Here is a 72,089-nt window from a genome sequence, read left to right on the forward strand (position 1 = left end):
CCCTAACTATTCTATGATTCTAAAAGTAAATCTCAGACCTTTGAAACTGGGTTTCAGGGTTACAAGTCTGGGATTATCCTTAGGGTACTAATACAGTGGGTTTTCCCACTCCCTTTTAGGGCTGCCGAAGGCATATAAACCGCTGGGTATTACCAGGATCATGGGCACAATGCCAACAGAAAGCAATTTCACCATGATGTGTTGTCCCACATGGGTTCTTAATGGAAATTGACCACTGATTGCTGGGTATGGGCATGTCACCCATCAATGGCCCAGTAGAACAAAACTCTTGAATCTTTGGGTTCCCATCATTATCAATAACTGTGGGGGAAATTAAGACTGCTTGTGGAAAACATACAACCTAATTATGGCATAGATGCATTTGGGCATGGGCAAAACAATGAACCATTCTTGCAGGGATGAAGTACTGTGCGCAGTTCTGGTATTCTCAACATAAGGACATGGAGCTGTTGGAGCAAGTCCAGAGGAGGGCCACAAGGATGATAAAGGGGCTCAAGCACCTCCCATACGAAAACAGGCAAAGTTGGGGTTGTTCAGCCTGGAAAAGAGAAAGCTACGTGGAGACCTCATAGAAGTCTTCCAACCTCTGAAGGCAAGGGGTAATGGATTGTCCTGGGTTCAGCAGCCGCAGTCATTTTTCTCCTTCGTAGCTGGTACAATGATGTAGTTTTGACTTTCAGCTTAGGAACAACACTGATAACACCAATGGTTTTAGTTGTTGCTAAGTTATGTTTACTCTGACCAAGGACTTTGTGAGCCTTATGCTCAGTCAGGGAGGATGTGAAGTTGCGAGGAAGCAGACAGGACACCTGACCCAAACTAGCCGAAGCGGTATTCTATAACACAGTATATCATGCCTAGTATACAACTGGGGGCAGTTACTCCTCACTGCTTGAGTCAAGCTGGGCATCAGTTGGCAGGGGTGAGCAATAGTATTCTCTTCCCTTGTTATTTCCCTTATCATTATTATTATTATTGGTGGCAGCAGTAGTGGTTTGTGTTATACCATAGTTACTGGACTGTTGTCTCCATCTGTGGGACTTACATTCTTTTGATTCTCCTCCCCATACCTCCAGGCGCGGGGGGGAAGGAGCACGGAGAGGGGAGTGAGTGAGCAGCTGCTTGGCTCTGGGTTATCAGCTAGACTTAAACCACAACAGCTGTCTAGAACCAGGGGTATTTAACCCACTGTCATGGGTTCAGCAGTAGCTCATGCTCTGCCAGGGAGGAGGGAGAGATAGGGAGCCTGGTCTGGGCTAGTCGGGGAGGTATTCCATACCACAGCACGTCCTACTCGGGGAGGGGACAGTGAATGATTTTGAGCCTGGTGGGCCCAAAAATGTCGTGGTTTAAACTAAATCTGCACAGTTCCCCCTTTGTTTCCCCTCCCCCTCCCCCACCTTCCCACTCCCGGAGGGATGGGAAGGAGAGCCGGAGGGATACAACTCCCACGGATCGAGGTAAAAATCAGTCCAGCAATCAAGGTATAACAGAAATAACTACCGGTACCAATAACAAATCAATGTTAGAGGAGACAAACAGGGAGAGAGAATACGATACCACCCGCTGCCACGAGGCCAGCCCCAGAAGAAGAGAGCGAGCTTCCCCCCTCCCCTCCTAGCCAGCTTCCAGTTGCCTCCCCTGTTAACTCAGTGGCATCACAAACTTTTTATTTATATTTTGTCACCAATATGTATATACACATTTCAAGGAGGACCAAAAACTTTCAAAAACCTCTCAAAATTCATACCATGTTCACATTAGGATTTTTGTACCTTTTCCCAAATAACGAAGCCGAGCCCGTTCTTACACTGTTTCTTTTATTTGCCAAAACCCATGTAACTCCATCTACGTCAAAGAAGCAAGCTGAACAGCAATTTTCATTTACACATTGTGTTGGGGGGTGTTGTGTTTGCATCCATTTTATATACTACCTTATGTATATGAAAAAAAGACCACCAATAACAGGTTCACTAAATTTATTTAAAAACCATAAAATATATCTTAAAAAAGAGCATTACATTCTGCACACTGTTCTCAAAGAATGCCAGGGATGTATGGACAGCCAGTCTTCTCCCCTCTTAAAAAAAAAAAAATCCAACCAACAAAACAACAGAAAAAAAACAACCACAAAGCAACCCCCCACCAAAAAAAAAAAAAACAAAGCAAAACAAAAACTCACCCCTGCACAAATAACCAACACCACATCCCCAACACGAGGAAAAAGAAACAAGCAAAAATCAACCAAACAAAAAAAAAAAACAAACCCCAGAACAAACAACCCAATGTACATAAAGCAGGGCCTTCACAATAGTTACAGAAAAACCATTATAATTTACCACCACCACCAAACAAAAATAAAATCCACTCTTCTGCCATTTCAAAAAAATCTCAGTGTTAGTCTTTTGCAGCCTTTCCCTCCCTCCCTCAAATATTTGTACTGAATTAAAATATTACATCTGGTGAACAGCAGATTCCACTACATCTCAAATGCAGAACACATATGAAGCAGAGGAATGTTGGCTTTTTAAACAGAAGAAGGTATTTGAGAGAAAAAAAAATTAAGGAAAAAAAAAAAAAAAAAAAGATGCAGGACTCCTTCAAGATCTTCACTAGTCTTAGAAAAACTTTCCAGAATACTGCTTCACACTATAAAAAAGAAAAAATAATCTTGCATTAGAATCCTTCAACATCTGCATACTGCTTCACACTATAAAAGAAAAAGAAAAAAAAGCATGTATTAGAATGATTGACCATACATCTTGAATCAGTATTCACAATGGCATTCTTAAACTACAAATTCCCTACATATTTAAAAGTAAAAAAATTAATGGCTAATAATTACAGGCATATAACTTTAAGCATATTTAAATATTAGTAACCAAAAGCCAAACATTCAAGTTAAACACGTTAACAAATACTATGACAGCAAACATGTTATTTAAGCAAAATTAAGCAAACTAAGTCCAAAACTGTTAATATTTGCCAGAAGAGAAAGCAATGCCAGCAAGGTATGAAAGCTGCATAACAGCACAAATTGATTTCAACTTGGTCTGTAGAGGCATGGTCTGTGCCATATGGCAGACTGTAATTTGTTGTCAGTTAAGTTATGTAAAAACAACAAAATCACTAGTCTTCCACACAGAACTAGACCAATGTCCACTGAAATCTTCTATATTTTCTACAGGTTCTAAGTAATTTATTACTTTTTTTTTCTTCTTTTTCTGGTGAATAGAATTTTTCCACCAGTGAAATGAGAGGACAGCTTGGTTAAAGTGTTTTCCATCAAGATTAATTTTGGGGGAAGCTTCATTTTAGTTATAACAGAGAAAAGAAGAGACTCAAGGCAATACTACCCCTGAGAAGTTAGGTTCAATAGTTACTTAAATCCTGTCTTCTAAAAACTATATTGCAGAGAAGAACAGTTTTAGAATGTAGTAGTAGGAAAGTCAGTTTAAAATTGACAGCAAAAACAGTGTTAAGCTTCAACTTGCCTGTTCTGCAGTAAATACTGAGCATTTTGTATCTGGTCCTGTGTTCCCGTAATTGTTATTATTCGATCTTCTGAGCCTTCTAATGGTTCATCGATTTTGATTGAAGCTCCTGACTCATGACGTATTTGTTTGATTCGCTGGCCTCCCTTTCCAATAATAGATCCTGCCAGCTAGGGGAGAAAATAAAGCATTCATTTCTTGATAGAACTTTATCTGCAAAAACACAGTACTGTTCAAGTAGCTTCCATCAATTTGAACAGTTATAATGAAAGCTTCCTCTTACAGCCTCAAAACATCTGCTGCAATGTTTATTATATAAACATAGGCAGGATAGAGCTGGAAGAACCAGAAGCTTGTTTGTAAAAAGAAGTTCTGTAGACCATCTCTATTACTGAATAACAACAAGTTCAGTGCATCTCTAAAATGAAGAAAGCATCTTTAAGAATAATCTTTCAGTGATTTAGAAACACTTGCTGTACATTAAAAGCACTTATCAAGCATCCCAAATGCTTTTGATTTATTTACATAGCCTGAGAAAAGCCTGTGACATTCTATCTATTTATACATAAGTGGAAAGCAAGTCAGCTGCACTTACATCTTTGGGAATCGTTACTTGTGTTGTAATGATGGGTCCACCAAGATCTCCATATGAACCACGCCCCCCTGCGTAAGAGTAGTCTGATTTAAATGTATGCATCAAGCCCCTTATTAACTAAAATAAATGCATGTCAAAATTCTCTAGAAAAACTTACCATATCCAGAGCCACCCTCAAACTGTAAGAAAAAAGAGAAAGAAAATCCTTAAATAGAAGATAGCCATTATCATTAATAACTTTTAATCTCAAGTATCCCACTATTAAACTTAAGCCTATTTTATGAAAAAACCTAATCCAGAACCTTATCAAAGGCAAACTGTGAAGTGTGGAATAAGGCAGATCAAGAACAAGGGAGGAGGGGGAAGGAAGTAAGGAATCTCCAATGACAACGTCTTGGCCTATTCTCTTAAAACCTCTAAAAATAAGTCATCAAGACTGTCCTGGATTTAGCAGTAGCAGTCAATTTTTCTCCTTCTTAGTAGCTGGTGCAGCGCTGTGTTTTGACTTTCAGCCTGGGAACAGAGCTGATAGCACCAAAGTTTTTTAGTTGTTGCTAAGTAATGTTCACTCTGACCAAGGACTTTGTGAGTCTCACGCTCTGCAGGGAGAAAGGGGGGCCAGGAGGGAGCAGAGACAGGACACCTGACCCAAGTTAGCCAAAGAGGTATTCCATACCACAACACAACATGGTCGGGAAGGTAACTGGGAGTTCCTCAGAAGTCACTCTCTCTGCTCGGTCAGGCTCGTTTCAGCAGATGGTATTGTATTCTCTTCCCTTATTATTTATTTTATCATTATTATTCTTGGTGGTAGCAGAAGTGATTTGTTACCTTAGTTAATGGACTGTTCTTATCTCAGTCTGTGGGAAGTACACTCATTTGATCCTCCTCCCCATCCCTCCGGGAGGGGGAGGTGCTGGGGGTGAGAGAGAGTGTGGTTTTGTTTTAAACCACGACAAAGATATAGACATACCAGCTTACCAAGCAACCTTACCAACTCAGCTGGTAAACAGCTCTTAATGCAGAAAGTCCTGACTCTTGGACTAAACTGACATTCAGATCAAAAGATCAGAGTTCAGCCTTATTATTGCTACCTATATAGCTGAGGAGAAATTAAAGTCTTAGTTTCGGACAAGATGTTTACCCGATAACTGTCAACCCTTCTTGAGGAAAAACAGAGTAAACCCTAATAACTTCATAATTGGTCTCTTCATTCAGACTACACTACAATATTTTGTATCTTAGAAATGACAATCACGACAGGTTATTTTCTCCTCTTTCCTTCCAGTTGTGGGCCACGACATTAGAAGAAATAGACGGACCCAGTCCATTAGTACATGGCTCCATCAGTGGTGCCACTGCCACAATTCTGTTGGTTTTTGTTTTGTTTTGTTTTGTTTTTATATATAATAGGATGGCCTATGCGGCACCAGGATTGCTGATGTTGGATAGGATTCACCTTTTTCAAAGGAGGAAGAGGGTCTTTGCTCATGAGCTAGTGGGGCTCATTAACAGAGCTTTAAACTAGACATGATGGAGGAGGGGGGGGGGGGAATATCAAGCTCGCCCATGACAAGGTGTGGGATGAGATATCAAGGTTAGAGGGGCAGGGTGCTACTGAGGACCTTCAGGCCAGTGGCTTCGAGACATGTTGGTCACACTGGAGCACACTTGAAATCTTACAGAGATAAGGAAGGGGCACCTGAGGAAATAGGAGCCAACAGGGAAACACCAGTGAAACACTTCAGAGGAATCAAGAGGTGCTCCTCTAAGTTGAGAAGGCCAGCAGCCTAGCTGAAGTGCTTCTACACCAATGCATGCAGCATGGGAAACAAACAGGGAGTTGGAAGCCACCATCAAGCTAGAAAGCTATGACCTGCTGGCCATTACTGAAACTTGGTGAGACAAATACCATGACTGGAGCGTGGCTATTAATGGCTACAGGCTATTCAGAAGGGATAGGCAAGGAAGGGTTGCCCTCTACATCAAGAGATGGACAGAGCATGAAGAGTTGTCTCTGAAGAATAGCTACAAGCAGGTTGAAAGCTTACGGGTAAGAATGAGAGATCAAGGCAAAGGGAACCTTGTGGTTGGTGTCTATTACAGGCTGCCCAATCAGAGGGAGACTATTGATGAAGCCTTCTTACTCCAGCTATAAGAGGCATCGTACTCTCAGGCTCTTGTCCTGCTAGGGGACTTCAACCACCCTGACGCCTGCTGGAAAAGTAGCACAGGGAGCTGTAGTCAATCCAAGAGACTCCTGGAGTGCACACTGAGGATACCTTCTTAAGCCAGGTAATAGACAGCCCTACCAGGGGGGATGAGATAGTGCATCTGATGGTCACCAATGCAAGTGAACTAATTGGTGACATCAAAACTGGGCTGCAGTAATCATGCACTTGTGGAGTTCACAGTCATAAGGGAGGCAAGACAGGCAAAAAGTAGTCAGGACCTTGAATTTTAGGAAAGACAACTTTAGGCTCTTCAAGAAGTTAGTCAATAGGACCCCCTGAGAAATTGCCCTCAGGAAGAAGGGAGCAGAACAGACATGGCAGATCTTCAAGGACACTTTCCACAGAGCACAAGAGCTCACAATCCCCCAGTGTAAGAAATTGAGTAAAGAAGGCAAGAAGCTGGCATGGCTGAGTCAGGAACTGCTGATCAAACAAAAGGGCAGGAAGGAAAAGCACAGGCAGTGGGAGCAGGGACAGGTATCCTGGGAAGAGTATAGGAACACTGCCCGGTTGTGCAAAGATGGGGTCAGGAAGGCCAAGGCACAGCTGGAGCTGAACTTGGTGAGAGATGCAAAGAACAACAAAAAGGTTCTACAGGTACATCAACCAGAAGAGGGAGGTCAAAGAAAGTGTGCCGCCCCTGCCCCCCCCCCCCCCCCCCCCCCCCAATGAGCAAGACTGGTAAACTGGTAACAGTGGACAAGAAGGCTGAGGTACTCAACATTTCTGCCTCAATCTTCACTGGCAGGCTCTCTCCCCACACCTCTTGAGCAGATGAACTGCAGGGTGGGAACTGGGGGAGAAAAGTCCCTCCCACTGTAAGTAAAGATCAGGTCTGTGACCATTTGAGGAACCTGAACATACACAAATCTACGGGATCTGATGAGATCCATCCCAGAGTGCCGAAGGAATTGGCTGATGCAGTTGCCAAGCCACTCTCCATGATATTTGAGAAGTCGTGGCAGTCAAGTGAAGTCCCTGGTGACTGGAAAAAGGGCAATATCACACCCGTTTTTAAAAAGGCTGGAAGGGAGGACCCCAGGAACTACTAACCTGTCAGCCTCACCTCTGTGCCTGGGAAGATCATGGAATCGATTCTCCTAGGAGCTATGCTAAGCCACATGAAGGACAGGGAGGTGATTTGAGACAGCCAGCATGGCTTCACCAAGGTCAAGTCCTGCCTGACCAACCTAGTGGCCTTCTATGATGGAGTAACTACATCAGTGGACAAAAAAAGGTCTATGGATGTTGTCTATCTGGACTTCTGAGAAGCCTTTGACAAAGTCCCCCTACAACATCCTTCTCTCTAAAATGGAGAGACATGCATTTGATGGGTGAACTGTTCAGTGGATGAGGAATTGGCTGGATGATTCCATCCAGTCAACGGCTCAATGTCTGGATGGACACCAGCAACAAGTGGCAGCCCTCAGGGTTCTGTACTGGGACCAGTACTCTTTTTAATATCTTCAACGACATAGTGGGATTGAGTACACCATCAGCAAGTTTGCAGATGACACTAAGCTGAGTGATGCAGTTGAAATGTCCGAGGGATAGGATGCCATCTAGAAGGACCTGGACAAGCTCAAGAAGTGGGCCCATGGAAACCTTAAGAGGCTCAAAGAGGCCAAGTGCAGGGTCTGGGGCAACCTCTGGTATCAAATACAAGCTGGGGGATGAAGGAATTAACAGTACCCCTGACTTAGCGGTATTCATGGATGAAAGACTAGACATGAGCTGGCAATTTGCGCTTGCAGCCCAGAAGGCCAATCATATCTTGGGGTGCATCCAAAGAAGCATGGCCAGGAGGTCAAGGGAGGCGATTCTTCCCATCTGCTTTGCTCTGGTGAGACCCCACCTGGAGTATTGCATCTAGCCCTGGAGTCCTCAGTACAGTAAAGATATGGACGTGTTGGAGAAGGCCCAGAGGAGGGCCACAAAAATCATCAGAGGGATGGAGCACCTCTCCTATGAGGAATGGCTGAGAGAGTTGGGGTTGTTAAGCCTGAAGAAAACTCCAGGGAGATATTATTGCGGCCTTTCAGTACTTAAAAAGGGCCTGTAAGAAAAATGGGGAGAGACCTTTTAGCAGGGCCTGTTGTGATAACACGAGGGGTGATGGTTTTTCAGCTAGAAGAGGGGAGATTCAGGCTAGATGCAAGGAAGAATTTTTTTTTATAAGGAGGGTGGTAAAACACTGGCACAGGTCGCCCAGAGAGGTAGTAGATGCGCCATTCATGGAGACATTCGAGGCCAGGCTGGATGTGGTTCTGGGCAACCTGATCTAGTTGAAGATGCCCCTGCTCCTAGATGACATTTGAAGGTCCCTTCCAACCCATACTATTCTATTACACTAATTACAGCTATTCTGCTAAAACTACCACATACCAAATTCAAATCACTGCAATGCAGCACCCCCAAGTGTTTTATGTTCAAGATTTGTAGACTGGCACTTGTTATCAAGTACTTAATTTCATCTAATGACCTCTAAATACACAAACACCCGTTTTAATATCTTCCTGTAGAAGCAGAGACTAGATGTTCACACTTCTCTAGAATTCAATTTATATCGCTGAAATACAGGAATTTGTGTGAATTACTTGTTTGCAGATATTGCAATACAACAACTTTGTCCAAAAAAACTATTTGCCTGCTAGCTTTTTGAAACAGCATCAAAACGGTAGCTATTCAGAAAAAAATTGTTCATCTATTTCCAAGCAACCCATATTGTGTAATCACATTGCTTAGCTATACAGACCATAATACAACATAATAGAGCTCATAGGGGAGTGCAAAATACAAAACAGGACACTGCTTAAAAATTAATTCAGAGATTGATCAGAGCTGCATTATTCCACACACATACTCATCTGCCTATTTCTGCTGATATTTTGCACAGGGAAACCCTTTTTCAGGCTAACTTGCTTCAGTGAACAATCCTTTTCTTGACCCTTTCTCTTGATTCTCCTCCCCAGACTACAAGACAGCAAATGAGTAATTATAACTGCAGTGGTCATGTAAGCTAGAAACTAAAATTTAATATTTGGCAGCACTTTGCCATCTTCCAGATGGCATGAACACTTGCTGACACCTTTTGAACTTTCGTTCCTGAACCCGCTAAGAGTAAGAAGCCTGATAAACACAAATCAAATGGAATACTTTCAAATATTTGGATAGGTAACACATAATAGTTTATCTACAACTATAAGGATTATTTTTAACATTCCTTATTTCAAACAGGAGAAAACATAACATGAAGTTAACATAAAACACTTCTATATAGATGCACCTACAGGGTTTTGAAAAGCAAGAGTTACAACGAATTGCAACTTAGAACACTAAAAATAGGGTACAAAAGAGGCAATACAACAGAAAAACTTCTCTTAGCTGTGCTGCTGCATACTTCCATTGTGGAACATTAGCTACCTGCATAGGATTCACTGTTCAGGACAAACTGCCAATAACATGAGTTAGGAGACCAGCTTCAGGGATTTTTCAATAGATGCAAGCTGCCACTGACTACGTTCAATTTCAAGAAATTCCAGTTATCACTTAACCAATTAAAATGGTTTTTCTCAAAAATCAACTATGAAACCAGTCAAATAAAAGCATGAGCACACTCACCAACTCTGGTGGCTGCATGTCATCGCAGGCATCCACATGACACTGCATCATCTTCCAGACACAACATAATAGGAGGAAAAGAGGAAATGAATCTAAATTAAGTCCATGTCATGGAGGCTTATAGCTAACTTGGCAAGGAAACACATACCAATATAGAGATACATGTTCCTGCACTATTTAAAATACTACAAAGTCTCAAAAGTACATAATATTGACCAGTTACAAGATTAACTCCTTTTTACTTTCACTGCAAGGGAACTGTAACTGATTTTCCTCTTACAAAGAGCATCAGACAGCTAAGGGGAAAAACACATGTTGAACAGTTTGTTTTTTTTTAAACACCTCTGAGTACTAAAGCTACTATATACTAGAAGATGCTACTCTCAGATACCAAAGCCTTCTATTTCTCTCATGCATTTAAAAACAATCAAAAAACACCCCCCCCCCAAAAAAACAAAAAACCAAAACCCCCCACAAAAACACACACCAGAAAAGGAATTAAATTAAAAAGTAATTGTCATTGATATATTTATGTCAACAGCAGGTTGTGGAGAACTCAATGCATCATCTACAGAAGCTGACCGTGAAAACCCCAAGCAGAATGAGATAGAGAGAAACGAATGATTGTAAAACATCACTTGGGGGCAACTGAAAAGTAACAGCTTGAATATGCGTGCTTGTAAAGTAGCTATTATTAGAGGTTGCAATTTTGTGTATAAAACCACCTATATGCCACATGTTATAAAGGTTCAAGTGACTTCAAATCAGACTAATCTTACTGAAATAATGCTACCTAGAGTAATGGGTTGTTATGTTACACAAGTCCAGCAATGATAGAGCAGACATACCAAATTGTAAAAAACTTTTAGGAAAACTAAAAAGGGGGAGATGTGGAGACAGTGTTCTCACAGGAGAATGGATATTTGGTACATGAGCTCTGAATAACTCCGAGGGATACAGTAAGGCTGTGGGAGGCCCGAGGAAGCCTAAGCAAGCAAGATAAGAAGAAGCTGGAATTCACTGAGTTATGAGAACTGTGGACTGTTGGCAAGCATTCGAGGTCAAGTTCTCACACCCGTGCTTAACCAATTATGTGTTAGTCACTAAGGGTCTTCAAGACAAGTATCCAATCATGATATGCCAAATTGCTGTAGGTGTGTGTAAGCAATAGTATATAAGGAGTTAATGCTTTGCAATAAATGGCTTTTTGTCTGATCATGTTGATCTCTGACTGAGTCCGTTCCGCGGCAGCAGGTCAAGCAGGAAGGACATGGCTTCTCATTTTATTATTTCCATATACCTCATATAAACCACTAGCTAAACTAACAATCTACTACTGACTAATTATATTTGAAAACAAACTAGTTTCTAATTTACGTTAAATTACTATTAAGGCAAAAGCCTTTGCTGGGTTAAAACATGCAACACAACATGAATAGCACATTATATATAAATGCTCATTTTAAAACAGTTCCCAAAATTATCCTGCACCTAGTATTTTAAGATAAATAACAGAATTTTCTTATCTACAGACTCATTTGTGCTAGCTACTACTGGTAACCAAAGGAAATGAAATAGAAACCAAATGAAACACTGATTGGATAAGACAAAGGGCATAGTACTGATAAGAATTGATTGACTTTTATATCTAGAAAGAATACGTGACAGCAAATTCCTTACTGTAACTTTCCCTTGTTTTAAAGGGACTGGCCCAGAAGAGTGAAATTTTATTTTTTAGTATTTATATAGATAAATGTGACAAACATCCTCATTGATTTTTTTACATGCTCGCTAATGCCTTAAACATGAAGCACTTTTAATATTTTTAGCACATGTACCTTTATTGAAGTGCTTATACAGATGTGTATACACGTGGAATCATATATGATGTTAAGAAATATCTAGAAATAGGAATCATTTGAATAAGCAAAACCAGATTAGATTTCTGAACATACACTATGTTTAAACAGACATTCTGATTTAGTTCTCAATTAACTCAAATTTAAAGATACTTTGAAAGCAAAGGAACTGACTATTAAAAAAGGAGGGGGATTCAATGGCTTTATATGCCCTTCTCCACCCTGGTATGCTTTTGTGTACTTGTATATCTAAAGCACCCATGGAGATAGGAGTGTTAATGAAATAGTAGAAACATATTCATGCTTTCTCAGCTATCAAAATAGCCATTAGATTTGGAGTAGTTACAGCCTAAAATATATACCTCTGTAATAAGAGAAACAATGCATGTATGTCCATCAGTAAAATGCCTCAGAATAGAAATTTTTACATATCTATTAAAATATTTTTCCCCCTCCCATCTTAGAATTAAGGCTGTCAGTATTGTCACATCTCAGAAAATTCAAGTTTCACCATCCAATCTTGGTTCACTGTCTCACAAGTCTTGAACAACTGAACTTTTCCACCTTTGGCAGAGAAGAGAATCAGCTGAAAATTAGGATTTCCGTAGATTCAACATCTCCAAGATTTTGGTCTGAAAAGAGAATCTATTCTTGCCTTTTAATAGATTTATGTAAAATGTCAATCCTGCTCTGAAAGTAGCATTTCCCATGCGTTACTTTACAAACCACATCAATGTCAGTTTACTCCAAGTTTAAATGTTTTGCTAGAGAATGGTTTCTATATGAAATGCATAGTAGCAAGACCACCTTATATTTCTGGCATGATAAAACTTGCAGCTTCAGCCTCTCAATCCATGAAAAAGCTTCTCATCTGTTTATACAGTTAAGGACACAAGGATTATGGCTAGCTAAAACTAGAAATTAAATACAATTTGTCTGTGCCTCATTGTAGACAGGCTATGAAACTTGTGCATAAAGCAGCTAAAGCTGTATGGAAAATGAACAGAGATGACTCCCACTTATTTGTAGAAACTCATGTCAAGAAAGCCAAGTTCAAACTGTCCAAAGTCAGACTAAACAGAGTTCAAATCGATTTTCTATTTTAAATTAAATGGAACAGGACTAAAACACGCTATTTCCCAAGCTAAAGATTCCATTCAACCAAAAACCAAAGGGCAGGCTGTTCTGTTTTATATGCCGACACTGGTTTTACCAGCTGCAAATGTGAAAATACAAAAACTGAGCTCTGAAAACATAATAAAAATAAAGGATCTTCGAGGTATAGTACATAACTATTCTAGTTTCTTAAGATCCAGAGTAGTATAGACGACTTAGTGGTTTTGGTGGTGTTTTGGTGTTGGTGTTGTTTTGTGGTTTGTGAGGGTTTTTTGGGGGGGAGGGGGAAATAGGGCTTTTTTGTTCATTTTTAGCAATTTTAAGCGTCTTTCTTTTTGATATATTTTGACATTCTTGTAACATGTACTTCCAGTGTGTATTACTGGAAGCGACTACCTCGTCCTCCCAGAAGGAGGCAGTGTGTAAACCTCATTTAGATAGCCCATTCCATAGGTCCTCAACTTCTTCCTATTCCATTCATTTAAACAAATGAAAAACAAACAAAACCAAAAACAACCAAAAAAACCCACCACCAACCAAAACCAAACAAACAAAACCAAAAATCCTCAAACCCACCTAATCTGTCATCTCAAGGAATGTACCAAACAGAACCAGAGAAGAAATAAAGATTATTAATCAAAGATTTACCTCCAAGATGCCTATGATTTCACTTCCCAGGAAAGTGGGTACAACAGTCCATGACTACCAGGGAGTCACATTTTAGAGTACAACATGGAAGAGCCTTAAACCATTTTTATTCTCCCAACCCCCCAACGTGGTTGAATGTACCTAATTTCATTTAAAATTCAACTTATCAGTGGCCCTGGCTCCAAAACATTTTGAATTACAGTATATATTATTTTGCAGACACAGAAATTGGCATAAAGACAAGAACTGCTTTGAAAAAGTAATCATCTGCCAGACTAGCTAGAGCTCTTTATAAATATTATTCATGTTCTCTCAACCTGCTAACATCTGCTGGAAAACATTTTTTGACATGCTTTCTTGATGTGAAAAGCTTCCCAACTCGTATTTCTGTCATCCCAATTAAAAAGCTTAAAAAAAGGTCCATACAATAAAACCTGCAGGGACTGTGCTCCACCAACTTTTATTCCATTGTTAATAGCAGTTAGGGAGAACCAACCAAGAAAAAAAAAACACAACCAAAACTCAAATAACCAAGCCCCACAAACCAAACCTACACAGCAGATCACATCCCAAATGCCCTTTACACCCCAAACAGTCATCATCTTGGAAGAACCATTTGTATGGCAAAAACATTTTGGCAGTATCAAAGTTTATCGGAAGCACACATGCCCCACACTTAAATGTACGTATTCAAGAACAGTTTTCTCAGCTATTTGAAGTGCTAACTAAACAAAACAATATGAATTTTAACTCCTACCATTCCATCATAACGGTCTCCAGCTCTACCCCTTCGGTCATAAGACATAAGATCTCTAAAATGAGAAAAAGCAGCAGCACATGGCTCAAGTTATAAACTAGTTTATATAATCTAATTCAAGTTTTCATTATTTGCACACAACTATAAATTTCTGAATGCTTTAGCCAAGTTCTGAATGACATAAAGTTACAAAACTACTGACTGAAGTCCTGATGGACTGTTACACTGCAGAAATAACTGAATTCAAATACTCTTTGAAATTCTCTGGTGCAATATATACTCAGTCCTGCATAATCAATACCAACATGGAATGTGAAATAAGTCCTGGCAACATAAGCACAATTCAGCAAATTTTAGTCAACTTAAGTTTTGCACAATGCATTTAAGCAACTTACCCGCCACGAGGAGGTGGTGGAGGAGGAAGAGGAAGATTACGAGCTCTGCTGCCACCTCTGCCACCATGACCTGGTGGAGGTGGTGGAGGTCCTCTGCGAGGGCTCATATCATCATAATCCCGTCTTGATGGAGGCATGGGTCGTCCACCACGACCAGGAGGCATTCGATCAAAACCTCCTCTCCCACGCATTGGAAAGCCTACTGGACGTCCCCTTCTATCATCAAACATCATTGTGAAGCCACCATAGTCATATGTTTCATCATAGAAATTGGGATCATAAGGCTGGGCCCGTCCTTTAATTGGAGACTAAGACATGCATACACACAAAAAAAACAAAACCAACAATACCAGTCCCCCCAGTTAGCACTTACTGTTAAAATTACATTAAATCACTATATTAAATGAATATAAATTTTTATGTTCTGAATTGATCTCTTGAGGCAAGGGTGCATAATGGCCAGGGCTACACTCAATGAGCCCTGGTGGAGGTACTCCTGCAGCAGGCAGCTGAACTGCAGAAGACTATCAGTAAGCTGTCAGGGAAACTGACAGGGAGCTGGACTGCTTGACACAAGCCCCAACTGTGCAGGGGCCACAAGTGTCCATCATACCACATACAGTAAAGGAGGGCAATAATTCAGGAAGTTGGAAACTAGTAACAAAAACCACAAAAAAAGGAGGAAGAGGACTATTAAAAACATGGGGCTTCCTCTAAAATCTGACATCCCCATCCAGAACAGCTCCATTAATGAGGAAACTCACACCTTACCAAATGAGCAACCACCTGATGCACCAGTAGAAAGGATAACTAATAGTGCCTCCAGGAAAATGGGGCAAGTGAGAGCAGTAGGTGACTCTATCCTGAAAGGGACAGAGGCACGCGTCTCTCAGCCTGACCCAGTCTCAAGGGAGGCGTGTTGCGTACCAGGGATGTTGCAGAGAGGCTGCCTGATCTTCCAAGTCCTGCTGTTTCCCACTTCTAGTGGTCTATGTGGGTGCTAGCAATATAGATAGCAGTAGCCTGGAGAACATTAAGGACTACGGAGCCCTGGGAGAGGCGATTAGGGGCTCTGGGGCTCAGATAGTTTCTTCATCAATCTTCCAGGTTAAAGGCGAGGACTTGGAAAAGGCCAGGCAGAAAGGGGAAAACGCAAAACCCAGGGAACTACAGACCAGTTAGTCTCACCTCTGTGCCTGGCAAAATCTTGGGGCAGATTCTCTTGGAAAGCATGCTAAGGCAAATGAAAAAAACTGAGGTGCTTGGTGACAGCCAGCATGGCTTCACTAAGGAGAAAACCTGCATGACCAATTTGGTGGCCTTCTATGATAGGGCTATGGAACTGATGGAGAAGGGTAGAGAATTTGATGTCATCTACCTGGATTTGTGCAAAGCGTTTAACACTGTCCCACACAACATCCTTCTCTCTAAATCAGAGAGATATCAATTAAATAAATGAACCACCCAGTGGTTGAAGAACTGGCTGGATGGCCACACACAAAGAATTGTGGTCAACAGCTCAATGTCCAGTTAGAGACCAATAATGAGCGTTGTCCCTCAGGGACTGGTGTTGGGACCAACGTCATTCAACGTCTTTGTCGGTAACAAGGTAAATGGGATTGAGTGCATTCTCAGCAAGTTGACCAAAGACACCAAGCTGCGTGGTTCGGTTGATACCCTGGAGGGAAGGGATGCTATCCAAAGGGACCCTGACATGCTTGTAAGATGAGCTGATGCCAACCTCATGAAGTTCAACAAAGCCAAATGCAAGCTCCTACACCTCGACTGGGGCAATCCCAAGCACAGCTACAGGTTGGGCAGAGAAGAGATTCAGAGGAGCCCTGTGGAGAAGGACTTGGGGGTGTTGGTTAATGAGAAACTACGTGAACCAGCAGTGTGTACTCACAGCCCAGAAAGCCAACTGCATCCTGGGCTGCACCAAAAGGAGCATGACCAGCAGGTTGAAGGAGGTGATCCTGCCCCTCTACTCTGCTCTCATGAGAACTCACTTGGAAAATTTTGTAAAGTTCTGGTGTCCTTATCATAAAAAGGACATGGAACTGTTAGAGCAAGTCCAGAGGAAGGCCATGAGGATTATCAGGGAACTGGAGCACTTCCCATGTGAAGAGGCTGAGAAAGTTGAGGCTGTTCAGCCTGGAGAAGAGAAGGTTGCATGGAGACCTCATAGCAGCCTTCAAGTATGTGAAGGGGGCCTACAAGGACGCTGGATAGGAACTTCATTAGGGACTGTGATGAGAGGACAAGGGGTAACAGATTCAAACTTAAACAGGGGAAATTTAGGTTAGATTTAAGGAAGAATTTCATCTCTGTGAGGGCAGTGAGGCACTGGAACAGGTTGCACAAGGAAGTTGTGAATGTTCCTTCCCTGGTAGCGTTCAAGGCCAGGTTGGACAGACCCTTGGGTGACATGGTTTAGTGTGAGGTGTGCCTGCCCATGGCAGGGGGGTTGGAACTGGATGATCTTAAGGTCCTTTCCAACCCTAACTAGTCTATGATTCTATTATTTCTCAATGCTGACACGGCAGGCACAGATGTTACTGATGGGTGGCACATACATTTGTCTCTCTTCCTCCCCAGTTTAAAATTTCTTCATTTTACTTATATATGAAGCATGACTAACAACCCACAGGTACCAAAAATGGCTTCCATCTCTGGTAAGTTACACCCCAGTTCTAGGAAACAGGAATAATTTCAAGGGTGATAACAGTCTAACACTTATTTTGTTACTGAAGAGGCAGCACTGAATTCAAAATATAAATGGAAAGATAATTTTTTTCGTGCAAATAATCCCAACTTTCATGAATACCAGTGAAAGAATAAAGTTAAAACATTACCTCAGAGATAAGATCCAAGATAATCTTTATACATTCCACAACTCTATCAGGTTTTCCACCAATAAGCACCACTCTATCAGTGGAATGAGGACAACACTCTTGGAAGAGCTTAATGGTGGTCTGAGTGTTCTGTTGAAAAAAAACAAACAAAAAAACCCAACAACAAAAAAACCACAACAAAACAAGCTAACCAATCTTCTAAAAGAAGGAATTCAACACAATTTTATAAAATTAATGAAAACAAAATGGGTAAGATACGGACTATAACATTTTAAAAGAAACAAACAAACCAGACCATTAAACTTGAAGACATTTTAGATGAATGCCTGCTTCCTAGTTCTTGCAACATATTTAATGTTAGGATATTATATTTTTAAGAGCTGCAATGACATCAGTTTGCATGAAAAGCTAGTGAACATGAAAAAAAATTCATCCTTTCAGTTATGGATCATCTACATGGTCATTTAAATCCAACATTAGCAAAAGGACCAGATATCCATTATAAGCTTATGGGTTCTATAAGCCTCCATATGTCATACAAACATGCTTTGGATGCAAGACAGCAGCTTTGCCAGGATTATGTCTAGTCATCTTGCCTTATTTAGTCCACGCAAATAGTAGCTTACACCTAAACTGACCTTTAATTGCCTTTGACACAATGCCAGTAAAAGACAGAAATCAACACTCTAGATTCAGAGACCACTAGCTTTTAAGAACAAAACATGACTCCTCCATGAGGAATAGTCCTTCACAAAGGAAACAATGGTCTTCGAGAAGGCAGAACTTAAAACCCCACCCCATACTAATTTTTTATAGCAATATTCAAACAGCTATTAAATTATCATTTTTGGAGTTTATGGAAATTCATCCACACTAAACCATTTTCTATGCCCAACACCACCAATATAGTCATCATTCAGCAGTTCGTTTCAGAAGGAGTGATGAATGGCATTTTAAAAAAAATATCCTTTATTTATCAAGATTATTGTTAATATGTTTTAAAGCTTTATTAAGTCCTAGACTCTATTACCAACAGCCACTTTATTTCTGACTTTTTGCAAGAAAATTGTAATAAGTAACTGATCTCAAAACACATAAATTGTATATGAAATACGTTCTGAAGGAATTACTGCACATATGATGCTTACATTCACCATTTATGAACACAAAACCCCAATCTGTTTATAGAACAAAAGTAGAATGTGAAAAGAACAGGAAATAGTACCTCTCTGAGTTCTTTGATTTTAGCACCCTTGACACCAATAATTCCTCCTGCTAGACTTTGGTGAATTAGAAGCCTTAATTCACAGTCAAAGTCGCTACCTTTGTAGTGCTGATACTGTAAGAAAGATACGTACAAGGAAAGAATAAAATATTAGTCAAGGGAAAAAAAAAAAAGTAAAATTGAAAGCATCAAAATTCTAGTTGGGGGGGGGTGGGGGCAGGTGGAGTGGGGGTGTTGTTAAGCTTTTTTTCTCCAAGCATCCCGGTTTAACTTAATTTTTGCTGAACTGTAACGCTGTATTTGCTATGACAGAATCACACCTATTTAAGTACTTTGCCTCAACATGAGGTGATGTCAAATTAGTTTTCTTTATTTCTTTTATTGTATAAAATTTTATGGTATCAAACAGCACAACACACTTGTTTAAAAAGCCAAGGCGGGATGGAAATTACAATACAGCTACTTTAAACTGAAGACTAAATAAGCCAAGAGACAGGTATTTTGAAGGGGAGACTTCCAAATATTATATTCTAAGAAGAGATTATCTCCATTAAAACAAACAAACAAAAGCCAACACAGTTTTGAAAGCTATAGGCACACAACAATCATCTGGAATTATCTTGTTTTAAAACCTAAATTTATACTTCTAAAGAAGAAACAAATCTAAGGCACATACCTCTTCTAAAGTAGGGATAATCTTCTTCAAGATTTCTCCAATTGTCTCTGTATCTGCACTTATACTCAAGATTCTGGTAGAGGCCATAGTGTCAGAAAAGTAGAAGTTTAGCATTCATAATCATACACAAAATTCAAACAAGACTGACTACACAGAAGAATTTACAATTAATATTCTCCATTTAAAGTAAACCTGTTCACTGGATTTACAACACATGCATCCTTGTTTATGTCCAACATATATGCATGATGAATGTAAGATTAAGGTCTTGCAGAACATGAGCAAGCAAGAGCTTTTGGAAGGCTCAAATTAAGTGGGCAAGAAATCCAAGCAGAACTGAAAGTAGAAGTGAATATTCACGTTCTCCACCACCATTAATTTAGTATACACTCGCCATTACACTGGTAAAACTGGCACACCTTCTTGTAGAAAAAGTGGGAATATGCAAGTGGTCAACATTACATCTGGAGTAAGGTTGAAAGACTGGTTGGAAATTAGATTACTAAGGGGCTCTGCAGAAAAGGAACAAAAATACAGGGGGAGAACAAAACAACCTCCAAACAAAAACGTAACACAAATGAGAAGCAAAGGAAAGTGAACTATAGTATTCCATAAGAAATAATTATGAACAATATTGGGGGGAGCAAGGTGGACCACAAAGAGCAAGAGACTCTTGAAAAAATCTGAGTTATAATGCAGTGAATATGCAACACCTGAAGCTGTGCTCCTTCCACTGAAATAAAATTAGTGGTTTATTTGGGTGGCCAACTTATGTAAAAGTTCAGTGACAAAAAGACTTAATGGAGAAAATAAGACAGAAAATAAACAAAACCAACCAAACAACAACAAAACAAAACAAAAAAAAAAACCCACAGCAAAACAATACACTGCCTATAAGGAGATACTATTTAATTATATAAAAGGTAATAAAATACATTTCTCTCTTTCTAATCAGGCAGCGATGCATAAACTGTTGGGACATACCGCTCAGGGCCACTGCTGTCTGGGACTGAAACACTTGCATTGTACTGCATTGGTCATTGGCGTTCGTGGATGTTGGCATTGGGCATGGGCATTCAACCAGAAGTTGTCAAGTATGGTACCCATTTGGCAATGGGCACATTTTTGGGCATAGCCAACCAGGGTTTTCACATTAGCGTTCAGGGGCAGATGGGCCAACGTCATGGTGGGCAACGCAGGGGCAAGTCGATCCAGTACATGGGTAACGGAGATATATGGCCAAAAAACAAGGAGAGGGAAAAGGCGGAAAAGCAATAAATTTTAAACTATACTCATTACTCTCAGTTAACGAAACAAGCTTAAGTTATTCTGAAGACTAACACGATAATGGATTGCTACACTACCTGTGGTTTAACGGTATGGATAATAATGAGTTACTTTATCTGACTAAACTACTTTTTTAACATACTGATGTTTCAGTAGCAGGCTGGCTCATCAATGTAGCCACAAAAACTGTTGAGATCCATATTACTGAAACCTTGGGCAAGTTGGGAAAGTTGGTATTCCAGACCAATTAAACCATCTAGACTTAAAATAAACACACTAGCTGTCAAAGTTAGAAGGTGTATGTATGATTCTGGACCATTTCAGCTTAAACCTCAATTCTAGTTACTACAGTTTGCAAACTTATATGGAACAATAACATGTTGAACAGTCTTTCTTGAAAAAATTTGCTGAAGTGTAGCTGATGCTACAGGAGTGTAAACAAATGGAATTTAAGAAGCATTGCTAAGTTTTATAAATACATAACATTTATCCTGAACATGTGTCTAATCACAAGAGTCAACTCCCTATAAAATATGAATAGGTAAATAAGTCATGACCATTTCAAAATGCTTCAGAGTAACAGAATAAAATGTTTCTTTACTGTTCTACACTCGTAATTAAACCATGCAACCTTAACATGAATGTCTTTGTGCTTTATGTTCAAGCTGTTACAGTAAAAACAAAAGGACCATTATTTTTGTTGTTGGGGTTTTTTGGGTTTTTTTTGTTGTTTGGTTTTTTTTTTTAAGGAAGTTTAAGAAGTCCTCTATCACTGGATTAAACCAGCCACCTGCAATAGTTTTCAGTAGTACTGTAATCAATTCACACATATGGGAAATGGTTTGGTTAAGAATTTTAAGTTTTGCTGATATTTCTAATTAGAGATATTAACTCATTTGAAGTGTGTAATTTAGAAGAACCCTGTTTGAAAGCAAAACGTTTTAACATAAAAGCCTCTCCTCCCACATAACTTTGTTTTCCATTTGTGTTGTAATTAAAACCCAGCTTAAGTGATCTCTTCTAGCAATTATTATAAATGACTTACAGATTATTGTTATCTAGATTTGAATTTCTCATTTTCTAGAAATGTATGCAATCAATTTTTCAATGCAGTGCTCTGAGAGAATTGGTGTTAAATTAATTCAAACTCATATATACTCACATCTGTACGAAGTGCCTTAATATTTTTGCCACCTTTTCCAATCACTGCTCCAGCATTCTGGAAAATAGTTTTCAGAAGTTACAGTATTTTAATACAGCACAGACTACATTTCTGAACTGAAGACTAAAAACAATGCATCTATTTCAGCATTACCTTGTGAGGTGCATTTAGGGGTGGGGGTTATTTTGCTTCTGAAAGGTTCAAATTAAATCAAAACATAAACTGACACGGTTTGACCATGGGGGGGGGGGGGGGAAAGGTGGTATATCAAAACAGCTCTTATCATTTAACTTTAGAAAGAGATAAAAACACCCAATAATATTATTACCATGTAAAATTTAAGTTCTAGGTCAAGGATTTTCCTTTTTAATATATTTATAATTTTCACTTTTACACTCCATACATTTGATAATTTCAAATGCTACTTTTGATTTACACCTAGGTAACACAACTGACCACTCAAGTAGGCACAGTCTGAAGCATGTAAAGCCAATAATGTGAGGCATCCCTGCCCATAACAGGGGGATTGGAACTAGATGACTTTAAAGTCCTTTCCAAACCTAACTATAAAGAATCACTATTCAGAAGTTGCTAAAATCAACAAGAATAAACTCGAATATTCAAGAGGGGCAATTGTAAAACTACATGCTCAGACCACACCACCCAACTCTTGGAAGGCAGACGCAAGGGACTGCGAGAATGAAGACCTTGGGCCCAGTACAGAGCATCTGGTTTGAGACTATCTTAAGAACCTGAACGTACACAAGTCCATGGGACCTGATGAAATCCAACCATGGATCCTGAAAAAGCTGGCAAAAGAAGTTGCTAAGCCACTGTCCATCACACTTAAAAAATCATTGCAGTCAGGTGAAGTTCCTGACAACTGGAAGAAGAGTAATATAACCCCCATTTTCAAAAAGGAGGAAATGAATGAACCGGGGAATTACAGACCAGTCAGTCTCACCTCTGTGCCTGGCAAAATCTTGAAGCAGATTCTCCTGGAAGGCATGCTAAGGCACATGAAAAACAACAAGGTGCTTGGTGACAGCCAGCATGGCTTCACTAAGGGGAAATCCTGCCTGACCAATTTGGTGGCCTTTTGTGACGGGGCTACAGAACTGATGGACAGGGGCAGAGAAGTTGATGTCATCTACCTGGATTTGTGCAAAGTGCTCAACACTGTCCCACATGACATACTTGTCTCTAAATTGGAGAGACGTCAATTTGATAGGTGGACCACTCGGTGGATAAAGAACTGGCTGGCTGGCCACATGCAAGGAGCTGTGATTAATGGCTCAATGTCTGGCTGGAGACCAGTAACGAGTGGTGTCCCTCAGGGATCGGTGTTGGGACTGGTCTTGTTTAACATCTATGTCAGTGACATGGACAGTGGGATTGAGTGCACCCTCAGCAAGTTTGCCAATGACACCAAGCTCTATGGTTCGGCTGATACGCTGGAGGGAAGGAATGCCATCCAGAGGGACATTGACACGCTTGTGAGGTGGGCTGATGCCAACCTCATGAAGTTTAACTATGACAAGTACAAGGTCTTACACCTGAGTCAGAGCAATCCCGGGCACAGCTAGAGGTCGGGCAGAGAAGAGATTTAGAGCAGCCCTGCAGAGAAGGACTTGGGGGTGTTGGTCAATGAGAAAATGAACATGAGCCAGCAGTGTGGGCTCACAGCCCAGAAAGCCAACCGTATCCTGGGCTGCATCAGAAGGAGCGTGACCAGCAGGTCGAAGGAGGTGATCCTGCCCCTCTACTCTGCTCTCGTGAGACCTTGCTTGGAGTATTGTGGGCAGTTCTGGTGCCTTCAACATAAAAAGGACATGGAACTGTTAGAACAAGTCCAGAGGAGGGGCACGAGGATGATCAGGGGACTGGAGCACCTCCTGTATGAAGACAGGCTGAAAAACTTGGGGCTGTTCAGCCTTGGAGAAGAGAAGGCTGTGGGGAGACCTCATAGCAGCCTTCTAGTATCTGAAGGGGGCCTATAGGGATGCAGGGGAGAGACTATTCATTAGGGACTGTAGTGATAGGACAAGGAGTAACAGGTTAAAACTTAAATAGGGGAAGTTCTTCTCTGTGAGGGTGGTGAGGCACTGGAATGGGTTGCCCAGGGAAGTTGTGAATGCTCCATCCCTGGCAGTGTTCAAGGCCAGGTTGGACAGAGTCTTGGGTGACATGGTTTAGTGGCAGGGGGCTTGGAACTAGATGATCTTAAGGTCCTTTCCAACCCTAACTATTTTATGATTCCATGATTCTATCTTTATCAGGCTATTTTGAAAACTACATGCAAATTTATCACTTTTGTTATGCAGTTCACACATGATGACAACACCAGCACAAACATTTTGCGGCACTACATAACGTCATTCATTCAGAGTTAAGGTAACATTCCCCTGCCCTGACACAAAAGACTGAGTTACTTCAGACAGTACAAACACATGTAGTGACTGGAAACACTAAAGAAGATTCCTAAATAGCAATTTTACTGTGACAATTTATACTAGTCAATGAAGTGATTGCAGTCCCTTAAACATTGCTCCCATATTTCCTCCTGTTGATGCATATAGACTTAGTAAACCTGTGAAAGTTACCAAAACCCTGAGGAAGTCCTCATCTTGCCTTTCATGTTTAGTTCACAATCATAAGCTGATCATTCTCTAAAGAGTAATGCACAGTCTTTCCCCAGGAACAAATATGTCCCACTCAAACACAAGAAAAGTGGCTTATAATTTCTATTGCTTCAATTAAAACTCCTTTAAAAAAAAGGAAAATAAAAAAAAAAATCAAAGTAGTCCCACAGATCATTAAAGACTCATTCTTAACAAAATTCAGTGAATATAATGTCATCGCAACACTACTATCATTCACACAGACTTACAAAAATTCCCAAGTTATTTTAAATAAAGCATGCATTCTTTATAAATATACACCACAACATACATTGTCACCACCGTCTTAAGTATGACCAAGAACACTGCAATACTGAAAAAGCATACTTTGCTTTGAAGCAGGATGCGCAACTCAACCATCTCATCTGTATTCCGAGATCTTTTGAAGGCCTGTTCTTCCTCCATATCTTCTGCAGGACGCTTGCCTGTAGACAGGTCCACAAAGGGAGGGAGAAAACACAGGATGGATGGACACAAACATATACTTAACTTTCTAAGGCACAATAAAATGGGATATCAAGCTAATGCACTGTATTCCTAATGAAGCATTCCCTCCTATTAGCCCAATGCTAACTTCCGACATGTACCCTGACAATCTGTAGCACAGAAATGGGGTTTTACTTCATCAGTCTACGTTTCAATTCATTATTGAAGACTCATTCCAAATCTATCAACTACAGCTGAAATGAGAATTTTGCCAACTTCGTGAAAAATTTACAACATGTTGTATAAATCAGCACTGAATCACCTACCCAGTATTTCTTTTATGATTGGGAAAAACTTAAAACCTGAAAGATCAAAAGTAGTTTGCCCAATACCAAAATACTGGTGGAACAATAGAAAAGCAGTATTTCAAATAGCTCTGCAAAACTGGCATGAATCAACTCAACGCTAATGCCCTAACACTTCTTCACTAATTACATTAAAAAAAAATAATTTAGCTAATAAAGATATTTCACATACATATACATTCCTTCAAAAGACTGCAATGAATACATTAATAGATATGCCTGACCATATTTTTACATGATCACAGGCTAGACCAGCAGTGAGTATTTAGCTATTAAATATTTTCAAATCCTTAGTTATAGCTTTGAGTCACTTATGTCATGTCTAAAACGCCCCCACAGAAAAAAAAATACATATTCGTAATACAAAACCCATGTAAAGCCATACAGCACACATAAAATATTAAATGCAAAAATACTGCAATTATAAACATTGGATGCAGTTAAAGCATTCTGAAATAACTGGAAACGCCAAGACTGAAAAAGGTGTCCCAACCCCCATAAAAGAGCCCTTTAAGTAAATTACCATTTGTCTCTGTGTTGGTAAAGGTTTCCTCCTGTTGTTCAGTCTCCATTACCTTTTATTCTTAGGTGTGCAGATAAAACCTGTTGCAGAACAAAAAAAGAGCCAGTACACCCATTTTGGGTATGCGTGTGGGGTGCAGACTGCACATCGCACTGAAGGGAAAAACAAAAAGATATACCCATTTCTAGAACTTACCAGTTTTATATATGCTTACAGAGCAAAACTCAAGTGTTCTGGGCAGGATCAAAATCCAACCGCCTACTGCTTCAGAAGCCTATGAAAACAGCATATACCCTCTGTTCACGAGTCTGATTCTCACTATAACTAAAAATGAGGGTTTGGCCTGAGTTTTTGCTGCAAAGCTTTTCTTCATAAATGAGAAAGCATAAGGCCAAACACATCACTAAGAGAAGAAATAAAGTCTGTAAACTTACAGATAAACAATCAGCCTGAACAATTAGGGAACTGGCCAGTATGCAAATACTTGTTAGTTTTAAGCAATCATGTTTACTGATAACGATTTTCAGGTATTTAAAGTGAACAATTATCCAGTTCCCATTTTTATAATGTTATATAATACATATCACGAATTTCCTTTTTAAGAGACACTATGTATCAATCTACTTATTGTTTAAACCATGTAAAATTATTATAATCACCAGCATTAATGAATAAGTTATCAACCTACCAGCATACATTACCATGCCTTCCATTCAATATAACTAATTAACAAAAAGAAATTATACATGCCAAGCTAGAAAAATTATCTTAAAATACCACACTGCAGTTATGTATAACCTCTGTATATATGCACAAAAAAAAAAAATCTCAAAAGTAGCTGAACTTTTCTGGTTTTGTGAATCAAGTACCTCTTTCAAGATTTATTTTTTTCAAGTTTACATGAGAATATTTGTAAAACACAATACAAAACCAAGCAAAAAAAAAAAAACCCACAACTTTGCACCTTATCCTCTTAACATAAATAAATAAGACCAAAAAGCACTTGAGCAGATAACGTCCAAAGAATGCCATTTCCCCCCTTGAATTCTGGGAGTATTCAAAAAATATGTACATGAGGCCCTCAGTGACATGGTTTAGTGGTGGCCTTCGCAGTCCTGGGGTAATGGTTGGACTTTATGATCTTAAAGGTCTCTTCCAACCTAATTAATTCTATAGGACAAGACACTCTCAGTTACCGTGCTGTTGTGTAAATCGAATTTGTAGAATTAAATTGACTAACGTAATGATTTTACAAACATAGAAAAGATAAAGCGGCCATAGACATAGAGGGCTAGGAGGTGACGACGCGTGACTACTCCCACTCCCTCCGGCACGAACGGCCCTTTCCGCCTGGACGCCTCCCTTTCCACAACCTACGCACAAGTCACACCACGGTCTGCTCGGACTTACGTTTACCTTTACCTCTTGCACGGCTTCCACCGCCCACTGCCGGAGAGCACTCGGAAACCCAGCTCATACCCTGAGTGGACGGGACAACATTACATAACCCCCGCAGACCGAGACCCACCTCCACGGTGGCGGGGACTAGCAGAAATGGCGGCGGTTGCAATGGCGTCTACCCACTGCTAGGCGGAGCCGGGAGCCGAAAAACGACCACCATGCGGTCACCAGATTTCTCCCGCTTTACCCAGATAGACACAAAGGAGGCACTCGGTGGCCCTGACCCGAGCTCAGGTGGGACCGACAGAGCGCAACGGCGTCGCCACAAGAACTCCGCAATTGCCCCTTAAAGCAGGCCCTGCTGCAGAGCGCTCCCCAGTTGGCTTGGCACAGCTGCTTCTGCACAGGCAGGAGCTGAGAGCGCCCTCCCTCCTCCTCTCCTCTGCTCACTGTAATTCCAAAAACTCGCCCCATACAGTTACCTATTCACCCGGCCTTAGCATGCAGCCGACATTCACCACATCTCCACTCCGGAAGCAGCATCGTTTGGGCCACCGTGCCCCCAATAAGGTCGCCGAGGTATGATGGTTGCCAGCAGAGACACAGATCACCCTTTTCGCCCCTCTCCTCAGATGGACCTCCTTGGGCCCGCAGGCTGCGCCAAGCCACTCTACATTAACTAAGGAGTCACTCCCGGCCCCCTCCTCCACACAGCAGTCCCGACCCAATTCTGCACCCCCCTCCCCGCCAGCAGGGAAGAGCGCTGTCCCTGCGGGAACCCACAAAAACCCTGAGGCCTATCAGCGACTCGGCCCCCACGTTACTATGTCACTACAGCATCGACAGGGGCACGATCAACAGCTTCGCTTCCCTCAACCCCCCTTAGCTCCCCGCCCCTCAGCACACACACAACACACCCCATCAGCTACGCGCGCAAGCCGCGCTTACCTACACCCACCACGTATGAAAGAGAAAAAAAGTGAACAATTCCTACCGCCAACACATCCACCTACCAACACCTCCAAACGCCTGGCCCAGCCACCTCCTCTCCTCCCCTTCTTGGAGACACACTGCAGCCCCATTGGGCAAGACAGCTGCCTGTCAGGACATAGATGGCCTCCAGTTTGCCCCGCCCTCCGTGTGAACCATAGAGAGACAAGGCCTGAGTGTAATGGAGGGGAGTGGTTTATTTTGTATTGCCATAGTGTGCCTAAGTTGATTTTTTTACTTGCCTCATAGGGGCTACGAGAAGAGCGGTAACAACAGTGGAGACAATGGAAGGCGGTAAAAGAGAGCAAGAGGAACTGCAAGGCTTGTTTTTTTGTGGTTTTTTGTTTGTTTGTGTGCGTGTGCGAAAATGGCGTCTGCGAGTACTGCATCTTGTGCTTGTATCCTAACATTGAAGAAGGCGGAGCGGCATTCTTGTGGTGCTTAAAGGCGTACGTGGCTCCACGCTGCCTATTGGCTGTTGGGGGGGGGGGGGGGTTGGGGGTTGGGGAGTGTGTACAGAGAGTAGGTGTGTTCTTTTCTTCCTTCCCACCCACAACTTGGGGAGGCGGGCTGCCCCGCTGGTTCTACCAGTTCGTTTAGTATAATCCCTGCCTTAAGAGTAGGGTGCGGGGGAAGGGGCTTGAGCTCTAGTCAGCTTTTTTGAGGAGTAGGGAGGTATGTGTCCCATACCTGATATGATTCTGGTGGGGGGGACATCTCACCTCGGCGTCCATCGCTGTCTCCACTGCAGCTACTTAGTGCCCGCAGGGATGCGGGATGACAGCTGACTTTGCCACCCTCTGCTACCACAGGGTAGCAGCACGAAGTGGGTGACAGGCTCTGCGGCCGAGATGAGAAACTTCTAATAAACAGTGTGATGTTCTGGTCCTTGCCTTATAGGAGGCCCACAGATTTAAACCTACTGACTATATTTTGTTATATTATTATTATATTACCCTAAAGGGTAACATAAGCCCCATTTTCAAGAAGGGGAAAATGCAAAACCCAGGGTACTACAGACCAGTCAGTCTCACCTCTATGCCTGGTAAAATCTTGGGGCAGATTCTCTTGGAAAGCATGCTAAGGCACATGAAAAACAGCAAGGTACTTGGTGACAACCAGCATGGCTTCACTAAGGGGAAATACTGCCTGACAAATTTGGTGGCCTTCTATAATGGGGCTGCGAAACTGACAGGGCAGAGCAGTTAACATCATCTACCTGGACTTGTGCAAAGCATTGGACACTGTCCCGCATGGCATCCTTGTCTCTAAGTTGGAAACACATCAATTAGATAGATGAACCACTCAGTGGTTGAAGAACTGGCTGGATGGCCACACACAAAGAGTTATGGTCAATGGCTCAATATCTAGTTGGAAAACGGTAATGACTGTTGTCCCTCAGGGATCAGTGTTGGGATGAATCTCATTCAACATCTATGTCAGTGACATGGACAGTGGGATTGACTGCACTCTCAGCAAGTTTGCCGATGACACCAAGTGGTGTGGTTCGGTTGACATGATGGAGGGAAGGAATAGCATCCAGAGGGACCTTGACATGCTTGTGAGGTGGGCCGATGCAAACCTCATGAAGTTCAACAAAGCCAAGTGCAAGGTCCTACACCTTGATCGGAGCAATCCCAAGACAGCTACGGGTTGGGCAGAGAGGAGATTCAGAGCGTACCAGCTTACCAAGCAACCTTACCAACTCAGCTGGTAAACAGCTCTTAATGCAGAAAGTCCTGACTCTTGGACTAAACTGACATTCAGATCAAAAGATCAGAGTTCAGCCTTATTATTACTACCTATATAGCTGAGGAGAAATTAAAGTCTTAGTTTCGGACAAGATGTTTACCCGATAACTGTCAACCCTTCTTGAGGAAAAACAGAGTAAACCCTAATAACTTCATAATTGGTCTCTTCATTCAGACTACACTACAATATTTTGTATCTTAGAAATGACAATCACGACAGGTTATTTTCTTCTCTTTCCTTCCAGTTGTGGGCCACGACATTAGAAGAAATAGACGGACCCAGTCCATTAGTACATGGCTCCATCAGTGGTGTCACTGCCACAATTCTGTTGGTTTTTGTTTTGTTTTGTTTTGTTTTTATATATAATAGGATGGCCTATGCGGCACCAGGATTGCTGATGTTGGATAGGATTCACCTTTTTCAAAGGAGGAAGAGGGTCTTTGCTCATGAGCTAGTGGGGCTCATTAACAGAGCTTTAAACTAGACATGATGGAGGTGGGGGGGGGGGGAATATCAAGCTCGCCCATGACAAGGTGTGGGATGAGATATCAAGGTTAGAGGGGCAGGGTGCTACTGAGGACCTTCAGGCCAGTGGCTTCGAGACATGTTGGTCACACTGGAGCACACTTGAAATCTTACAGAGATAAGGAAGGGGCACCTGAGGAAATAGGAGCCAACAGGGAAACACCAGTGAAACACTTCAGAGGAATCAAGAGGTGCTCCTCTAAGTTGAGAAGGCCAGCAGCCTAGCTGAAGTGCTTCTACACCAATGCATGCAGCATGGGAAACAAACAGGGAGTTGGAAGCCACCATCAAGCTAGAAAGCTATGACCTGCTGGCCATTACTGAAACTTGGTGAGACAAATACCATGACTGGAGCGTGGCTATTAATGGCTACAGGCTATTCAGAAGGGATAGGCAAGGAAGGGTTGCCCTCTACATCAAGAGATGGACAGAGCATGAAGAGTTGTCTCTGAAGAATAGCTACAAGCAGGTTGAAAGCTTACGGGTAAGAATGAGAGATCAAGGCAAAGGGAACCTTGTGGTTGGTGTCTATTACAGGCTGCCCAATCAGAGGGAGACTATTGATGAAGCCTTCTTACTCCAGCTATAAGAGGCATCGTACTCTCAGGCTCTTGTCCTGCTAGGGGACTTCAACCACCCTGACGCCTGCTGGAAAAGTAGCACAGGGAGCTGTAGTCAATCCAAGAGACTCCTGGAGTGCACACTGAGGATACCTTCTTAAGCCAGGTAATAGACAGCCCTACCAGGGGGGATGAGATAGTGCATCTGATGGTCACCAATGCAAGTGAACTAATTGGTGACATCAAAACTGGGCTGCAGTAATCATGCACTTGTGGAGTTCACAGTCATAAGGGAGGCAAGACAGGCAAAAGTAGTCAGGACCTTGAATTTTAGGAAAGACAACTTTAGGCTCTTCAAGAAGTTAGTCAATAGGACCCCCTGAGAAATTGCCCTCAGGAAGAAGGGAGCAGAACAGACATGGCAGATCTTCAAGGACACTTTCCACAGAGCACAAGAGCTCACAATCCCCCAGTGTAAGAAATTGAGTAAAGAAGGCAAGAAGCTGGCATGGCTGAGTCAGGAACTGCTGATCAAACAAAAGGGCAGGAAGGAAAAGCACAGGCAGTGGGAGCAGGGACAGGTATCCTGGGAAGAGTATAGGAACACTGCCCGGTTGTGCAAAGATGGGGTCAGGAAGGCCAAGGCACAGCTGGAGCTGAACTTGGCGAGAGATGCAAAGAACAACAAAAAGGTTCTACAGGTACATCAACCAGAAGAGGGAGGTCAAAGAAAGTGTGCCGCCCCTGCCCCCCCCCCCCCCCCCCCCCCCCCAATGAGCAAGACTGGTAAACTGGTAACAGTGGACAAGAAGGCTGAGGTACTCAACATTTCTGCCTCAATCTTCACTGGCAGGCTCTCTCCCCACACCTCTTGAGCAGATGAACTGCAGGGTGGGAACTGGGGGAGAAAAGTCCCTCCCACTGTAAGTAAAGATCAGGTCTGTGACCATTTGAGGAACCTGAACATACACAAATCTACGGGATCTGATGAGATCCATCCCAGAGTGCCGAAGGAATTGGCTGATGCAGTTGCCAAGCCACTCTCCATGATATTTGAGAAGTCGTGGCAGTCAAGTGAAGTCCCTGGTGACTGGAAAAAGGGCAATATCACACCCGTTTTTAAAAAGGCTGGAAGGGAGGACCCCAGGAACTACTAACCTGTCAGCCTCACCTCTGTGCCTGGGAAGATCATGGAATCGATTCTCCTAGGAGCTATGCTAAGCCACATGAAGGACAGGGAGGCGATTTGAGACAGCCAGCATGGCTTCACCAAGGTCAAGTCCTGCCTGACCAACCTAGTGGCCTTCTATGATGGAGTAACTACATCAGTGGACAAAAAAAGGTCTATGGATGTTGTCTATCTGGACTTCTGAGAAGCCTTTGACAAAGTCCCCCTACAACATCCTTCTCTCTAAAATGGAGAGACATGCATTTGATGGGTGAACTGTTCAGTGGATGAGGAATTGGCTGGATGATTCCATCCAGTCAACGGCTCAATGTCTGGATGGACACCAGCAACAAGTGGCAGCCCTCAGGGTTCTGTACTGGGACCAGTACTCTTTTTAATATCTTCAACGACATAGTGGGATTGAGTACACCATCAGCAAGTTTGCAGATGACACTAAGCTGAGTGATGCAGTTGAAATGTCCGAGGGATAGGATGCCATCTAGAAGGACCTGGACAAGCTCAAGAAGTGGGCCCATGGAAACCTTAAGAGGCTCAAGAGGCCAAGTGCAGGGTCTGGGGCAACCTCTGGTATCAAATACAAGCTGGGGGATGAAGGAATTAACAGTACCCCTGACTTAGCGGTATTCATGGATGAAAGACTAGACATGAGCTGGCAATTTGCGCTTGCAGCCCAGAAGGCCAATCATATCTTGGGGTGCATCCAAAGAAGCATGACCAGGAGGTCAAGGGAGGCGATTCTTCCCATCTGCTTTGCTCTGGTGAGACCCCACCTGGAGTATTGCATCTAGCCCTGGAGTCCTCAGTACAGTAAAGATATGGACGTGTTGGAGAAGGCCCAGAGGAGGGCCACAAAAATCATCAGAGGATGGAGCACCTCTCCTATGAGGAATGGCTGAGAGAGTTGGGGTTGTTAAGCCTGAAGAAAACTCCAGGGAGATATTATTGCGGCCTTTCAGTACTTAAAAAGGGCCTGTAAGAAAAATGGGGAGAGACCTTTTAGCAGGGCCTGTTGTGATAACACGAGGGGTGATGGTTTTCAGCTAGAAGAGGGGAGATTCAGGCTAGATGCAAGGAAGAATTTTTTTTTATAAGGAGGGTGGTAAAACACTGGCACAGGTCGCCCAGAGAGGTAGTAGATGCGCCATTCATGGAGACATTCGAGGCCAGGCTGGATGTGGTTCTGGGCAACCTGATCTAGTTGAAGATGCCCCTGCTCCTAGATGACATTTGAAGGTCCCTTCCAACCCATACTATTCTATTACACTAATTACAGCTATTCTGCTAAAACTACCACATACCAAATTCAAATCACTGCAATGCAGCACCCCCAAGTGTTTTATGTTCAAGATTTGTAGACTGGCACTTGTTATCAAGTACTTAATTTCATCTAATGACCTCTAAATACACAAACACCCGTTTTAATATCTTCCTGTAGAAGCAGAGACTAGATGTTTCACACTTCTCTAGAATTCAATTTATATCGCTGAAATACAGGAATTTGTGTGAATTACTTGTTTGCAGATATTGCAATACAACAACTTTGTCCAAAAAAACTATTTGCCTGCTAGCTTTTTGAAACAGCATCAAAACGGTAGCTATTCAGAAAAAAATTGTTCATCTATTTCCAAGCAACCCATATTGTGTAATCACATTGCTTAGCTATACAGACCATAATACAACATAATAGAGCTCATAGGGGAGTGCAAAATACAAAACAGGACACTGCTTAAAAATTAATTCAGAGATTGATCAGAGCTGCATTATTCCACACACATACTCATCTGCCTATTTCTGCTGATATTTTGCACAGGGAAACCCTTTTTCAGGCTAACTTGCTTCAGTGAACAATCCTTTTCTTGACCCTTTCTCTTGATTCTCCTCCCCAGACTACAAGACAGCAAATGAGTAATTATAACTGCAGTGGTCATGTAAGCTAGAAACTAAAATTTAATATTTGGCAGCACTTTGCCATCTTCCAGATGGCATGAACACTTGCTGACACCTTTTGAACTTTCGTTCCTGAACCCGCTAAGAGTAAGAAGCCTGATAAACACAAATCAAATGGAATACTTTCAAATATTTGGATAGGTAACACATAATAGTTTATCTACAACTATAAGGATTATTTTTAACATTCCTTATTTCAAACAGGAGAAAACATAACATGAAGTTAACATAAAACACTTCTATATAGATGCACCTACAGGGTTTTGAAAAGCAAGAGTTACAACGAATTGCAACTTAGAACACTAAAAATAGGGTACAAAAGAGGCAATACAACAGAAAAACTTCTCTTAGCTGTGCTGCTGCATACTTCCATTGTGGAACATTAGCTACCTGCATAGGATTCACTGTTCAGGACAAACTGCCAATAACATGAGTTAGGAGACCAGCTTCAGGGATTTTTCAATAGATGCAAGCTGCCACTGACTACGTTCAATTTCAAGAAATTCCAGTTATCACTTAACCAATTAAAATGGTTTTTCTCAAAAATCAACTATGAAACCAGTCAAATAAAAGCATGAGCACACTCACCAACTCTGGTGGCTGCATGTCATCGCAGGCATCCACATGACACTGCATCATCTTCCAGACACAACATAATAGGAGGAAAAGAGGAAATGAATCTAAATTAAGTCCATGTCATGGAGGCTTATAGCTAACTTGGCAAGGAAACACATACCAATATAGAGATACATGTTCCTGCACTATTTAAAATACTACAAAGTCTCAAAAGTACATAATATTGACCAGTTACAAGATTAACTCCTTTTTACTTTCACTGCAAGGGAACTGTAACTGATTTTCCTCTTACAAAGAGCATCAGACAGCTAAGGGGAAAAACACATGTTGAACAGTTTGTTTTTTTTTTAAACACCTCTGAGTACTAAAGCTACTATATACTAGAAGATGCTACTCTCAGATACCAAAGCCTTCTATTTCTCTCATGCATTTAAAAACAATCAAAAAACACCCCCCCCCCCAAAAAAACAAAAAACCAAAACCCCCCACAAAAACACACACCAGAAAAGGAATTAAATTAAAAAGTAATTGTCATTGATATATTTATGTCAACAGCAGGTTGTGGAGAACTCAATGCATCATCTACAGAAGCTGACCGTGAAAACCCCAAGCAGAATGAGATAGAGAGAAACGAATGATTGTAAAACATCACTTGGGGGCAACTGAAAAGTAACAGCTTGAATATGCGTGCTTGTAAAGTAGCTATTATTAGAGGTTGCAATTTTGTGTATAAAACCACCTATATGCCACATGTTATAAAGGTTCAAGTGACTTCAAATCAGACTAATCTTACTGAAATAATGCTACCTAGAGTAATGGGTTGTTATGTTACACAAGTCCAGCAATGATAGAGCAGACATACCAAATTGTAAAAAACTTTTAGGAAAACTAAAAAGGGGGAGATGTGGAGACAGTGTTCTCACAGGAGAATGGATATTTGGTACATGAGCTCTGAATAACTCCGAGGGATACAGTAAGGCTGTGGGAGGCCCGAGGAAGCCTAAGCAAGCAAGATAAGAAGAAGCTGGAATTCACTGAGTTATGAGAACTGTGGACTGTTGGCAAGCATTCGAGGTCAAGTTCTCACACCCGTGCTTAACCAATTATGTGTTAGTCACTAAGGGTCTTCAAGACAAGTATCCAATCATGATATGCCAAATTGCTGTAGGTGTGTGTAAGCAATAGTATATAAGGAGTTAATGCTTTGCAATAAATGGCTTTTTGTCTGATCATGTTGATCTCTGACTGAGTCCGTTCCGCGGCAGCAGGTCAAGCAGGAAGGACATGGCTTCTCATTTTATTATTTCCATATACCTCATATAAACCACTAGCTAAACTAACAATCTACTACTGACTAATTATATTTGAAAACAAACTAGTTTCTAATTTACGTTAAATTACTATTAAGGCAAAAGCCTTTGCTGGGTTAAAACATGCAACACAACATGAATAGCACATTATATATAAATGCTCATTTTAAAACAGTTCCCAAAATTATCCTGCACCTAGTATTTTAAGATAAATAACAGAATTTTCTTATCTACAGACTCATTTGTGCTAGCTACTACTGGTAACCAAAGGAAATGAAATAGAAACCAAATGAAACACTGATTGGATAAGACAAAGGGCATAGTACTGATAAGAATTGATTGACTTTTATATCTAGAAAGAATACGTGACAGCAAATTCCTTACTGTAACTTTCCCTTGTTTTAAAGGGACTGGCCCAGAAGAGTGAAATTTTATTTTTTAGTATTTATATAGATAAATGTGACAAACATCCTCATTGATTTTTTTACATGCTCGCTAATGCCTTAAACATGAAGCACTTTTAATATTTTTAGCACATGTACCTTTATTGAAGTGCTTATACAGATGTGTATACACGTGGAATCATATATGATGTTAAGAAATATCTAGAAATAGGAATCATTTGAATAAGCAAAACCAGATTAGATTTCTGAACATACACTATGTTTAAACAGACATTCTGATTTAGTTCTCAATTAACTCAAATTTAAAGATACTTTGAAAGCAAAGGAACTGACTATTAAAAAAGGAGGGGGATTCAATGGCTTTATATGCCCTTCTCCACCCTGGTATGCTTTTGTGTACTTGTATATCTAAAGCACCCATGGAGATAGGAGTGTTAATGAAATAGTAGAAACATATTCATGCTTTCTCAGCTATCAAAATAGCCATTAGATTTGGAGTAGTTACAGCCTAAAATATATACCTCTGTAATAAGAGAAACAATGCATGTATGTCCATCAGTAAAATGCCTCAGAATAGAAATTTTTACATATCTATTAAAATATTTTTCCCCCTCCCATCTTAGAATTAAGGCTGTCAGTATTGTCACATCTCAGAAAATTCAAGTTTCACCATCCAATCTTGGTTCACTGTCTCACAAGTCTTGAACAACTGAACTTTTCCACCTTTGGCAGAGAAGAGAATCAGCTGAAAATTAGGATTTCCGTAGATTCAACATCTCCAAGATTTTGTCTTTTGTCTTACTACTTCAAAGAGACAAGTGCCTCTTGTATTATTTTTATCCGCTATGTATTTGAAGAAGCCCTTTCTGTTGTCCTTAACCCGACTTGCAAGATTAAGCGCCAAGGAGGCCTTAGCTGTCCTAATTGCCTCCCTACATCCTCTAACAACTGTCCTATATTCCTCCCAAGTGGCCAGTCTCTCCTTCCATAATCCGTAGATTCTCTTTTTCCACATGAGTTTGCCCAGAAGTTCCTTGTTTAACTATGCTGTGAAGCTCTGTTGCAGCCAATGCCAGGAGTCTTAGATGACTGGGAAAGTTCCTGTGTCAGTGACAATAGATAATGGTCTGTGTTGAAACACACAAAAATAGAAAAGTACTGTTTGTCCATGGTGGATCGTCCCCAAAAAGCCTCGCTTTGGCTCCTCCCTGGAAGGTCCTGCTTTGGCTCATCCTCAGAAAAGTCCTAATCCTTGGAGACCTTTCTAGATATAGCTGCCCCCCTACATCAGAATGAGTGTGCATTTTTGCTAGTATAAAAGCCTGAGCCTCATGCGATTCAGGGAGGCAGAACCTCATACCACCCAGGTCAACGTTGCCTCTGTGGGGATGCCCGCTAAAGTTGAGCCTGCCACCTTGCACTGTGATAATGTTTCTCAGAGCTGGTTTCCTGATTGTCATTACATGGTCTTTGGGGTTGGTAAGATGTCCCAACATCAGAAATATCTTTTACTGTATCTTTTTTTTCTCTGTATTTTTCCTGTATTAATAAACTAGTTGTGATTCTTTATTGAGATTCATTTCTCTCAACCCAGAATCCTCGAACTCTGGAACAGTTCCTACACAGTGTGTCCAGCCATGTGGCTTTGGATTCAGCCACAAGAGGGTCCTGCTTTTATACCTTTAGAAAAACAACTGGATTTATGCCAGATCTGTCATTTTTTACTTGTAGGGCCCAGTTTCTCATGATCTCACTGTTGTCCACCCTGAGAGCTTTGGCCAGGCGCCCTGGCGCAGCCAAATATGAAGGTCATAGAACAGCTGCACACCTGTTTTCCTGTCTCTTTCCAACAAACAGTCATGATGTACATAAACATATATACTCTACCAAATGCACTTTGACAAAAAATATACCTTATGTCTCTCAGTCATGAGTAGGAATCAGCTCTCAGCTAGGTTCTCATCCATTACAGTTGCCCACTATGATCACTCGACATTTCTTTTTATGTTATGGGCACTGCTGGTACAAGCTCTCCTTGTACTTACTCATGGATAGCAAAAGCCTTTAAAGCATCATATCTGTTATTGATCTGGAGGGTGGAGGTCAAATTGGAGCCCTGCTTTTCTGAGTCACCAGGGTCTAAGGTGCTTCAGACTCAGTGGTATTCTCTGTAGGTGTATGGGTCTGAAGCCACAGTGGATGCAGTTGGCCAACTGTGAGATGAGCAGGTATACACTGCACCGGGTGAATACCTGACTGAAGGGCAGGGCTCCCAGGGTTGTAGTGAATGGGGCTCCATCTTGCTGGTGAGTGGTCACCAGTGCTATTCCTCAGGGCTCAATTCTAGGGCCAGTTCTGTTCAATATATTTTTCAATTATCTGGATGCAGGAGTTGAATGTACCATTGTCAAGTTTGCTGATGATACTAAAATGGGAGGCACTAGTGGGGGGGATGACAATAATGAAAGTCTCTTAGAGAAGTTCCCCATGGTCTAACAGCTATTATTTGGATGAAGATTATACTGACAGTCCAATCAAAAAACCCTCATCTTTCAACTACCAATTTTACATTATTTTGGGGAAAAAAATCAAGTTTTTATTTATTTATACTTTGTCATTCTATAAGCAAAAAGTAAAACCATCTAAATTAAGGCAAACATGCACAACATATTTGGAATGCAAGTATTTGACTATGTTGTAGTCTTTATCAGGTTAGACTAGTAAACATTAAGAGATAATGAATAAGGTTGGCTGTGGGTTCAAAACAATTAGTAATTATTAACATGCCAAAAAATAGATTTCCTGTATGTTAGAATCATTCTTTTTGGTTGCTAAGTGACATTAGAAACATTGGGGGGGAGTGTAATTTTGTTTTTTTAGATAAGTGTTGACGCAGGAGTCATGGACAATGTGGAGACGATCAATGTGATCAAGCGATTGTCAAAGTTTATTCAGATACACTGCTCCTTTTATACCCTTACACCCTTAGGTTTCTTATGTAACAGCCTTGGATACTGAGCTCTAATTGGTTAGTCTAGAGGTTACTACCGTTTACAAAGCTAATGTTTATAACTTGTTATAATTGCGATTAAATACCTTACTCTAAAAATACAGTGGGAAACTACAACCTTGGCAGAGATCATTCTCTGCACATTTTCAGTGGAAAATTACAGAGGCCTAACAAGACAATTGACCTTGCTTATGCCTGCCAAGAATCTTCTTACTTTACAGTAATAAGGCTCAGGGTATTGGGATCGCTCACTACGTGGCCTTGGCTCTTTAAGAATTCCCACAAATAAGTACATAGCATTTAATCCCATTTATGTATACACTTGTTTTCCTCACCAGGATATTTAGAAGAAAATCTTTCATTTCCCTACACTTCAGGTTTTTGCACACTCAATACATATGGGCTTTCAAATTGGCATTACTGGAAGTGACTGCATCTAAACAAAGATTCTTTTTTTAAATGTACTCAAATGCTTTACTCCAAGCTGGGAGTGTCTTATAACTACCTTTTAAAAATCAGGTACATAATCATCCTTGGAAAAAAGTGTAAGAATAAACTGATTTGTTCTTTTATTATCCATTTCCTGACAGTCTGCTACCCCAGATCACCAGTCAAGAAGATAGAGGATTTTGCAGAAGGAAAGGGATACAGAAATATTTTAAATCAAGCGAAAAGAGTTCAAAAGTTTATTTCAATACTACCATCATAAGAAGCAAACCGGTAAATTCCTACCTGCTAAGACATCTCCTTCCTCTCAATTTTCCACTATTGTTCCTGAGAAAGAAAAGGCATACCACTTAACTTTAAAATTTAATTTTCAGCAGTCCTTCAGGGGAAATCTTGACTTAAACATTTCTTAATATGTGATCTACAGGCTTGCACCCATTATGTATTCAAATAATTCTTCAATTGTTCTATGGGATGCAGATACAAGGCATCTAGAATTAATATCAGGAAAGCAGTGAGACTTCTACAAGCAACCCATCTTGGTGGCTTCATCTTTTCCTGTTAATTCAATTGGAAGTATAGATGTGAAATCCTTTTGTTGTTGTCCTGGTTTCAGCTGGGATAGTTAATTTTTTTCCTAGTAGCTGGTGCAGTGCTGTGTTTTGGCTTTAGTCTGAGAATAATGCTGATAACACACTGATGTTTTAGTTGTTGCTAAGCAGCACTTAGCCTAGCCAAGGACTTTCCAGTCTCTCATGCTCTCCATTGAGGAGATGCACAAGAAGATGCAAGGGAGCCAGAGCAGTTGATCTAAACTGGCAAAAGGGATATTCAATACCATAGAACAGCATGCTCACTATATAAACTCGGGGGAAGCTAGCCAGAAGGGGCTGACTGCTTCTTTGGGACAGGCTGGGCATCAGTCAGCAGGTGGTATGCATCACTTGTCATTTGTTTTTGATTGGGTTTTTTTTTTGGGGGGGAGGGGGGGTGTGTTGGTTGTGGGGTTTTTTGGTTGGTTGGGTTTGTTTTGGTTTTTGTTGGGTGTTGTTTTTGTTTTTTGGGGTTTGTTTTTTTTGGGGTGTGGTGGTGGTATTCCTTTCTCCCTCTTTATTTCCTTTTATTATTATGTGTTACTTTATTTCAACTACAAAACTGTTCTGATCTCAACCCAGGTTGTCTCCCCCCTATTCTCCTCCCCATGCCACTGGCTGCAGGGGAAGTGAACCAGTTGCTGCACAGTATTAATTGCCGGCTAGGCTTAAACCATGACAGCTGTGGATGAAAAGAGAACATATAATAACTAGAAGAAGAAAGGCTCTCCTCCAATGATTTTTTGTTTTATTCCTATCAGTACTGCTTTTCATATTTAGTCTACTTTAAAAATAGACTCAACAAGTTATTCTCCCGTATCATTGCTGAGGGGAGTAGCTTGAGAAAGGAAACCTGTAACACTGGAGCGGAGCTGGGGGAGATCAGCGTCCAAAAGCCTCACCACAGAGCGTCAAAAGCCACTGAGGAGGGAGCCCCAAGTCCTCGACAGAACTTACCCAAGAGCTCAGCTACCGCGAGAAGGTGACTCACCGGGGGCGGAGACAGGAGGAGGGGCACCAACTGTGACTGGTTAAAAATCTACCCAAAGAGCGAAGAGAACAGAGCGGGCAAACAGAGCAGGTCAATGCAGTTTGTGTGGCGCTTCGCGCGGGCAGGCGAGCGGGATGGTGAGTACTCGCCATACGACCAGGCTCCGGTCTGGGAGCTCTGCCCTGGCCGCCCCGGTGGTGGCCAGCGTAGGCACCCAGACAGAGCCAGCAAGAGGGGAGGCTGCGGTGCAGAGCTTGGAGTGTAGAGAGTGCCTGCTCTGGTCTGGTGAGGAAAAGGTGCAGAATGGGCAGGGCTGCGCTCGCTGCTCCCTGATGGAGGTCCTCCTCCAGCAAGTGGCTGAGCTGCGGGATGCTGTCAGTAAGCTGCAAGATGTCAGGGAAGCTGAGAGGAAGCAGGACTGCTTGCTCCGGGACCAAAAAGCACAGGGGCCTCAAGCTTCCCCTTTAACTCATGGAGGAAAGAAGGGGGCTGTTGATCAGGGAAGCTGGGAATTAGTAACAAAAAAAAACGACAAAAGGAGGAAGAGAGCAGTTGAAAGCAAGGGGTTTCCTCCTAAATTTGCTGTACCCATCCAGAACCGCATTGCTGTCCTGCAGGGGGCTGATGAGGAAATGCACTTGCATCAGAAACAGTCAGCTGGTGCACTGGTACAGAAGATGTCTACTGGTACTGCCAGGAAAAAATGGCGGGTTGTATTAGTAGGGGAATCTGCCTTGAAAGGGACAGAAGCGCTCATCTGTCGGCCTGATCCGGTCACAAGGGAGGTGTGTTGCCTACCTGGGGCACGGATCAGGGATGTTGCAGAGAGGCTGCTTGCTCTAGTAAGTCCCATGGACTATTACCCGCTTCTAGTGATACATGTGGGTGTTAGAGATATAGATAGTAGTAGCCTGAGGAGTATAAAGAAGGACTACAGAGCCCTGGGAGAGGTGGTCAGGGGTTCTGGAGCTCTGATAGTCTTTTCAACAATTCTCCAAGACACAGGGGAGGACCTTCCAAAGGCTAGGAGGATTGGACAGGTTAATACATGGTTAAAAGGGTGGTTTCATAGTCAAGGGTTTGGGTGTCTTGGACATGGGGCCCACATTTGTAGGCCAGGCCTACTGGGGTCTGGTGGAACTGCTCTGATAAAGGGAAGAGTGGCTTTGCTGGGAGGCTTGCCAGACTTGTCAAGGATGCTTTAAACTAGTTGTGTTGGGGGAGGGGAGCATCATTCCATCCCAACACACCCAGTCAGTTGCCAGCACCTATAATAAATACTCTGTGCAATGTAGTAATATTCTAGCCGCTTCAGCCACTGAGCCAGCTTCAATTGGAGCTCGGCTCAGATGCCTCTATACAAATGCCCGTAGCATGGGGAGCAAACAAGAGGAATTAGAGATGTGGGCACATCTACGGGGCTATGATATAATAGGCATCACTGAAACATGGTGGGATGGCTCCTTTGACTGGAGTGTTGGAATGGAAGGTTATAGGCTTTTTAGAAAAGACAGGTCCAGTAGGAGGGGAGGCAGAGTTGCCCTTTATGTTAAGGATAGGCTGGAGAGTATGGAACTCTGTCTGGGGACACGTGATCAGTTAACAGAAAGTTTGTGGGTCAGGGTTAAGGGGAAATCGGTGATGGGAGACATTACTGTGGGGATATGTTACAGACCGCCTGATCAAGAGGAACCTGTGGATGAGGAACTCTACAGACAAATAGGAAAAGGCTTACACTCGCAGGCCCTTTTTCTCATGGGGGACTTCAACCACCCTGACATCTGTTGGGGCGACAGTACGGCCCGGCACAAGCAATCCAGGAGGTTTCTCGATTGTGTGGAAGACAACTTCCTTCTGCAAGCAATAAAAGAGCCGACGAGGAGAGGTGCCCTGCTTGACCTCGTGCTCACCAACAGGGAAGGGCTCGTTGGAAATGTGACTCTCCAGGGAAGTCTTGGATGCAGTGATCACGAGATGGTCGAATTTGAGGTTCTCAAGACAGTGAGAAGAGCGTGCAGTAAGCTCACTGCCCTGAACTTCAAGAGAGCAGACTTTGGGCTCTTCAGGAACCTGCTTAGCAAGGTTCCATGGGGTATAGCCCTAGAGGGCAAGGGGGCCCAAGACTTTTGGTTAATATTCAAGGATCACCTGCTACAAGCTCAGGAGTGTTGCATCCCGACTAGAAGGAAGTGCAGCAGGAGGGCCAGGAGGCATCCTTGGATGGATAAGGAGCTGCTGAGAAAAATTCACAGGAAAAAAGAGGATTATAAAAGGTGGAAGCAAGGACAGGTGGCCTGGGATGAATACAGGGATGTTGTCAGGGTAGTCAGGGACCAAGTTAGGAAAGCTAAGGCCCAATTGGAGCTAAACTTGGCAAGGGATGTTAAAGGTAACAGGAAGGGATTTTAGAGGTATGTAGCGGCTAAAAAACAGACTAAGGACAATGTAGGCCCCCTCCGGAAACTTTTGGGAGAACTGGCTACACAGGACTTGGAGAAGGCTGAGGTTCTAAATGGCTTCTTTGCCTCGGTCTTCACTGGCAAAGGCTCTGACCGCAGCACCCGAGTCTTGGAAGGCGGATGCAGGGACTGTGAAAACCTAGACCTTAAGCCCACTGTACATGAGGATCTGGTTCGAGACCAACTTAAGAACCTGTTTGCAAACTGTAGTAACTAGAATTGAGGTTTAAGCTGAAATGGTCCAGAATCATACATACACCTTCTAACTTTGACAGCTAGTGTGTTTATTTTAAGTCTAGATGGTTTAATTGGTCTGGAATACCAACTTTCCCAACTTGCCCAAGGTTTCAGTAATATGGATCTCAACAGTTTTTGTGGCTACATTGATGAGCCAGCCTGCTACTGAAACATCAGTATGTTAAAAAAGTAGTTTAGTCAGATAAAGTAACTCATTATTATCCATACCGTTAAACCACAGGTAGTGTAGCAATCCATTATCGTGTTAGTCTTCAGAATAACTTAAGCTTGTTTCGTTAACTGAGAGTAATGAGTATAGTTTAAAATTTATTGCTTTTCCGCCTTTTCCCTCTCCTTGTTTTTTGGCCATATATCTCCGTTACCCATGTACTGGATCGACTTGCCCCTGCGTTGCCCACCATGACGTTGGCCCATCTGCCCCTGAACGCTAATGTGAAAACCCTGGTTGGCTATGCCCAAAAATGTGCCCATTGCCAAATGGGTACCATACTTGACAACTTCTGGTTGAATGCCCATGCCCAATGCCAACATCCACGAACGCCAATGACCAATGCAGTACAATGCAAGTGTTTCAGTCCCAGACAGCAGTGGCCCTGAGCGGTATGTCCCAACAGTTTATGCATCGCTGCCTGATTAGAAAGAGAGAAATGTATTTTATTACCTTTTATATAATTAAATAGTATCTCCTTATAGGCAGTGTATTGTTTTGCTGTGGGTTTTTTTTTTGTTTTGTTTTGTTGTTGTTTGGTTGGTTTTGTTTATTTTCTGTCTTATTTTCTCCATTAAGTCTTTTTGTCACTGAACTTTTACATAAGTTGGCCACCCAAATAAACCACTAATTTTATTTCAGTGGAAGGAGCACAGCTTCAGGTGTTGCATATTCACTGCATTATAACTCAGATTTTTTCAAGAGTCTCTTGCTCTTTGTGGTCCACCTTGCTCCCCCCAATATTGTTCATAATTATTTCTTATGGAATACTATAGTTCACTTTGCTTCTCATTTGTGTTACGTTTTTGTTTGGAGGTTGTTTTGTTCTCCCCCTGTATTTTTGTTCCTTTTCTGCAGAGCCCCTTAGTAATCTAATTTCCAACCAGTCTTTCAACCTTACTCCAGATGTAATGTTGACCACTTGCATATTCCCACTTTTTCTACAAGAAGGTGTGCCAGTTTTACCAGTGTAATGGCGAGTGTATACTAAATTAATGGTGGTGGAGAACGTGAATATTCACTTCTACTTTCAGTTCTGCTTGGATTTCTTGCCCACTTAATTTGAGCCTTCCAAAAGCTCTTGCTTGCTCATGTTCTGCAAGACCTTAATCTTACATTCATCATGCATATATGTTGGACATAAACAAGGATGCATGTGTTGTAAATCCAGTGAACAGGTTTACTTTAAATGGAGAATATTAATTGTAAATTCTTCTGTGTAGTCAGTCTTGTTTGAATTTTGTGTATGATTATGAATGCTAAACTTCTACTTTTCTGACACTATGGCCTCTACCAGAATCTTGAGTATAAGTGCAGATACAGAGACAATTGGAGAAATCTTGAAGAAGATTATCCCTACTTTAGAAGAGGTATGTGCCTTAGATTTGTTTCTTCTTTAGAAGTATAAATTTAGGTTTTAAAACAAGATAATTCCAGATGATTGTTGTGTGCCTATAGCTTTCAAACTGTGTTGGCTTTTGTTTGTTTGTTTTAATGGAGATAATCTCTTCTTAGAATATAATATTTGGAAGTCTCCCCTTCAAAATACCTGTCTCTTGGCTTATTTAGTCTTCAGTTTAAAGTAGCTGTATTGTAATTTCCATCCCGCCTTGGCTTTTTAAACAAGTGTGTTGTGCTGTTTGATACCATAAAATTTTATACAATAAAAGAAATAAAGAAAACTAATTTGACATCACCTCATGTTGAGGCAAAGTACTTAAATAGGTGTGATTCTGTCATAGCAAATACAGCGTTACAGTTCAGCAAAAATTAAGTTAAACCGGGATGCTTGGAGAAAAAAAGCTTAACAACACCCCCACTCCACCTGCCCCCACCCCCCCCCCAACTAGAATTTTGATGCTTTCAATTTTACTTTTTTTTTTTTCCCTTGACTAATATTTTATTCTTTCCTTGTACGTATCTTTCTTACAGTATCAGCACTACAAAGGTAGCGACTTTGACTGTGAATTAAGGCTTCTAATTCACCAAAGTCTAGCAGGAGGAATTATTGGTGTCAAGGGTGCTAAAATCAAAGAACTCAGAGAGGTACTATTTCCTGTTCTTTTCACATTCTACTTTTGTTCTATAAACAGATTGGGGTTTTGTGTTCATAAATGGTGAATGTAAGCATCATATGTGCAGTAATTCCTTCAGAACGTATTTCATATACAATTTATGTGTTTTGAGATCAGTTACTTATTACAATTTTCTTGCAAAAAGTCAGAAATAAAGTGGCTGTTGGTAATAGAGTCTAGGACTTAATAAAGCTTTAAAACATATTAACAATAATCTTGATAAATAAAGGATATTTTTTTTTAAAATGCCATTCATCACTCCTTCTGAAACGAACTGCTGAATGATGACTATATTGGTGGTGTTGGGCATAGAAAATGGTTTAGTGTGGATGAATTTCCATAAACTCCAAAAATGATAATTTAATAGCTGTTTGAATATTGCTATAAAAAATTAGTATGGGGTGGGGTTTTAAGTTCTGCCTTCTCGAAGACCATTGTTTCCTTTGTGAAGGACTATTCCTCATGGAGGAGTCATGTTTTGTTCTTAAAAGCTAGTGGTCTCTGAATCTAGAGTGTTGATTTCTGTCTTTTACTGGCATTGTGTCAAAGGCAATTAAAGGTCAGTTTAGGTGTAAGCTACTATTTGCGTGGACTAAATAAGGCAAGATGACTAGACATAATCCTGGCAAAGCTGCTGTCTTGCATCCAAAGCATGTTTGTATGACATATGGAGGCTTATAGAACCCATAAGCTTATAATGGATATCTGGTCCTTTTGCTAATGTTGGATTTAAATGACCATGTAGATGATCCATAACTGAAAGGATGAATTTTTTTTCATGTTCACTAGCTTTTCATGCAAACTGATGTCATTGCAGCTCTTAAAAATATAATATCCTAACATTAAATATGTTGCAAGAACTAGGAAGCAGGCATTCATCTAAAATGTCTTCAAGTTTAATGGTCTGGTTTGTTTGTTTCTTTTAAAATGTTATAGTCCGTATCTTACCCATTTTGTTTTCATTAATTTTATAAAATTGTGTTGAATTCCTTCTTTTAGAAGATTGGTTAGCTTGTTTTGTTGTGGTTTTTTTGTTGTTGGGTTTTTTTTGTTTGTTTTTTTTTCAACAGAACACTCAGACCACCATTAAGCTCTTCCAAGAGTGTTGTCCTCATTCCACTGATAGAGTGGTGCTTATTGGTGGAAAACCTGATAGAGTTGTGGAATGTATAAAGATTATCTTGGATCTTATCTCTGAGGTAATGTTTTAACTTTATTCTTTCACTGGTATTCATGAAAGTTGGGATTATTTGCACGAAAAAAATTATCTTTCCATTTATATTTTGAATTCAGTGCTGCCTCTTCAGTAACAAAATAAGTGTTAGACTGTTATCACCCTTGAAATTATTCCTGTTTCCTAGAACTGGGGTGTAACTTACCAGAGATGGAAGCCATTTTTGGTACCTGTGGGTTGTTAGTCATGCTTCATATATAAGTAAAATGAAGAAATTTTAAACTGGGGAGGAAGAGAGACAAATGTATGTGCCACCCATCAGTAACATCTGTGCCTGCCGTGTCAGCATTGAGAAATAATAGAATCATAGACTAGTTAGGGTTGGAAAGGACCTTAAGATCATCCAGTTCCAACCCCCCTGCCATGGGCAGGCACACCTCACACTAAACCATGTCACCCAAGGGTCTGTCCAACCTGGCCTTGAACGCTACCAGGGAAGGAACATTCACAACTTCCTTGTGCAACCTGTTCCAGTGCCTCACTGCCCTCACAGAGATGAAATTCTTCCTTAAATCTAACCTAAATTTCCCCTGTTTAAGTTTGAATCTGTTACCCCTTGTCCTCTCATCACAGTCCCTAATGAAGTTCCTATCCAGCGTCCTTGTAGGCCCCCTTCACATACTTGAAGGCTGCTATGAGGTCTCCATGCAACCTTCTCTTCTCCAGGCTGAACAGCCTCAACTTTCTCAGCCTCTTCACATGGGAAGTGCTCCAGTTCCCTGATAATCCTCATGGCCTTCCTCTGGACTTGCTCTAACAGTTCCATGTCCTTTTTATGATAAGGACACCAGAACTTTACAAAATTTTCCAAGTGAGTTCTCATGAGAGCAGAGTAGAGGGGCAGGATCACCTCCTTCAACCTGCTGGTCATGCTCCTTTTGGTGCAGCCCAGGATGCAGTTGGCTTTCTGGGCTGTGAGTACACACTGCTGGTTCACGTAGTTTCTCATTAACCAACACCCCCAAGTCCTTCTCCACAGGGCTCCTCTGAATCTCTTCTCTGCCCAACCTGTAGCTGTGCTTGGGATTGCCCCAGTCGAGGTGTAGGAGCTTGCATTTGGCTTTGTTGAACTTCATGAGGTTGGCATCAGCTCATCTTACAAGCATGTCAGGGTCCCTTTGGATAGCATCCCTTCCCTCCAGGGTATCAACCGAACCACGCAGCTTGGTGTCTTTGGTCAACTTGCTGAGAATGCACTCAATCCCATTTACCTTGTTACCGACAAAGACGTTGAATGACGTTGGTCCCAACACCAGTCCCTGAGGGACAACGCTCATTATTGGTCTCTAACTGGACATTGAGCTGTTGACCACAATTCTTTGTGTGTGGCCATCCAGCCAGTTCTTCAACCACTGGGTGGTTCATTTATTTAATTGATATCTCTCTGATTTAGAGAGAAGGATGTTGTGTGGGACAGTGTTAAACGCTTTGCACAAATCCAGGTAGATGACATCAAATTCTCTACCCTTCTCCATCAGTTCCATAGCCCTATCATAGAAGGCCACCAAATTGGTCATGCAGGTTTTCTCCTTAGTGAAGCCATGCTGGCTGTCACCAAGCACCTCAGTTTTTTTCATTTGCCTTAGCATGCTTTCCAAGAGAATCTGCCCCAAGATTTTGCCAGGCACAGAGGTGAGACTAACTGGTCTGTAGTTCCCTGGGTTTTGCGTTTTCCCCTTTCTGCCTGGCCTTTTCCAAGTCCTCGCCTTTAACCTGGAAGATTGATGAAGAAACTATCTGAGCCCCAGAGCCCCTAATCGCCTCTCCCAGGGCTCCGTAGTCCTTAATGTTCTCCAGGCTACTGCTATCTATATTGCTAGCACCCACATAGACCACTAGAAGTGGGAAACAGCAGGACTTGGAAGATCAGGCAGCCTCTCTGCAACATCCCTGGTACGCAAACACGCCTCCCTTGAGACTGGGTCAGGCTGAGAGACGCGTGCCTCTGTCCCTTTCAGGATAGAGTCACCTACTGCTCTCACTTGCCCCATTTTCCTGGAGGCACTATTAGTTATCCTTTCTACTGGTGCATCAGGTGGTTGCTCATTTGGTAAGGTGTGAGTTTCCTCATTAATGGAGCTGTTCTGGATGGGGATGTCAGATTTTAGAGGAAGCCCCATGTTTTTAATAGTCCTCTTCCTCCTTTTTTTGTGGTTTTTGTTACTAGTTTCCAACTTCCTGAATTATTGCCCTCCTTTACTGTATGTGGTATGATGGACACTTGTGGCCCCTGCACAGTTGGGGCTTGTGTCAAGCAGTCCAGCTCCCTGTCAGTTTCCCTGACAGCTTACTGATAGTCTTCTGCAGTTCAGCTGCCTGCTGCAGGAGTACCTCCACCAGGGCTCATTGAGTGTAGCCCTGGCCATTATGCACCCTTGCCTCAAGAGATCAATTCAGAACATAAAAATTTATATTCATTTAATATAGTGATTTAATGTAATTTTAACAGTAAGTGCTAACTGGGGGGACTGGTATTGTTGGTTTTGTTTTTTTTGTGTGTATGCATGTCTTAGTCTCCAATTAAAGGACGGGCCCAGCCTTATGATCCCAATTTCTATGATGAAACATATGACTATGGTGGCTTCACAATGATGTACTAACTACACTAATTTTTGTATGTCTGTGTGAATGATAGTAGTGTTGCCATGATATTATGTTCACTGAATTTTGTTAAGAATGAGTCTTTAATGATCTATGGGACTACTTTGATTTTTTTTTCCTTTTTTTTTTAAAAGGAGTACTCAGTGAAGCAATAGAAATTATAAGCCACTTTTCTTGTGTTTCAGTGGAACATATTTGTTCCTGGGGAAAGACTGTGCATTACTCTTTAGAGAATGATCAGCTTATGATTGCACCTATGTTTGTAGTTTCTGCTCACATGTTTACTCTGGCCAACGTCTTCCTGAGTTCATGCTCTGCCAGGGAGGAGGGGAGGCAGGGAGGGAGGAGAAACAGGACACCTGATCCAAGCTGGCAAAAGAGGTATTCCATACCATAGCATGTCGTGCCTAGGATGTAACAGAGAGTGATCCAGAAGAGCTAGTGCTCTAGGGCGGTTGGAGGAGGTAGGGGTCAGTGCTCGGTTGGGCAGGGTGGGGTGAGTTACCGGTTGGCTGGTTGGTGAGGTGTCGTGTTCTCTTCATTTGTTATTTCCTTTATCATTATTATTACTATTGGTGGTAGCAGTAGTGATTTGAGTTACACCATAGCTGTTAAACTGTTCTTATCTCAACCCATGGGAGCTGCATTCTTTGGATTCTGCTCTCCGGCTCTCCGGGAATTGGGGGAGAAAGGGGGGGAGTTAGTGCACAAGCTGTGTGGCTGGGTTTAAACCATGACAGTACTGTAAGGAGTTTGGATGTTTGAAGTGAGTCTGCCCTGGGGGGAGTGCCATGTAGTGGCTCAGGTGACTGAATTGGAACTAGACTGACAGGGACCTGGGGAATATGTCATAGCAGATCCACTGATTAAGTTACAACTTGGGACTAAAGGAAATAAAGTGGAATTTTTAAGTGCATACAGGAGCAACTTATTCAACGTTTAATTAGAGGAAAAGAATGTTACAGATGTGGGAGCTACTGGACACCAAGAAAAAAAAACAAGCAACAACAACAAAAAAAAAAAACAAAACAAAAAAAAGCATTATTTTCTGAAAACTTTAGAGTATAAATTGGGAAAACAAATAGGCATGCGTAAATTTTTATACATGCCATGCTGCGGAATGCCCATTTGTCATGAGGATCTGGGGGATATAAATCAGGCTTCTTTCCTGGATGAATAGGCTCCAGGTCAAAAGGACGCTCCAGGTCAAAAGGACTGTCCAGGTCAGCATCGTAATGATCAGGTGTCATAATCTCAGGATCAGCAACAGCAGACTGATGAACATGCACAGGATCCTTCTCAGGGTCAATAGGGCCTGAGTCAAAAGGATTGTCTTCATCCCCGTCCTCAATCTTCACAGCCTTGGCGGCAACCGGCAGAGGTTCCGGGAGATATCGGGGTTGATGACACTGGGATCCACGGTCTCACTTTTTGACTTCAATGTCTCTGAAACAGGTCTCCAAATGACTAACAAATTCTTCACAGTGTCATTGCCTTTTGTGGCTGCATTCCACAGTTTAACTCCTGCCCCATTCCACAAGGGTATCTCAAATCCGGTAGACTCATCAATCTCTGGGTAATGAGTCTTCAACCATTTCAACATTAACTTTAAGTCTGTGTCTCTTTAAAGGTTGCTCCCTTCACCTTAAGAAGGACTGAAAACATCCATAAATCAGAGGCTTCTTCCTTAGTAATATTTTCCCAAGTTTCGAGATTAAAAGCTTTGCAGACTCCCACAATTAACTCCTTCTCCTTACTCCAGAGCAACAATCTTTTTAGCATAGCTTCATCATAGTCTGTCCCTCTCACTGAGAGGACATGCTGGAAGAGTTTAAGTACTGCTTTTTTTTTTTTCTTTCCTCTTCCACTTGCGTTGGCTGTTATCTTATTTGCACTGCGCAGTGTCTTCCGGGCTCACAAGGCTCTGTTCCGAGGCATCTACCTCCAGTGCGTCTACCTCCCGATCCTGGTCCTGCCAGATCGAATCCAGCCAATTTCCCTGCGTTTCAATTTCTTCAGTTTCAATGTGAGAATCTAGAGGGTCCCTGTTTGGGCGCCATTTGCTGCGGAATGGACTCGGAGATCAATATGATCAGACCAAAAGCCATTTATTGCAAAGCATTAACTCCTTATATACTATTGCTTACACACACTTACAGTAATTTGGCATATTGTGTTTGGATACATGTCTTGAAGACCCTTAGTGACTAACATATAATTGGTTAAGCACAGGTGTGAGAACTCAACCTCAAAAGCTTGCCAACAGTTGACAGTTCTCAGAACTTGGTGAATTCCAGCTTCTTATCTTGCTTGCTTAAGCTTCCTCAGGCCTCTCATGGCCTTTATCTATCTTTCGGGGTTATTCAGAGGTCGTGTACCAAATATCCATTCTCCTGTGAGAACACTGTCTCCACAATGCCAGATTCTGAAAAAATCTTTATTAGTGCGAGACACAACATTTAAAGAAAGCAAAATGGAATTAAGAGTCAAAGAAGATCAATTAATTGAAGTTTTGAGTTTATCTTTCATTCAACAGAAAAGCAAATAGGAGAACCTCCCTGAAATAGAAGAAATCCTTAATCAGGTATATCTGGGAATATGGGCATCTGAAGTTCCAGGTAATGTGAAAATAATGATTTACCTGTTAAAATAGAAATAAAAGGGCTGTCTGTCCCATTAGAATTAAACAATATCCCTTAAAATTGGACGATCAAATAAATATTTTTTAAAAAATATGGATCATTAATTGAATGTGAATCAGAATATAATACTCCTATCTTGCCATTAAAGAAATCCGATGGGAAAGTTACAGATTAGTTCAAGATCTCGGAGCAATCAACAAAATAGTGGAGGATATTCATCCAGTAGTAGGTAATCTGTATACCTTATTGACTAAATTGGATACTAATCAGGAGTGGTTTACCGTTCTGGACTTAAAGGATGCATTTTTCTGTTTCCCCCTGGCCAAAGAAAGTCAAAATTTGTTTGCTTTTGAATGGGAAAACCCTGAAACAGGAAGAAGGACACAGCTCACTTGGACGGTGTTGCCTCAGGGATTTAAAAATAGTCTGACCATTTTTGGGAGTCACCTGGCACAAGAAATAGAATTCTGGGAAGCACCCACCCAGACAGGAACTTTACCACAGTATGTGGACGACCTGTTCATTTACTACCAAAACTGAGAAAGAATGTGTTCAATAGATTGTACAATTGTTAAACTTTCTAAGGCTAAATGGATACCGGGTATCTAAGTTGAAGGCTCAACTAATTCAAACTCGAGTATCTTATTTAGGATGCAAAATAACAGGAGGACAACCAGAACCTGGAGCAGCTCAAAAGGAAGCAATCTGTCAAACACTGTGACCATCCACAGTTAAAGGTATCCGGACATTTCTGGGAATGACAGGATGGTGTCAACTCTGGATCCACGGTTATGGTGTTCTGGTAAGACCCTTATATGATCTGTTAAAAGAAAGTCTAGCCCTTATAAAATGGACAGATCAAGCTGAAGAAGTATTTGAATGCTTAAAGACAGAACTCATGGGAGCTCCAGCTCTGGGGCTCCTTGACATAACTAAACACTTTTGACTATATTCCTATGAGAAATAGCGAATAGCTCTGGGGATTTTGGCTCAAAGATTGGGACCTTATAAAAGAGCAGTAGCCTATTTTTCGAAACAATTGGATGAACAAAGAAAAGGCTGGCCTGGATGCTTGAGAGCAGTGGCAGCAGTTATCTCAAACATAGAATCATAGAATAGTTAGGGTAGGAAAGGACCTTAATATCATCTAGTTCCAAACCCCCTGCCATGGGCAGGGACACCACACACTAAACCATGTCACCCAAGGCTTCGTCCAACCTGGCCTTGAACACTGCCAGGGATGGAGCATTCACAACTTCCCTGGGCAACCCATTCCAGCACCTCACCACCCTCACAGTAAAGAATTTCTTCCTTATATCCAGTCTAAACTTCCCCTGTGTCCTAGGTTCAGCAGTAGCAATCATTTTTTCTCCTTCTTGGTGGCTGGTGCAGCCCTGTGTTTTGACTTTCAGGCTGGGAACGGTTGCTGGTAGCACATGTGTTTTGAGTTACTGCTCAAATGTTTGGTTTGTCCAAGGACTTTCTGAGCCTTGTGCTCTGCCAGGCAGGAGGGTAGGCCGGGAGGAAGCGGGTACAGGACATCGGACCCAGGCTAGCCAAAGAGGTATTCCATAACACAGCATGTCATGCCCAGGATGTAACAGAGAGATACGCAGAAGGGCTGGGACTCTGGGGGTTGGGGGAGGTCTCGGTCGGTGCTTGGTCGGGCAGGGTGAGGAGAGTGATGGGTTGGTGGCTGGTGAGGTGTTGTATTTTCTTCACTTGTTATTTCCTTTATCATCATTATTAGTAGTAGTAGCAGTAGTGATTTTTGTTACACCTTAGTTATTAAACTGTTCTTGTCTCAACCCGTGGGAGCTACATTATATGGATTCTCCTTCCCAGCTCTCTGGGAGTTGGGGGAGCAAGGGGGGGGGGTGTTAGTGAACAAGCTGTGTGGATTGGTTTTAAACCACGACACCCTGTTTAAGTTTTAACATGTTACCCCTTGTCCTGTCACTACATCCCTAAGGAAGAGTCCATCCTCAGCATCCCTATAGCCCCCCTTCAGATACTGGAAGGCTGCTATGAGGTCTCCACGCAGCCTTCTCCAGGCTGAACAGAATCACAGAATCCCAAGGGTTGGAAGGGATCTCAAAAGATCATCTAGTCCAGCCCCCCCCGCCAGAGCAGGGTAACCTTGAGTACATCACACAGGAACTTGTCCAGGCAGGCCTTGAATATCTCCAACATAGGAGACTCCACAACCCCCCTGGGCAACCTGTTCCAGTGCTCTGTCACTCTTACAGTAAAGAAGTTCCCTGTCCTTCTTGAACTGAGGGGCCCATAACTGGATGCAATACTCCAGATGCGGCCTCACCAAGGCAGAGTGGAGGGGGAGGAGAACCTCTCTTGACCTACTAACCACACCCTTTCCAATGCACCCTAGGATGCCATTTGCCTTCTTGGCCACAAGGGCACGTTACTGGCTCATGGTCATCCTCCTATCCACCAGGACCCCCAGGTCCCTTTCCCCTTCACTCCTTTCCAGCAGGTCAACCCCTAACCTGTACTGGTACATGGGGTTGTTCTTCCCCAGATGCAAGACTCTACACTTGCCCTTGTTGAATTTCATCAAGTTTCTCCCCGTCCAACTCTCCAGCCTGTCCAGGTCTCGCTGAATGGCAACACAGGCTTCTGGTGTGTCAGCCACTCCTCCCAGCTAAGTGTCATCAGCGAACTTGCTGAGGGTACACTCAGTTCCCTCATCCAGGTTGTTGATGAAAATATTGAACAGCACTGGTCCCAGCACCGACCCCTGAGGGACTCCACTAGTCACAGACCTCCAGCTAGATTCTGCCCCATTGACCACAACTCTCTGTCTTCTTCCTTTCAACCAGTTCTTGATCCACCTCACTACCTGATCATCAAGCCCACACTTCCTTAGCATATCTATAAGGATGCTGTGGGAGACAGTATCAAATGACGTACTGAAATCAAGAAAAAACACATCTACTGCTCTACCATCATCCCTCCACCTAGTTACTTCTTCATAGAAGGCTATAAGGTTGCTCAAACATGATTTCCCCTTCATAAAACCATGTTGGCTGTTCTTAATGACCCCCTCATCCTTGATATGCCTAGAGATGGAGTCAAGAATAAGTTCCATCACCTTTTCAGGGATGGAGGTAAGGCTGACCGGTCTATAATTACCTGGGTCCTCCTTCTTGCCCTTCTTATAGACTGGTGTGACATTTGCCATCCTCCAATCCTCAGGCACCTCTTCTGTTTCCGACGACTTATCAAAGATGATGGAGAGTGGCCTAGCAATGACCTTCGCCAGCTCCCTCAGCACCTGTGGGTGTATTCCATCCAGACCCATTGATTTATAAATGTCCAGATACCTTAACTGATCCCTAACCCAATCCTCATCTACCAAAGCAAACTCCTCCTTTGTCCTGACTCCTTCTGGGGCCATAGGAATCTGGGCCCCCCCGGGGAGAGTCTGCAGAAGTAAAGAAATAGACAAAGAAGGCATTCAGCACCTCTGCCTTCTTTATATCCTCTGTCTCCAGGGCACCCACCTCATTCAGCGGTGAGCCTATATTGCTTCTTGTGTTCGTTTTATTCGCTATGTAATTCATAGAATCATAGAATAGTTAGGGTTGGAAAGGACCTCAAGATCATCTAGTTCCAACCCTCCTGCCATGGGCAGGGACACCCCACACTAAACCATATCACCCAAGGCTTCATACAACCTGGTCTTGAACACTGCCAGGGATGGAGCATTCACAACCTCCTTGGGCAACCCATTCCAGTACCTCACCACCCTCACAGTAAAGAATTTTTTCCTTATATCCAGTCTAAACCTCTACTGATTAAGTTTCAACCCGTTACCCCTTGTCCTATCACTACAGTCCCTAATGAATAGTCCCTCCCCAGCATCCCTGTAGGTCCCCTTCAGATACTGGAAGGCTGCTAAGAGGTCTCCACGCAGCCTTCTCCAGGCTGAACAGCCCCAACTTTCTCAGCCTGTCCTCATACGGGAGGTGCTCCAGTCCCCTGATCATCCTCGTGGCCCTCCTCTCCACTTGTTTTAACAGTACCATGTCCTTTTTGTGTTGAGGACACCAGAACTGCACACAGTACTCCAAGTGAGGTCTCACGAGAGCATTGAAGAAGCCCTTTCTATTGTCCTTATCTGGACTAGCAAGATTAATTTCCAAGGAGGCCTTAGCTGTCCTAATTGCCTCTCTACATCCTCTAACAACTGTCCTATATTCCTCCCAAGTGGCCAGCCCCTCTTTCCATAATCCATAGATTCTCTTTTTCCACATGAGTTTGCCCAGCAGCTCCTTGCTTAACCACACTGGTCTTCTAGCTCCCTTACGTGATTTCCTGCCCATTGGACACTGATCCTATGCTTGGAAGTCATCCTTGAGTGCTGACCAACTCTCTTGAGGCCCTTTACCACCTAGTACCCTTTCCCATGAGACTTCCCTTAGCAGTTGATTGAAGAGGCCAAAGTTGGCCCTTTGGAAATCCAGAACTGTGGCCTTGCTAGGTATTCTATTCCTCCCACACAGGATCCTAAACTCCACCATCTCATGGTCACTGCAGCCAAGGCTGCCATTGACCATCACCACTTCAACCAAACGCTCCTTGTTGGCGAGTACTAAATCTAGCAGCGCTCCTCTCCTATTTGGTTTGTCTACCATTTGCGTTAAAAAGTTATCAATGCACTGGAGGGACCTTCTAGAGTATGAATGATTGGCTGTGTGAGACTTCCAGCAAATATCAGGGTAGTTAAAATCCCCCATGAGGACTGTAGAAAGCCTCATAAACTCCTTCGTCCTGATCAGGAGGTCTATAAAAGACCCCCACAACTATCACCAGTACTGGTCTGTCCCTTAATTTGTACCTACATACTTTCCACTTGCTCCTCATCTGCCCCTGGACAAAACTCAATACATTCTAGTTGCTCTCTCACATAAAGAGCAACTCTACCACCTCGCTTTGCTGACCTATCTTTCCTAAAAAGGACATAGCTATCCATGACCACATTCCAGTCATGTGAGCTGTCCCACCATGTCTCTGTAATTGTCACCAGATCATAACATTTAGACTGCGTGCAGACTTCTAACTCCTCCTGTTTATTCCCTATGCTGCATGCATTGGTGTACAGGCATTTCAGGGAGCGAGCAGAGCACGCTGATGGCACCCTTGGGAGGTGGGAGGCCTTTTGGTCTTCATTAATACTAGAACAATGCCCCACTAGTTCAAACCCAGCTACAACCGCCTCGCACTTTGAGTCTAACCTGAAGCTCTGTAAGTGAGCTCTGCTAACTCTTGTCCTAGTACCCTTTTTCCCCTGCGGGACAGGGTCTAAACTGTCCTTTCCCAAAAATGAAACAATACATTGGTAGTCCTCCCTAGTCTGCCATCCTTCAAGCCCTAGCATGTTTCTCTTGGGCTTGTCCCTCACAGGCCCAGTTAAATCCCCTTCCCCCTTCATATCTAGTTTAAAGCCCTGTCAATAAGCCCTGCTAACTCCTGCCCCAAAACCCTTTTCCATCTCTGGCACTGGTGTATCCCACCTGCCACCAGCAAACCAGGTGTCTTGTATAGCAGGCTATGATTGAAAAACCCAAACCCCTGCATTTGGCACCAGTCACGTAGCCATACATTAATCTGCAGACTCTTCCTATTTATCTCTTCACCCTTGCTTGTAACAGGTATGGAGGCAAACACCACTTGCGCTCCAGACCCTTTAACTAGCCGTCCCAGGGCTCTGAAGTCTCTTTTCATTGCCCTTGCCCTCCTTGTAATAATTTCATCACTGCCAACCTGAAAAACCAGCAGCAGATAGTAGTCAGAGGGCTGCACCAGATCAGAGAGTTTCTTTTTAACATCTCTAATCCGAGCCCCAGGTAGGCAGCAGACTTCCCTGTGGGATGGATCTGGTTGACAAATGGGCCCTTCTGTTCGTCTCAGAAGGGAGTCACCCACCACAATTACTCTTTTTCTTGGTTGGGGAAGTTCTAAGGCATGGGGGTGAGTGACAAGCCCTAGGTGACTCACTAGATAGATGTACCTCTCCGTCTCCATTTACCCGGCCCTGTAGTTCCAGGACTCATACCTGTTATTCAAGGGCAACTGGGAGGGAGGAAGGGATTCCGAGGGTTTTCGCTTACCTCTCCAAGGAGGGACCTCCCTCCATACCTCCTTGTCCCTTAAGTTCTTCTGTGTGATGGTGGGAGGGAAGGGGATCTATCACTTGTTCAATCACTTCCCTTTGCCTTAGGGTGTGGCTCCACCAATCTATTTCACTTTTGCGTTCTCTGATGGCTCTCAACCTTTCTACCTCCTCCCTCAGTTCAACCACCTACCTGAGCAGATCATTTATTTGCTCACAGCGAACACAAGCAGTGTCACTGGCTCCCTCTAATGCAAGTGCCAGGCTCAGGCATTCACTGCAGCCAGAGACCTGCACGGCCGCATGTCTGCAGGAAGGCTCAGTCTGAGTATCCACATTATTCTTCACTACAGCTTTTTTTTTTTTTACAGTTCCAACAGTTCCATATCTTTTTTATGTTGAGGACACCAGAACTGCACACAGTACTCCAAGCAAGGTCTCACAAGAGTGGAGTAGAGGGGCAGGATCACTTCCTTCGACCTGCTGGTTATTCTCCTTTTGATGCAGCCCAGGATGCAGTTGGCTTTCTGGGCTGCGAGTGCGCATTGCTGGCTCATGTTCATTTTCTCATTGACCAACACCCACAAGTCCTTCTCCACAGGGCTGCTCTGAATCTCTTCTCTGCCCAACCTGTAGCTGTGCCTGGGATTGCTCCAACCCAGGTGTAGGATCTTGCACTTGGCATGGTTAAACTTCATGAGGTTGGCATCAGCCCACCTCACAAGTGTGTCAAGTTCCCTCTGAATGGCATTCCTTCCCTCCAGCGTATCAACTGAACCACAGAGCTTGGTGTCATTGGCAAACTTGCTGAGGGTGCACTCAATCCCACTGTCCATGTCAGCGGCAAAGATCTTAAACAAGACTGGTCCCAACACTGATCCCTGAGGGACACCATTCGTTACTGGTCTGCAGCTGGACATTAAGCCATTAGCCACAACTCTTTGCGTGCGGCTGTCCAGCCAGTTCTTTATCCACTGAGTGGTCTACCTATCAAATTGATGACACTCTAATTTAGAGACAAGGATGTCATGTGGGACAGTGTCAAATGCTTTGCACAAGGGTGCAAAACTTCAAGGTTGTTTTGCTCCAACCTTTGCAAGGACTGTGGTCAAGCTGCCCAGTCTGTAGTTCCCTCCATCCTTGAAGATGGATATGATATTTGCCTTTTTCCAGTCATCAGGAACCACCTCCCCGATTGCCATGACCTTTCCAGTATGAGAGTGGCCCTGCAATAACATCAAGCTGGCTTCCTTCAGCACCCTTGGCTGCATTCTGTTTGGTCCCATGGGGCTATATATGTCTGTTGGGTTAAATACTCCTTAAATGTGTCTTTCCCCACAGTAGGTAGTAGTACATTTCCACAGATTCTATCAGGTTTGGGGAAATATGGGGGCCAGAAAGGTTACTATTAAACCACAAATCTGTCATTTATTGTAAAGAAAAAGATACTTAGCAGCCCCAGGACTGCTGGCTTCCTAAACGGACGCATAGATAACTTACCCCCGGTATCCCCTTTTAGTGTATTTGCCCTTGTACAGTTTCTACAAACTAGAAAATACAGTGCTATTGAATAGAAAGCGTAATTTAAAACATTTAAAAAAATAATAGATACATTTCGTGAAAACATGTTTTATTGTCTGGATCCTTTTACTTACAGATTGAGGATTTCTTCTTGAGTAAAAAAATTGATGAGAAATACCTTTGAGCTGACATACCTAAACTGACGTGTATAAAGCATACATGCAGCAAGTACATAAAGTAAAGGAAATGTTTTCTCTCTTTAAAATGTATGTTAAAATACAGAAAAACATTGAAAGAGAGCCTACCTTTTATTTAACAAGTTACACAATGTCCTGGGTTTAGCAGTAGCAGTCATTTTTCTCCTTCTTAGTATCTGATGCAGTGCTGTGGTTTTGACTTTCAGCTTGGGAACAGCACTGATAACACTGATGTTTTTAGTTGTTGCTAAGTAATGTTTACTCTGACCAAGGAGTTTGTGAGTCTCATGCTCTGTCAGGGAGGAGGGAAGCTGGGAGTACGCAGAGACAGGAGACCTGACCCAAACTAACCAAAGAGGTATTCCATAGAACAGCACATCATGCCCAGTATATAAACTGGGGGCAGTTACACGGAAGAGCTAGATCACTGCTGGGGTCAGGCTGGGTATTGGTCAGCAGGTAGTGAGCAGTTGTATTCTCTTCCCTTGTTATTTCCCTTATTATTGGTGGTAGCAGTAGTAGTTTTGTGTTATACTTTAGTTACTGGACTGTTCTTATCTCAACCCGTGGGAGTTACATTCTTTCTATTCTCCTCCCCATCCCTCTGGGAGAGGGGGGAAGAATGGGGGGGAGTGAGTGAGCAGCTGTGTGGTTCTGGGTTGCTGGCTGGGCTTAAACCACAGCACACAAGTTCACGCATGTGCTCAGGTATGAAATTCAATAGAAAAGCATCAAGTTTTTAAATAATGTAGTGTGGTCACATTTGATAGCATAGGCAAAACCATAACAGGAAAACAGCAAACATCTTACCCTACAGCTTATAAAAGAAAATGTGATTGATACTAATCTTGTAGAACGTAGGATATAATCTTATTTCATGTAAAATAAGAAAGAACAATGTAGAATAATCCTCAGTATCTCCAGCAAAATACTAAATCTGCTGTCTCTGGTGCTCATAGATGACTTATCCTAATAAGGGTTTTCTTATATCAGGTGATTCCAGTTAAGCTACTATTTATTTCCCAATTGTATTTAAAACTCCTGATTCAGTGATATTTCTTCCATTACTGCTATTTGAAAAACAGAACTGAAAATTAGTTTCATCTAATAATGTCTTAATAGTGTCTTTTATGAAGCTAATAACCAGTAAATTAGGCTGTGGTTACACACAGAAAAATCTAAAAGTGTACAATTCTTTCTATACTAATGAGAAAACAGAAGACCCAGCAGTTCTGCTTTTTCACTAATCCTCCAGGTCAAAGGTGAGGACCTTGAAAAGGCCAGGAGGATTTGGCAGGTTAATAAATGGTTAGAACAGTGGTGCTATAGTCAGTGGTTTGGTTATTTAGAACATGGGACTCAGTTTTGGAGGCCAGGTCTACTGGAGGCTTGTGAAGCTGATCTGACAAAGGGAAAGAGCTGTTTTGGTAGGAGACTTGCCAGGCTGGTCAAGAAAGCTTTAAACTACATGTGTTGGTAGAGAGGGGGGTATTGATCTATCCCAACACTTCCAGTCAATTGCCAGCACCTGTGATAAATGCTTGGAGCCAGGCAGAGATACTTCAGCTGCTCCAGACAAAGAGTTGGCTTTATTTGGAGGTCTGCTTGGATGCCTTTATACAAACACCCATAGTATGGGGAATAAACAAGAGGAATTAGAGATGTGTACACAGCTACAGTGATATGATATCATTGGCAACACAAAAACATGGTGGGATGGCTCCTATGACTGGAGTGTTGGAAGGGAAGATTATAGGCTCTTTAGAAAAGACAGGCCCAGCAGAAGGGGGAGGGGGAGTTGCTATTTATGTTAGGGACAAGCTGGAGAGTATGGAACTCTGTTTGGGGACAGGTGATGAGTCAACAGAAATCTTGTGGGTCACAGTCAAAGGGAGAACAGTGATGGGGGACATCACTGTGGGGATCTGTTGCAGGCCACCTTATCAGCATGACTCTGTGGACGAAGCACTCTAGACAGACAGAGGCAGCCTATCTCTCCTGTATCTGTTGGAGAGATGGTACGGTCTTTCACAAGCAATCCAGGAGGTTCCTAGATTATGTGGAAGATGGCTTCCTGTTGCAAGAAAAAGAGGAGCTGACAAGGAGAGGTGCCATGCTTGACCTCATGCTCACCAATAGGGAGTTGCTTGGGAATGTGATGCTCCAAGGCAGCTGTGGCCGTAGCGATCATGCGATGATTGAGTTTGAGATCCTCAGGGCAGTGAGAAGGGCACGCAGCAAGCTCACTGCCCTGGACTTCAGGAGAGCAGACTTTGGCCTCTTCAGGGACCAGCTTAGTAAAGTTCCATGTGATAAAGCTCTAGAGGGCAGGGGGACCCAAGACTGCTGGCTGACATTCAAGGATCACCTGCTTCAAACTCAGGAGTGCTGCGTCCCAACTAGAAGGAAATACTTCAGGAGGGCCAGGAGACCTCTATGGATGGATAAGGAGCTGCTGAGAAAAAGAAGCTTATAAAGCATGGAAGCAAGGACAGGCAGCCTGTGAAGAATACAGGGACATTGTCTGGGAAGCTAGGGACCAGGTCAGGAAAGTCAGGCCCAGTTAGAGTTAAATCTGGCAAGGGATGTGATAGTTGACAGGAAGGGCTTCTATAGCTATGTAGCAAACAAAAGACAGACTAAGGATAATGAAGGCCCTCTCCAGAATCTATCAAGAGAACTGGCTACCCTGGATTTAGAAAAGGCTAAGGTTCTTGCCGCGGAACGGACTCAGTCAGAGATCAATGTGATCAGACAAAAAGCCATTTATTACCAAGCATTAACTCCTTATATACTACTGCTTATACACACCTACAGCAATTTGGCATATCATGATTGGATACTTGTCTTGAAGACCCTTAGTGACTAACATATAATTGGTTAAGCACAGGTGTGAGAACTTGACCTCGAACGCTTGCCAACAGTCCACAGTTCTCATAACTCAGTGAATTCCAGCTTCTTCTTATCTTGCTTGCTTAGGCTTCCTCAGGCCTCCCACAGCCTTACTGTATCCCTCGGAGTTATTCAGAGCTCATGTACCAAATATCCATTCTCCTGTGAGAACACTGTCTCCACATCTCCCCCTTTTTAATTTTATTAAAAGTTTTTGACAATTTATTGTCTGCTCTATCACTGCTTGACTTGTGTAACATAACAACTCACTACTCTAGGTAGCATTAGTTCAGTAGGATTGGTCTGACTTGAAGTCACTTGAAGTCACCTTTATAACATGTGACATACCAGTGAATCCTACACACCATGTAACAGGATGGACTAATGGGGATTTAACAGATGTGCTCAGTATACTTGTCCATTACCCATGGTCACACATAATAGAACAGATATTACAAAGATTTCTGTCATTGGTGTTTCTTTATGTTGTTGAGTTTTGGGGCTCTGTATATTTCGCTGGCAGTCAGTATGGTCCTGTTGATAGCTGTACACAGCTGGGCCTGCCCTTTTCTCCTGGATAGCTCTCTGATAACAGTGGAGGCCATCCCTCACATCAAGGTCTGGCATGGCATGTGTCTCCACCGCTCTACGCCTCCTGGGTTGCAGCCAGCAGCGGAGCTAAAGGTTCTTCTTGGTGGCAGACACAGAGGCCAACCCAGTCTTGCCCTTGACTGTGGTAGCAGGCATTTGGTTAACATCAGTCCTTGAACCTTATTGTCAATGCAGAGTTTCACCTGCTTCACCCAGTAACAAGTCACTACTACAGCAAAGCACACATAGATTTACATTAGCAGAGTAACTATCACAGAGTGCATCAGCATGTTGAAGATGCTGATGACAGCGAGTGACTAACCAAAGAAACTTCTTACCAGTGGAGTTCTCCCACCCTCTTAATTAGTTCCATTACCTGCTTTGTAACAGTACCATCATATTTAAATCTTTCTAGCTTTTGCTTTAGCATTTTCTAGCAGCTACTGCAAATTTGCATTCTTTAACATCTCTTTTACAAGTGACAAATCCATACAATACAAGGTATAGTTTCTTATTAGCAACTGGCTAGTAAATACAGGTGGTTTTATATGCAAAATCCCAACCTCTAATAATAGCTACTTTACAAGCATGCATATTCAAGCTGTTACTTTTCAGTTGCCCCCAAGTGATGTTTTACAATCATTCATTTTTCTCTATCTTGTTCTGCTCGGGGTTTTCAAGGTCAGCTCCTGTAGCTGATGCATCAAGTTCTTCCACTCATCTGTCCAGCTCATGGCAAGGCTTGACAAACTTTGCAGGCAGCCACCGTGGACCTGTAGGTAGTAGGACAGAAATATACCCCTTCCTTCGGGTTATCAGTTCTTGAGAAGTAGACAGGTTAAAGTGACTCCTTAAAGCAGAAGCATTCTAATGCAAAGGGGATGTGAAGCAGCTGTAGAAGTAAACTGTACAGTGTTAACAGTCAAGTTTGCCGTAGCATTACCCTTTTTTTTTTTTTTTTTTTTTTTTTTTTGATCACACATGCATATTGTCTGGGAAACAAGCTTGAAGCAATATACATCAAAACTGCAATCATTAATAACAGCTAGAGTGAGTTAAGTATTTAGCATGCATAAAATTCTTACCCAATAAGCATAAAAACTATTACATGAACCCAACAACAAAACAAAACACTGTCTGCCCTCATCACACACACATATGCACATATGGGATCCCACAAGCACACTCCACACAACTACAATATTTAAAACACAAAATCCATACAATCATTACTCCCTCTACACAGTCCCACATAGAGAGCATAGCACAAGGACCTTGTGAAGAGTATCAGGAAATCAGCTCCAAGAAGCATCATTGCAGTGTGAGGTGGCAGGCTCAACCTTAGCGGGCGTCCCCGCAGAGGCTCTGCCTCCCTCACATCGCATGAGGCTTGGGCTTTTATACTGACCAAAAAGCACACTCATTCCGACACAGGTGGCCAGCCTATGTTGGAAGAAGTGGTCAGCCATATCTATAAAGGTCTCCAAAGGTCATTGGAAACATGGATATACTTATATTCACTAACTTCTAGCTCATAAGCATCACAGACCGACTTCGTGCAAAAGGGTAACCTATCCCATAATCGTCATTTATATTTTAAACACTCATGGGAGACCCACAGTTCACAAGACCCATGTATTGGATAAATTACAGAATCACAGAATCCCAAGGGTTGGAAGGAACCTTGAAAAATTCAGTCCAACCCCCTGCAAGAGCAGGGTAACCCAGAGTACGTCACACAGGAACTTGTCCAGGCGGACCTTGAATATCTCCAACGTAGGAGACTCCACAACCCCCCTGGCCAAGCTGTTCCAGTGCTCTGTCACTCTTACAGTAAAGAAGTTCAGAGTTCATCCAGTTAACTCATTCAGCTGTTGACAAGGGGGGTATCCTGGTTCTCCTTTGGTGCTGCTGGCTCTTTCCAGGGCTTCACCCACTGAGCTGGCACCCACCGCAGGCCGGAGTCTGTAATTACACACATATATCCTCGACCACTTAATTTTACTTCCACAGGACCCTTCCAAACACCAGTTTCCATGTCCTTGTATTGGACCAGGATACCCTGAGTCTTATTCATATAACCTGAGCCTAACGCCTGGCCATGTATTACAGCAGGAGGGTCATTAAAGTCTCCTGTTAGTCGCAAGAAATTCATAACATATACAGCTTTCTGTATTGGTACCGGCGTAAGCCCTTCTTCCCCCCCCCTTTTTTTTGTTTTTCCAATAACTGTTTCAGTGTTTGATGTGTTCGTTCAATGATAGCTTGTCCTCGGGCATCTGTCAAGGACAGGCCGAACTGTCGAACCAACATGTTTGCCGATTGGTGGAAGAAGGCATGAGATGTCCGGGCTTGTTGAAAAATATCTACTGGTGGCCCTGCCCATGCCGGAGCAACTAATTTATCTCAAAGGCTTCCGGAAAGGCCTGAGTGGCCAACTCTGATTGTAATAGTCCAAGTAGGTGGTCCTTATTTAAATCCTGCGTTGCAATCAGAATATCATCCATATAGTGGTAAATTAAACAGTGCTGTAAGTATTGATGAATCGGCTGTAATGACCAAGAAACATAAAGCTGACAAATAGTAGGAGAATGTTTCATACCTTGAGGCAGCACAATCCATTCATATCTTTTTACTGGTTCTCCTTTGTTAATTGCTGGGACAGAGAAAGCAAATTTTTCCCAATCACTCGGATGCAGGGGAATTGTGAAAAAGCAGTCTTTTAAATCAATTATCATTAAATCCCATCCTTCGGGTATCGTAGTGGGACTAGGTAAACCAGCTTGCAAGGCACCCATGTCTTGCATGATGGCATTTATAGCCCGCAAGTCATGTAACAATCGCCATTTTCTGCTTTTCTTGGGGATGGTAAATATAGGAGTATTCCATGGGCTGGTGGAAGGCACAATATGGACTGCTTCTAATTGTTCAGCGACCAATTCATGAATATGGGACAGCTTTTCTTTTGTCAGCGGCCATTGATCAACCCATACAGGTGTTTCAGTAAGCCATCGTAATTTATAGGTTGGCCGTCCATCAATGGCCACCATTAAAAATTTTTTTGTAGTCAATCTCATTCCCATTTGACTAAGAGCATCCCGTCCGAGCAATGCAATTGGAGAGTGCATGACATATGGTCTGATGCATGTATGACTGCCATCAGATAGAAAGACATCTACCAATTCTGTACTAATTTTTGATGATTGCATTCCTCCGATTCCAATAACTCCTGTGGCAACGGCTTGTAGGGGCCAAGCTTTTGGCTACTGACGAAATGGTATGATAGTAACATCAGCCCCCGTGTCGATTAGCATAGGCAGTTTAATTATTTGATTATTATGGCCCCGTATAGAGACCTGGTCCTCGGGTTTGTGCTTTGCAATATCCAATGCAAACAAAATGTGTGGGATTCCTGTGGAGCCCCATGCCTGATTTCCTCTGATTTTTTTCCCCATGTGGGGAACTTTTGCTTCAAATGGAACTAATTGAGCTATTTTAGAATCCTTGGGGATGTGTACTGGGGGTGCATGTGTCTGCACCATGATCCCAATGTTTCCAGTATAATCAGCATCAACTACGCCTGGTAATACAAAGACTCCTGTCCTGGATGTTGATGAGCTTCCTAATAGCAAAGCACATAACCCATGACCAAGGGGCCCACTTAATGTAGATGGAATGCAATGGACAGAAGTATCAGTAATGGTAAAATCTATTGCTGTTGCCACGTCCACTCCGGCACTCCCTGCTGTGGCGGAGGGGACGCAGTCCAGACACCCTGATTTTGTGTCATCGCACGGGGTGGTGTCGTGCTCACCACCAAGTTTCCCAACAGGGTTCCATCTTTCTTAAACCTAGAATGACATGCTGCTGCTGTGTGACCACGTCTGTCACATCTAGCACAAATGCTTGAGCTGCTGCCCTGGGGGGGGCGACATTTCTTTGCAGTGCATTGTTTATTAACATGTCCCAGCCGTCCACAATTATGACATTTTACACCCTTCATGCCCCCTCGATCATCCTGACCTTGTTGTAGAAGAGGTCTGACAGCAGCGGCAAAGGCATGTGCCATATATTCCGCCTTTTCCTCTGTTGTGCCCACCTTAGAGCATGCATCCATCATTTCTTGTAATCCAGCAGATTTTGGCAAAGCCTGTAAAATACGCTTACAAATCGGGTTAGCATTTTCCATAGCTAAGGACATAAGCACAGACTCTTTAGCATTAGATGCCAAATCAATATTTTTTCCAACAGCATCTGTTAATCTATCGATAAATTGCATGTAAGGCTCAGTAGCTCCCTGTTTTACAGATGTATAAGAGGGATTAGGTTTTCCTGCCTCTGGTACAGCTTTTAAGGCAGCTAATGCCAATTGCTGTGCTTGCCGTAAAACCTCAACCCTCATATGAGCCTGTACTGCATCAGGATGAAATTGGCCCCTCCCTAGTAACATGTCAGATGTGATACCATGTAAAGGGTCAGTGGGATTGCGAGCTAAGTTGTCATCAGCAGCTCTTGCAGCTAACTCTTCAAACCCACTCTTAAAGTGTAAGACCTGAGAGGGGGTTAATAAAATTGCAGCTATTCGATAACAATCACTAGGAGTTAACAGCATACTAGAAAATAAGGCAGTTAGCATCTGTTGAGTATATGAGGAAGACAACCCGTATTGAGCAATTGCTCCTTTTAGTTCTTTCATAGCCTTCCAATCCATAGGAGTCCAGAGAGGTTGCCCTTGGGCATTCACAATAACTGGAAATGCAGAGGGGACATCAATCGGTAAAACAGTGCCATCTATAATCGCATCTTGAATAAGACCACACCATCTCAGGGCACTGGGAGCAGCTTGCTGAGAGAGTGCCGGAGTTGGTGGTAGCGGCACCTGAAAAGGGTTAACTTCTGTGGATTGCTAGAGAGCTTGCTCCTTATCTTTAGGCCCCAGCTCCTCCAGTCGGTCTCGTAAATCTTGTAGCTTTTGATCTAACAGCTTTGACCAGCGGTGCCATTCCTGGCTATTTTGCGGCTCCAACGGGAGCGCTGCAAGTGCTGGTGTCAAAGGCGAAGGGGGGTGTTGTAAAGTGGGAGTTTTATTATACTCCTTAAAAGGTTCTCTCTCCCCGTCCGTAGGGGGTGGGGGGTGGAGGGCTGGGGGAGAGATATTTTCTGCCTCTGGGGCAGTAGCATCACGAAAAGGATTAACCATAGGTGGTCGTGGTCGCACACCCTCCCTCTCCCAAGCCCCCTCATCGCGTATTGCGGGGTAGGAGGGGGACACTGGGTCCTCAAACACCCGTACTTTCTGACGCACAGGCTTTCGAGCTGGAGCCGCCTCGCACGAAACCAACACTCCGGCTGCTACCGGCGCACCAGCAGCAGCCGGCTGTTGCTCAGGTGAGTCCGAAAACATCGGAAAGGCAGACATGGCTACTTCCTTCTCAGCTTTCATAGCAGTTAATGTGTCTTTTAACAGTCGCCACAGTGTGGCAAGGGGCCTTGCCTCCTTTAACCCTTGGGAATTATCGTCCCACAAACACAACAAACATAACACACACAAACACAAACCAACAAAAAACAAACAAAAAACAAACAAAAAAACCCAAATACAACAAACACAAACAAACACAAAAACAACTTTCTCCCAAGTCTCAGTCTTAAAAGCTTCACCAACCTCCACAATTAGCTTTTTCTTTTTACACCAGAGTAAAAGCCTCTTCAGAGTTTCATCATCATACTTTATCCCTCTCTCAGAGAGGATATATTGGAAGGGCTTAAGCATTACTTCATCTTCTTAACTGGTTTCCCATCCTTAAGCTCCCTTCCAACCGTCCGGCTGCTTACCTTATTTGCACTGCGCAGTGTCTTCCGGGCTCACAAGGCTCTGATCCGAGGATTCCCTCCTCCGAGGCTTCTACCTCCCGATCTTGGTCCAGCCAGATCGATTCCAGCCGATTTCTTCACGGCCCAGCGATTCACACCCTCCTCCGTTTCAATGTGAACTTATAGAGGGTCCCTGTTCGGGTGCCATTTGCTGCGGAACGGACTCAGTCAGAGATCAATGTGATCAGACAAAAAGCCATTTATTACCAAGCATTAACTCCTTATATACTACTGCTTATACACACCTACAGCAATTTGGCATATCATGATTGGATACTTGTCTTGAAGACCCTTAGTGACTAACATATAATTGGTTAAGCACAGGTGTGAGAACTTGACCTCGAACGCTTGCCAACAGTCCACAGTTCTCATAACTCAGTGAATTCCAGCTTCTTCTTATCTTGCTTGTTTAGGCTTCCTCAGGCCTCCCATGGCCTTGCTGTATCCCTCGAAGTTATTCAGAGCTCATGTACCAAATATTCATTTTCCTGTGAGAACACTGCCTCCACAGGTTCTAATGACTTCTTTGCCTCATTCTTCACTGGCAAGTGGTCTGACCAAGCGCCTCAAGTCTTGGAAGGTGTTGTGGTTTAATTTCAGTTTTAACCACTCAGTCTCTCTCTCACTCTTCCCCCTTCTTCCCTCCCCCTGCTCCCAGAGGGATGGGGAGGAGAATTGAAAGAATGTAACTCCCACGGGTTGAGATAAGAACAGTCCAGTAACTAAGGTATAACACAAAACCACTACTGCTACCACCAATAATAATAATAATGATGATAAGGGAAATAACAAGGGAAGAGAATACAGTACTACCTCCTTACCAATACCCAGCCCGACTGAGCAGTGAACCAGCCCTTCCGGGTAACTCTTACTTTACATCCTGGGCATGATGTGCTGTGTTACGGAATACCCCTTTGGCTAGCTTGGGTCAGGTGTCCTGTCTCTGCTTCATCCTGGCTTCCCCTCCTCCCTGGCAGAGCATGAGACTCAGAAAAGTCTTTGGTCAGACTAAACATTTGAGCAGTAACTGAAAACATTGGTCTTATCAGCACTGTTCCCAGTCGGAAAGTCAAAACCACAGCACTGCATCAGATACTAAGAAGGAGAAAAACAACTGCTACTGCTTAACCCAGGACTGTATCCACCCCTTATTCCATACCATTCATGTCATGCTCAGATCCCACATTTTCAATATACCATGGCTCTTACATATATATATCCATATACACAGACAGAGAGAAAAAGATCATTCCTTAGTGCATGGACCAATTCCTATAAAGCTGTTGAGTCCATTTGGTCCATGATGTCAGGTTCCATCTCTTGTAACAGTCTTTCAGAGCAGGAGAGGCGGTGTGCAGTGTTGGATTGCTGCCTGCTGATGATACTGCAGAACTCGTCTGTTTTCATCAAAGTTCTTTCTCTGTTGGGATGATGGTCGGAGGCAAGTCGGGGCCAGTCGCTTGTGACCTGAAGACATCTAGTTGATGGACTATAAAAGTATTACATAGCAGGAAACAGCATAGAATTGAGTTCATTGGCTGTTTTCCCCTAAAATCAAATCTCCTTGATGTATACATTGGACTTCCCCAACTTCTTGCATTACCCACCAAGTATATCCGGGTTCCTGAGCAAAAGCAATCCCATGAGTGTGTTTGCCTTTACCTGAAGCAGGAATAACCCAGACTGTCTTCCCCAGCAAATTCTTTATATGCACCACAGGAACTTTATCCCCATCTTCAGTATGTAAAAGTTCTGACTGGACTGGG

General features: G+C 42.6%; 2 protein-coding genes across 10 annotated transcripts; one reads left to right on the plus strand and one right to left on the minus strand.

Moving 5' to 3' along the window:
• Positions 1–1,983: 1,983 nt before the first annotated feature.
• LOC117438266 (heterogeneous nuclear ribonucleoprotein K-like) lies at positions 1,984–28,401 on the minus strand. Of its 9 annotated transcripts, none has more exons than XM_034073782.1 (16): positions 28,355–28,401; positions 26,136–26,214; positions 25,941–26,020; positions 24,954–25,051; positions 21,946–22,002; positions 20,481–20,524; positions 19,497–19,569; positions 18,821–18,934; positions 17,596–17,724; positions 14,741–15,048; positions 14,346–14,400; positions 9,966–10,016; positions 4,268–4,289; positions 4,111–4,193; positions 3,516–3,685; positions 1,984–2,731 (listed from the first exon to the last, which is right to left on the minus strand). In XM_034073782.1, the coding sequence occupies exons 3-16, from the start codon at positions 25,987–25,989 to the stop codon at positions 2,698–2,700; spliced, it is 1,287 nt and encodes a 428-aa protein (XP_033929673.1). In that variant the 5' UTR covers positions 25,990–26,020; positions 26,136–26,214; positions 28,355–28,401; the 3' UTR covers positions 1,984–2,697. The 9 variants fall into 9 exon arrangements, with proteins under 9 accessions (XP_033929673.1, XP_033929675.1, XP_033929674.1 ...); XM_034073784.1 differs by lacking the exon at positions 28,355–28,401 and adding an exon at positions 28,336–28,352; XM_034073783.1 differs by lacking the exon at positions 28,355–28,401 and adding an exon at positions 27,824–28,045.
• Positions 28,402–44,266: 15,865 nt separating this feature from the next.
• Positions 44,267–50,469, plus strand: LOC117438259 (heterogeneous nuclear ribonucleoprotein K-like). The gene is made up of 5 exons (XM_034073776.1): positions 44,267–44,952; positions 45,858–45,930; positions 46,493–46,606; positions 47,706–47,834; positions 50,383–50,469. The coding sequence occupies exons 1-5, from the start codon at positions 44,903–44,905 to the stop codon at positions 50,467–50,469; spliced, it is 453 nt and encodes a 150-aa protein (XP_033929667.1). The 5' UTR covers positions 44,267–44,902.
• Positions 50,470–72,089: the final 21,620 nt, after the last annotated feature.

The sequence above is a fragment of the Melopsittacus undulatus genome (genome assembly GCF_012275295.1).
Source record: "Melopsittacus undulatus isolate bMelUnd1 chromosome W unlocalized genomic scaffold, bMelUnd1.mat.Z SUPER_W_unloc_4, whole genome shotgun sequence".
Taxonomy (NCBI): domain Eukaryota; kingdom Metazoa; phylum Chordata; class Aves; order Psittaciformes; family Psittaculidae; genus Melopsittacus; species Melopsittacus undulatus.

Bases quoted from the DNA above. Each gene is read 5' to 3' on its own strand.
- LOC117438266 (XM_034073782.1), bottom strand. From the start codon at position 25,989: ATGGAGACTGAACAACAGGAGGAAACCTTTACCAACACAGAGACAAAT. The intron at 20,525-21,945 runs GTGAGTATATAT...TGACCAATGCAG, and splicing joins TTAAGGCACTTCGTACAGAT to TACAATGCAAGTGTTTCAGT. The intron at 14,401-14,740 runs GTAAGTTGCTTA...TTCTCATTTTAG, and splicing joins CCACCACCTCCTCGTGGCGG to AGATCTTATGTCTTATGACC.
- LOC117438259 (XM_034073776.1), top strand. From the start codon at position 44,903: ATGCAGTACAATGCAAGTGTTTCAGTCCCAGACAGCAGTGGCCCTGAG. The intron at 44,953-45,857 runs GTATGTCCCAAC...GGCCTCTACCAG, and splicing joins GACAGCAGTGGCCCTGAGCG to AATCTTGAGTATAAGTGCAG. The intron at 45,931-46,492 runs GTATGTGCCTTA...TCTTTCTTACAG, and splicing joins TTATCCCTACTTTAGAAGAG to TATCAGCACTACAAAGGTAG.